At 43.0% G+C, this 72089-nt stretch overlaps 2 protein-coding genes and 1 non-coding gene across 4 annotated transcripts; 2 read left to right on the top strand and 1 right to left on the bottom strand.

Moving 5' to 3' along the window:
• Nucleotides 1–8054: 8054 nt before the first annotated feature.
• Nucleotides 8055–59894, bottom strand: RAP2A (RAP2A, member of RAS oncogene family). Of its 2 annotated transcripts, none has more exons than XM_090258317.1 (2): nt 59320–59894; nt 8055–8406 (listed from the first exon to the last, which is right to left on the bottom strand). In XM_090258317.1, exons 1-2 carry the CDS (start codon nt 59631–59633, stop codon nt 8259–8261), a joined length of 462 nt encoding a protein of 153 aa, XP_090114443.1. In that variant the 5' UTR covers nt 59634–59894; the 3' UTR covers nt 8055–8258. The 2 variants fall into 2 exon arrangements, with proteins under 2 accessions (XP_090114443.1, XP_090114442.1); XM_090258316.1 differs by lacking the exon at nt 8055–8406 and adding an exon at nt 38824–39302.
• LOC149995851 (U6 spliceosomal RNA) lies at nt 44149–44253 on the top strand. Its single transcript, XR_016507593.1, has one exon. It is a non-coding gene; the product is annotated as a U6 spliceosomal RNA (small nuclear RNA).
• An 8114-nt stretch (nt 59895–68008) lies between the features above and the next one.
• Nucleotides 68009–69623, top strand: LOC149995852 (uncharacterized). The gene has a single exon (XM_090258598.1). It carries the CDS (start codon nt 68086–68088, stop codon nt 69604–69606), a length of 1521 nt encoding a protein of 506 aa, XP_090114724.1. The 5' UTR covers nt 68009–68085; the 3' UTR covers nt 69607–69623.
• Nucleotides 69624–72089: the final 2466 nt, after the last annotated feature.

Genomic DNA, 72089 nt, shown 5'->3' on the forward strand with positions numbered 1-72089 from the left:
GACCAGATTCGGCACGTTTTTCTATTACAACCTTGGAGGGTCATCGCAAAGACTAAATGAGATGTTACAGGGAAGAAGCCTTAGTCTAGCACCGAGTCTTGTAGGTCATTGTTACATTATTGTTTTAGGAAGATCTTCCCTCCATTCCACTCTGACCCCAACTTTGAATGGGCTCTGATTGGTTTGGTTTAGGAGCCCTTCCTAAGAGCCAGAGGCTGATTCAAATGATTATTTGTTGGTTGCTGCGGAAAAAGACCCTGGGTACAAGGTCCTTTGTTAAGCAGGATCGCCTTAATGTAATTTTTGACATTTTTGGATATTGCAAGGTTAATCTAAAGCCTACTTGGAGGAGATAGAAAGTAAAACGTAATAAAAGAATAGAAATTGGGTGAAGACTTGTAGCTGGAAAATGGAAGAGAGATGCTGGAAGAAGCAAGGGAGGCAGAGAGACCACAGTAAGACCTAAGGGCTTATGTGCCCAGTGAAGAATATTCTAGTCTGGGCAATAGCTCCTTGATTCTTAGTGCAACGATGTCAGATGTCGCATTTAAAATTTCTGCCAGTCCTGTGTTTTTCTTGGGCCACACTCCCTTCCTGTTACTACAAAACTTAACTAAAAGGCTGCCTCATTTATCCTGAATGATGTGTTTGGTACTGAAGAGGTCACCCCATAGTATGACAAAAACTTTCTAATGGAAAGCAGTAGGGAACAGCCCCGAAGATGTGTCCCATCTGTCTGGGTGTTGTGGGCTCCTGGGACATACCCCCTTTGGGGCTGATCTTGAATGAACCACAGTTCTCTAAGATCCAGTAGGGAAGAAGTAATTTTTTTTTAAATTTTAATGAAAGGATTAAAAAATAAATAAAACCAAATAGTGAAGGAATAACTAAATAATATGGTGAAGGTTTCTAAGCTAACATTAAAATGACAGCAAACTCACAACTATCAACAACTGAACCTAAAAAATAAAACCAAAATCTAACTAAGCAAAGCAGAACGGGAACAGAATCATAGATATGGGGCTCATTTGGAGGGTTATCAGCTGGGAGGGGGAAGGGGGAGAAATGGGGAAATGGTGCAGGGACTAAGAAGCATAATTTGTTGGTAAAAAATAGACAGGGGGAAGTTAAGAACAATATAGGAAAGGGTGAAGCCAAAGAAATTATATGCACGACTCACGGACATGAACTAAGGGGGGTGGGATTGCTGGAGGGAAGAGGGGTACTGGGCAGAGGGGAACAAAGGGGAAAAAATAGGACAACTGTAACAAAATAATCAATAAAATATACTTAAACTAAAAATAAATAAAAATTAAAAAAAAGTTTCTTATGTTCTAATGAACCTCAATTTTATTTCCTAGGGAAAACCAATAAGTGTCCTTTAAATGTTTTGTGTGGCTCTGTGAACATTTCTATCATAGATACATAGCTTATGTATATTTTTATAAACAACTGATAAATTTACATAACTCTCTTGCGTTGCTTTTTCTTTTTTGATGTAATGATACAAATGCAGCATGTAATTGGCATCCAACCTTCAAGTTTATTTTCCTTTGTTTTACTGGTCAACACAAGACCATGCATTTTTGGGCTTACGTTTCTTGAGCGAATCTAAGAGTGAAAACTGAACTTAGATTGGCAGACAACCGAACTCAATACAATGGAAACAAAAGCATGAACCATGTGTTTCTAGGTTCCTAGGGAGTGGGCTAAAGGTCAGGCCTTGAATGGTGAGTAGACATTCATAGGCAGGGAGGCATAGTGGAGGGGAGAGAACTTTCTAGGAAAAAGAAGCAGTGGAAACAAAGGCAGGGAAGCACATTTGTTACAGAAACAGGGGAGTCCAAAAATCCCCGGAGTTTGAGGCTGGGGGATGGGGAGAAGGAACACGCCTGAGGCTGGTGGCTGGTGTCTTTCATTATACAAAATTGCTTGGATGCTTCCAAGGCCTCAGGTGGATGGGAGGAGTCTTGAACCAGGGGACGGTATGGAAAGCACACAGAGCCTACGTGGGGTTCTGTGAATGGCCAGAACTGTTGGCAACACCCACTGCGTCAGAGGACGCAGTCAGGGATATATAGGCAGCTGCGAACACTTTAGGGGGGGCACGCTCTGGGGCTGTCTCCCTCGCTGGTGGGTGTTTGCAGGTGTGCTCTGGAGAAGGAGCGGAGATCCACGTGGTTTACAGAAAGAAGACAGTTTGCAAGGAGGCTGAGAATCCAGGTGGTTCTGCATTGAGAGCTGAAGGGCACCACAGCACAGAAAGGACCTCCCCAACCAGATTGAGTGATTGGCAGCCGCTGGTAAAGCTGAACTGTGTTTGGGAAGTAGGGAAATGGTGTTTTTGACCTTCCTAGAACTGGCTAGGTTTGGTAGGGGGGAGGCAAGGATATGTGTAACTGTTAAATAAACAATTTTCTTTTCACTCAACTGATTAAGAGTTGTAATTCTGGCGGCGAGCAATCGGACCCCTAACTAAAGAGCCCGTGGGTTTGTTTTCAATTGAAGCAGCCCATGGGGTTCTGTAACACATTGACATGGTTCAGAATCTGGAAGTAAAAGTCATGGAGGCTCCACAACTTGCATCATTCTGAATGCAATTCCCCGAGTTCACGCTGGGTTAGTCATTAACATTAACGAGGTGACGGCGAGACACCTTCATGCCATGGGGGGCTGGCTTAAGGTTTTGCTGAAAAGATTTGTTTTCTTGATAACTTTTCTCGATTTGCTCCTAAACTCTGTTTTCAGTGTGTATTATGGTGAAGGAAGGGAGCCTGGATAGAAAATGGGCTCGGAAAATTTTATTGAAGGAATTTTTAATCTTTGCTAGTAACTCTGGAACAAATCTGTTAAGGAATGCCCCGCCCCCCCATCCCCACCCTCTGCAGAGGAAGATGTATAGGAGGTTGTAAATGGCAGTAAACTATAATATCTTTCTTTAATTCAAAAACAAATATTGGGCTTTCACAAACCTAACCACTTTTCTCTGGAATTTCGCCTGGGGCTGAAAGCCACTGGGAGATGCTCTACCCTGCAAGCTCCTTTAAGAACAGTGTCTGACGTCAAAACACGCCCGCCCTTGTCCCACTGCCAAGTAAATGACTTCCTGCTGCTCCTGTCTTTACAGTTAATTTTTGTTTCTTTTAATGTGATCGTGTTCAGGGCTCTACTTTTCTACAAAGGAATATCTCTCAAGTAAATTTGCATTTCATGAGATTACTGGTCGTCAGCCATTTTTTTTAATTGACAAAAGCGGCATTTTCTTATTGTCCATTTTAATATATTTAGCTATATGGGTTTCTTGTCATTAAAATTGGGGCTCACAAGCATCTTGTTTCTTCATCACATTCTCGTTTTTAACTTCACGGTCAGTCAGAGTGAATATTTATGAGCTTCAAACCACCACCTTTCATCACCCAAAGTCACCACCTGTCTCCCGTTGCACCGGCTGCATGACGAGCTCAGGCCCCCTATCTTTTACCTGGATTATTTGGAATGTCTTTCTGCCTGCCTTCCAGCCTCCTGAAAAAGTTGCCACCTTTTCTTGTTCGTGTTATCGTCCTCAAGCACGATCCTCGATGACACATCACTGTAAGACCAGACATAGGAGGCTCTCAGGAAGCTGCCTCTTCTCCCCTCTGCTCCTCCCAGTCCACTCCTCACATCTCGAGTTAACTCTGAGTTCATTTTTGGCCACGTCCTTCCATTTGGCTACAGAGCTTGTCTTGCCTTGGATTTTTGTTGCTTTGGTCACAATCCCTCCCGCCCCGAGACCATGAGCCCTTTGAGGGCAGGGAGAGTCATCTTCAGACCGGGACACGTGCGCAGTGTGAAACATGGTGGTCACCACACCAGGCCATGCGGACGTGGGACGGCATGATCCTGAGGTGGCCGTTTGTAGAGTCTAGGGCGTGAATGGCTCCCCCAGGGGCACAGTGGCGCACACAGTAGTCACAGAATTCAGGTGAATCTCAGTTCAGATCGAGCCGTAAGAAATGCTTCTGAAGTACTAACATCTCCCACCTTTAAACCTGGAGCTCCACTCTGGGCTTAAATGGAAAGAGACATTCATAAAAAACATGCTGACAACATCTCCACCTCATTCAACAAGCTCCTGGATCCTCAAACACACACACACACACACACACACACACACACACACACACACACACCTGTTGACAATCTCTCTAAGATTCAAGGGGTGGCCCCTGGGCCTTAGAAATATGGGGGAGGAATAAACCGTCCTCTTCCCTCAAGGTTCTTCTGACTGCTAATAATCAAACATGAGATGGATTCGCAGGAGAAAATACAAACAGTAGATACATACATATAAAAACCCCCTATCCATGGGAGAGTCAGGGACCCCACACGCAGAAGAGGTGGAGAGACAGAAAAGGCGATGAGGTCTATAAGTCATTTGAGCTAAGGTGAGGTAATGCACCTGGGAGCTTCAAAGGGCCATCGCAGGGCAGTAAAAAGAAGACGTTTAGTAAGTAGAAGTTTGTCCTTCCCCACAGATAGGTCAAAAGAAGTCACCTCTGGTTAACTCTTATTGGGGGCAAGGCCCCAAGTCAAGCTCTTCTAGGTAGTTATAGGGACAAGCAGAAGTTTCTCTTGAACCTACGGCTAATATTGCCTTCAGGTCAAAGTAATCTAGACACCACTGGGGCACATCTTAGGGGGGCTCTTTCTGAACCCTTACAGGCTCCTCAAAACCACGGGCTTCCCCGCCGCCGTGCTCAGCCCGGTCCCCTGTTCTGCAAACACTGCATCATTTTCCAGCTCACAGGGCTGCCCGGGATGACCGTGTGAAGCCGAGAATTTCCGCAGAGAATGTTTCACCGCCTGATTGATCACGAGGGCTGACGGGGCAGATGCAAACTCGTTGGTTCTATTTTCTGACTGGTCCTCTCGTCCCCCTCCCCCAAAATAAAGAATAAACACTATGAAATGATCCTCTGGAGACTTCTAACTGGAACTCTGTTCTGTGGGAGTCAGCCACTCCTTCTAGCTTATCTTCACGGAGCCCCTATTTCTTTTTGCTGTCATGCCTCGTGGGTAACTAGGAAAGGCAATCCAGCAAACGGTTATTGTCTTTAAGAGTTTGGGGTCAGGGGGCCTTGCGCTACCTGGCCAACTCCACAAGGGGCTCTTGGAGCTGGTGTCAAGAGAAAACGATGAGTTTGAACGTAGGAAAGATTTAAAAATTATGGAGTCGTGTGCGTCCTGAACCAGGCGAGAGCTGAAATGTACCGAGCCAACGAGGAAGCGGGCTGCCATGGGTCGAACCGTGTGGTGCAAAGGAAATCGTCTTGCACAGCTATGAGGGATCAACTTAGGGGAAGGTCCGTAACGTGCTGCCCGAGGACATGCTAAAGAGGGCAACGTGGGGGACACAATGATGGACTGAGGAGCGCGCACTCGCTGTAAAGTTTCCTGTGGGAAAAATAAGCAAATATTTCAAACATCAGAAAGAAAATGCCATGGGGAATTCCAACCGTCCTTCCATGCAGTGCAGCTGGCACAGGTACAAGAAGGCTGGGTTATTACTGTTCCCAACCAGAGTGCATGTGGCCCAAATGACCCACCCAGGCAGAGTCCCATGCAGACTGTCTGACTCGGGGACCCGTGCGGTGATGCTGTTGATATACATCTTCAAAATCTGCAGAACAATTTTGGGTAACTTGTATTCAGTTTTGCACTGAGGATGAAGGCAAGAAGCTAGGGATAAAAAGAATTTTTTCCTGCTTTCAGTGTGGGAAAGGGCAACAATCCACGGGAGAACAGCAGGGGCCATGAGGGGCATTCAGAGGCCTCTGAAGGCTCCTCAGTGGGACCAGCTGAGCTGGAGGAACCCTGAGCACAGAGGCTGCAGGAAATTCCAAAGTTACTCTTGTTCACTTCTGGCCTGCGTCCCAGGCCTGGGAGAGCCCAGCTCCTGCCCCCACACTGTGGAGCCTTGTTGGCTCCCATGCAAGTGGGGGAGGTGGCTCACAGGCCTGGCAAGAGGCTGTAGGTACCAGATCTTCAAACGGCCCCCAGGAGGGCTGTGGGAGCCAGTGCTCTCCAGCCCTGCTGCCAGGTGGCCCCAGGAACACCAGGGAGTCTTGTATGGCCCTTCTCCAACGTCGCCCCACCCTCCCCCCTGCCCCGTTCAGCACAGCACCCGGGCTTCTTGGATTGGGGAGTAGGTCCTAGAGCTCCTTCCCGCTTTCGGAGAGATGGAAGTTTAGGTTTGGTTTCATCTGGTGCTAAAGGCTCCTCTCATTTAGAGCAGGAGAGACGGTGGTTTGATGTCTGTGTTCTGCCCTCAGTCTCTGTACGGTGCCCTTAAAAGTGGGTTTCTGGAAGACTCAACCTAACTGGCCAAACCAATGACGTGTTCAAGAAGAGCATTTTCCATGACTTCCGGTGTGTTCAGTGTGCTTCAGAGTCAAGCGCTGTCCCTCCCTTTTGCTGGGCTTTCTTGCCAAACTTAGCCCTGCTAGGTGGCCTTGGCAAGCACGAAGAAATGTTTTCATATGTGACCACCTAAGCACCTGGATCAACATTTCTGAGGCCCTGGGTCCTTCTGTCTGTTTGGAAAATGCCTCATGGGATAGAGGGAGTGAGAAAGGACAGTTCTCTGGCTCACATAGGGTTCTGGTCCTGATAAGGGGGCGTCTGTATCAGTTTGGCCAGCCTGTCTCCAAGGAGCCAGCCTCAGTTGACTTTTGTGTTTTGTTCCATGACTTTCTGGGTGGACCATGGTATTGCTTCCACTTGGCCTAGTGGGTTATATCAAAGGTGCATACGGGAAGTTCGGGGCAGGGGATGAATTGCCACTCTAACGGCATTTTAAAATTTCAAACCCCAGCAAATCTGAGTTTTCAATAGATGACTTTTCCGCTTTCCTCCCTGAAGTGACAATCAAATAGCCAACTATTTTTTTTAAAGATATTATTTATTTATTTTTAGAGAGAGGGGAAGGGAGGGAGAAAGAGAAGGAGAGAAACATTGATGGGTTGCCTCTGGTATGCTCCCTGACCAGGGACTGAACCCACAACCCAGACAAGTGTCCTGACTAGGACTCAAATCAATGACCTTTTGCTTTCCAGGATGACATCCAACCAACTGAGCCACACCACTCAGGGTGAAATAGCCAAGTATTTTTTTTTTTTTTTTTTTTTAGTGCAGTGATTATGTTTCTTCTTATAATGTTAAGAGAGGAAGAAACTCATTTACCCTACCCCACTCCACAAGTCAACAAGTGTACACAATTTCAGATTATCAATAGATACTTCAAATACATCAAGAGATATTCTACTCAAAATTTCCCCCGTTTGCAACCTGGCACCCTCTGTCTCCTTTCCTTTCTTAATTTTTCTTCATGGAACTTCTTATCTGGCATACTGTGTATTTTTGTTATTGTAAACACAAAATTTTGCCTCTCTCCCTCTGTCTTACAGGCACACACACACACACCAGAATATATACAAGGACAAGAATTTATTTTATTTTTGTCCCTTTTGTTCAGTTATATATATTATGAACCTAGAAAAATGCTTGGTGCAGAATAGGCAGTTAGTAAGTATTTGTTGAGCAAATGAATGAATGAACGAGTGCCTCAGAAGCCAGTGTTTTCTCTGAAGTGGGCGTTTTGACCTTTCCCAACCTGTACACCTGGAAGCTAGATCACTTAACTCCAGTGAGAAGTCACGCTTTTTACAGCAAAGTCTGAGAAAGACCTGTCAAGCAGAGATACCTTCTGAGCAACGCTGGGTTCAGTCTTCATGGAACCAAGTCAACATTCCTGACACACGTAGGAAACAGAACCAGACAAGAGCGGCTGGATGAGAAATCCCACTCACTCCACGCCAAACTGCCAATGGCTCCTTCCTTCTTCTCTTCCACGAACAGTTCAAATCAGAATTTTCAAATAAAGGAGGCTGCTAAAGCACAAAATCTCAAACAAAGCCAGTGATGGACAAATGCAATACAATGTTGTGATAGTAGATGTGTTATGTCTCTTTAAAGGAAAACTGCTCTGAGAACGCGTTGGGTGTATATAGCTTTTCCCATAAATGCGTGCATGCTCTGCCACAAGGAACATGTATTTATTCCTCTGCTCAGCAAACATGCACTGGGCACCCATTCTGCCCAAAGCCCTGTTCTCTGAATTGAATGAAGCGATGAACAAGACAGACGTATTTGCTAAAAGAATAAAATAAAATAAAAAATACAGGTTTATAAACTCCTCACTGGTCGCTTGCGGCTCTTCAACAAGCATTTCTGGTGGGACGAAGAATGTAGGTGATACTGCCCCTTTGCCTCCGTGACCATAACTGTCCAATCTGACTCGTATGGACTATGTCAAAGGGGTCTCCAACTCCCTTGTTTCCTTTGGGGTCCAGCCAAGGAGGATTCCTGCAAGACATACGAAAGAAGAGAGAGAGTGAGGATGGAGTACTTATTCCCCTGATTCTCTTCCTGTAAGGTCACCCAAGGATGGCTGTATCCCTTGGTTGAAGGCCAGGGCTCTTGTGTAAGCAACCGATTGCTTTGAGCCTTCTTCTAGATGCTGTAGCCACTCCCTGTGCTCACCCCCCCCCACCCGGGGACTGGCACAACCACAGGCTGCTAGCTCAGGTCCCTATGCTCCCCCACACCCCACCCACACCTTTGTACCTTAGTCACTTTGGGAATAAATTCTCCCTTGATTATCCTAATGTGACAGTCTGATTTGTTCCTGTGGGGGACTTGAATATTGCCACAGATTTGGGCTCTTGGCTTCACCATTACTGTGCCCTCTGGCAGAAAGCAGAAAGGCTGTGGAGAGACTTCTAGAAGCTCCATGCCAAAGTTCCCTCCAATACAGCATCTCTAATTGTTAAGCCATCAAAACGTTGAATTTCTTGGAATGCAGTGTTCTCCCTTCAAGCATAAGTCTCAAACTAGATGACATGTTGATGTCATGTTGATCTGCAGGGTGTGACTCATGGTAGCCAGTGTCAGGGCTGGGAGTGTGACTTTGAACCAAAGAGTCCCAGGAGCTCTTACTCAAGAGGCTCAAGGCATGAGTCTTACCACCTCGACGCCATTGAATGCTTAGAGTCAAGCACATTTCTCAAGCAGTTTTGTAGACCCCAGTCCCGGGAGAAGGCAGGCCCTAGGACAGTTTCTGCAAACAACTTGCAGAGTTTAGATTTGCTGGATCTTAGCAGGAAATGCCCTTGAAAGATGTGGCTTGTGTGGCGATGAAGGACACATTCTGGAGCCAGCTGTGCCCTGTCCCAGTTCTGTATGTTGTGACCTTCTGCAGAATGGCTCAGCCATGACAGGTCTCTGTTTCCTCATCTTTTAAATAGGGACTTCTGTGGGAATCGCATTGACTAGTATTTGTAAAATATTTAGAGCAGTGCCTGGTACACAGTGTGTGTGCTAATCATTAGCTCTGACTGAGGTTGAAGGAGAGACTCTCCTCACCACCTTCTGTGTTGGAATCTGCTTGGTTACTCTCGGAAGAACCAGCCCTCACCCCAAACACTCTCTTTAATAGATAGATAGACTGACCCTTCATTAAGCACAATGACCTGGTTTGCTTTGCAGAAATTTTTGTACGGGGTCATAATTTCCTTGTTTAACTTGGTCCTCAGTGCTCATCCTCACTGTGTGCTTTGCATCATGCTACGTAGAACAAGAGGATCCCAGCCCCCAGCCGCAGGAAAGTGCTACAGAAAGGTTACAGCTGAGGCTGGGAGCTGGATGTCTCCACACCTACATTTAATTTAAACTCAGGCCACTTGAGAAGATTCAGCTGTAAGCTTGGCCTTCTCTCAACTCTGAGCACAGGGCAGCTAGCAGCAAATCAAGCTGTGACTTAATCCGACTTCTTCCCATGAAGGCTCCTGCTCTTTCCCTAGGTTCCTTTGATGGGAGAGTAAATGGAATATCACAGGTCCTTAGCACCTCTACTCTGAAACAAATGGATTTTCAATTTAAGGTGCTTGGAATAAGTAGAAAAAAAGCTTTTGGTTACTTTTTCTACAATGAACAGATACTGTTTTTTGTAGTGGAGAGATTAAAGGTTTTTTTTAAACTTTATAAAGGTTTTCAGTTGCAATGGCTAGAGCCCCCTTATTAAATTCTAGTGAAGCACATCACACCACAGATTAACGCTGACCACATTTGAATATATCCAAGAACAAGTGGGAAAATCCTAAAGTGTTCATCCTTCTTTTTTAACTTTAAGTTGGAACTTGGGAGCCCCAGGATGAAGGGGCAGACTTTTCAAGATTGTACAGGCACGGAATACATAGGACAGTCTCTGAGAAAGTGAAAGGTGCTAGCAAAAATACTTTTGTTCTTATATTAACCATATGACCTGCAGGAAATGCAGGGGAAATTGCACGACAGCGTTTCTTGTCACTTGCCTGGTTTGGGAGTGCCTTGTCGAATGGTGAAGTCAACACTTGCAATCTGAGTAAACTGGATCCATTCTTCTTCCACCCTTGTTTTCGAGCAGAAGAGGAAGTGGTGGATCATGCTTGATTTACACGGATTTCCTAGACCACCCTTTTCTTTCTTTTCCAAGGTCTGGAGAGAAGAGAATTATTCCACTTAACCTCTATGTCCAAAGACTCAAACATAGTGTCTTTATATGTTGGCGATGCCAAATAAATATTTGATGAAGGAATAGGTAGATGGATGAATGGATGGATGTATAGAAGGAGGACTAAATGAAGATGAGAGAATGTGAGGTTAAGAAAAAGAGGTAAGGTAACTAAGACAATGGTTCCACTATTATTTGAAGTCGAGGGTATAGGAAAAGAAGTGAATTTGCTGTATAACAGCGAGCTCAACTTGGGCCATGAAGTGTTTGCGGCTTTGTGGAATATCTATGAGTCTCGTGCAAGTTGTGAACTCACGGGAGTCGGTATCCTCATGGATAGAACTGCGGGTCTGCATGAGGTGATCTTCAGGTTACCTTCAAGTTCTATGATATTTAGTATAATGATGTGGCCCAGTGGATTGAGTGCTGGCGTGTGAACCAAAAGGTCACCGGGGCAGTACCCTGCCAGGACAGAGGCCTGGTATGCGGGCCAGGTCCCCAGTTGGGGGCATGCCAGAGGCAGCCGATTGATGTTTTTCTCCCTCCCTTCCCCTCTCTTTAAAAATAAATAAATAAAATCCTAAAAAGAAAAAAAGAATGAAGAAGAGTAGAATTTACTCAAGTTTAATCATAGGTTTTAAAATGTGAGAATGCTTTGTCATCAGCAAGAAGGCAACAGGATGTCAGATTTTTTTTAAATGCTATACGTTCTTCACAGTGGTACGCTTTATTTACATTTACATTAAAGTGAATTCGAATTGATTTATCTTCAGCAGATAGTTCTCGAGATACTAGCCCAACATGGTGCAAAACCTCCTCGGTTGGACGTTTTCTTTTCATCTTTGCAGCTGGATTCTGAGAGGGGTTGAGAATGGCCTCTAAGAAATCCTCCAACTGGGGCAGGCTACAACAGAGGGTTGATTAATGAGCACCCCCCTCTAATGGATAAACAAGAGATTTGCTCGACTCTTCCAACCCTTAAATTGTTTGGTTTCCTAGTCTCCATCTTCTTCCCCTGCACCAAGGGTTTTATTGTCGAGGGCCCCCCCCCCCCCACCTTTTGCAAACTCTACAGCTCTTTCTGCCAAAACCAAATGCGCTCTCTTTTCTCCCCCTACACAATTAACTTACACAGCCTTGGACCAGAACACACAGCTGCATGCCAGCAGTCAATGTTTTCGCTCCTCTGCTGTCAACAGTGTCCCTCTGCTGGGGCCAGCAACATCAGAAGACCAGGGCCAAAAAGAGCTGTGCTTTTAATATCGATTCTCCTTCTTACAATTAATTTCTTTACAGACTTCTGAATATTTTATTTATCTTAAGTATTTTCTTGTTTATTTATTTTTTCCTCTTGAGTTCTCTCTTGAGCGGCTTTTAACCTTTTCAAATACCTTAAAGACAATGGGTGTGCATACAAAATACGTTCCGCTATGTTCTATTTCTTTGCCTGGGCCCTGGAGACTTCTGACTTTCAAAAGATCAATGTGCACATTTACAACACAAATAACCCAAATAAAAATGTCACAGTATTTGATTTTTATTCACTTTTCAAGGCAACTGTCCAAAGCAGAGTCATTTGAATATCTAAGTCTTCTGTGTGGACCCACACAGCCACTGAGCTCAACAAAATCTGTCCCAGTTTGTTTCTGGTCCAGTAGAGGAGATTCCCAGTGTGTTGTAATTTATTTGTTTTCAGTAGCTGTAAGTATAACATTTGATGTCACAAATTCCTACTCAAAAAGTACACAGGAAGACCTAATGTGAAAATAACCAGGCTTTTATTTCCTGTGTACGCAAACAGTGTTTAAATTGACAAGCCCGGGCACTGTAAAATCTTGAGCTAATGTTTGAATCTACAAACTGTCACATACAGACTATGATTCACAATCTATGATAATGTTCAGAACAGTTTCAGATGAAGTATGTTTTGTTAAAAGATTTTAGTTATTTGGGAATGGGTAAGCTGCCTTTGTATTTATGGCAATATGGGGGAATCAGAATATTCAGTTTACCAGAAAATGTAATTTCTTACTGTCCTGGACAGATGGAAGAGGTGGACCTGGAGGATGAAGAGGAGGGCAGGAAGCCTTGAAGAAGCCTAACTCGCAAATCTAGCTTCAAACATACCCTCTGGTCTCTTATCCCAATTTTAGTCATTTATTTTTGCTCTCTCTGTTTTTAACTTTCTTTTTTTTTTCTGTGCTGCTGCAAGAACATACTCTTATCTTATAAATACAAGGCTTTTAAATTGCATGTTGTTGTCTATTTTTCTGTTTAAAATTCTGACCCTTAAATTTTGTTCTCTGGGGCAAAGCTAGGTTTTTCCAGTCTTAGCTACTGGTGTGTCAGGAATTCTCTCAAAACAACTCTTAAAATTGTCCCCATTGTTTAGTTGAGCTAACTGGGGGTGGAAGAGGTGAAATAATTTGGGTAAAGTCATAGAAGTTAGAAATTGAATAAATTAGAACTTTCACAAAGTTTCGACATGTTCCAAGTCCCATGCTCATTTTCTTCAATGTTCCAAAAAATTATTATCCATAGGTACCTTCTAACTTTTATTAGATAGAAGAATCTCTAGTGACAAGAATCCAAATAACTGTGACTCTCAATTATTTTTGAGTTGAATTTTTTAAGAGAAAAATAAAGTATAAGAATGGTAACTCTGTTAACAGTAATTAAAACATAAATTTATATACATATAATTCCAGGAACTATTCTGCTGTTCCCCTAAAATATATCAGGTGTAACATTCCACTCTTTAATCTTTTAAATATTAGAGAACAATTTGTATTTTCAGAGATAACCCCAGGGCTTTTAAAAAACTCAAATCAATGCCAACATACTAAGCTAGTTAAGCAGCACCAATACTGGGAAGTAGATTTATATGTTTTATTTCATTTAAAAAATGTTTACATCTTAAACTTTTTTCTTTAAGTTCTTGATTTACAATGGCCTAACTTTTCTCAGAGATGTTATTTTAAATAACCTATATTTTCCTTATTAGAACAAGTAATTGCTTATTGCAGAACATTCAGAAAATATGGAAAAACAAAGAAATTCAATGATCTAGAGATGTTATATTTTTTGTCATATGCAGATATAGATATCTAGATGATTTAACTTACAAAACTGAGATTATAGCATCTATACATTATTCTGCTATGAGCATTTCCCCATGTCATTGATAGTTTCTTATTTGCATAACTATACACAACATAAAATATTCTTATGAGGGTATATCATATTTTATTTACTATTTCTCTGTTACATATTTGAGTTATATATAGCACAGCAATTATATTTGCTCTTATCGATTTTTTCCCCCTAGGTTAGATTCCTAGTAGATATTACACCAAAGCATGGGAATGTATTTGAAGCTCTTGGTAAGTGCTGTTAAGTTATTCTCCAGTAATTTTGTACCGTTTTTCACTCTAGGATCTACGCCACCAAATCATTCCCAGCAATGGATATTACTGCAGCCTGAAAAGATCCATAAGGTGGTTTTATTGCAAATCATTTGCTTTAGCAGTTTTGGAAAATGACCCTCTTTTGATTCACAGAACATATTTCCCTGAAGGTGCTGTTGCCTAATATAATAACTATAAAAATGTAACAGATCTTGTGTTAAAAGAAAAAAATAATCTCTTCACTCTAACTATACTCTATAATATACAGTTTTCTAAGTGAAGAGATTGTCTTAGAAAAGTTTAACCACTTGTCCAAGACAGCACAGTTAGGAGTTGGTAGAGCTCCAGCCAGGTTCAAGTCTGAAGCATATAAAACATTTTATTTATTTATTTTTCATCAGCCATTTTAAGGTCAAGCACCCAAGACCCATCTCCCTGATATTTCTCTACATTATTAAAAGGTCTGGTCTCTTCCTTTCCAATTTTCCAGATGAACGCCATAACCATTTTATCAATTCTCTCAAAATGGGCATTTTGACTATTGTTGCATTGAGGGAATACATTCAATTCAAGAAAACTAACATCTTAATAGTATTGGATTCTCTAGCAATATCAAGATGTTTCTTAGGTACCTTATTTAGTTTTGTGGTTTCCACCAACATAGTTTCTTCACCTCTCTTACTAAGGTATTTTAAAAATTTGTTTGCTTTTTTCCATTTTTATAATAATGAGCAAGATTTTCATCCTATTTTAATTGAAGCAGTTGGCACTGATTTGTGTATATTTATTTGTGTTCCTTTTCAGTTATAGAAGTTTACTATTTGATTTCCTAAGGTTTCCAAATATACATGCAATTGTGTATCTGCAATTTTTTTTTTCTTAATTTCTTAGCTCTTTCTTTTTATTATTTTATCGAATTGGGTGAAACTTCTAGCACAGTGTTAAATATTGATGATATGGTAATTATAAGGAACATCTCTTTTTGATGATTTTTAGTATTTTACATTTAAGTTAATGTGCGTGTGTTAAAATTGTGGTAAAATATAGAAATAATACAGTTAGTGGAAAAGCCATCTTGACTTTGGCAATTTGTCAGTTTTTAGTTTTCAGTATTTTCATGAGCAATTTAATGGAAACACATGTGTGGACCCCCAAATTTGCTGCTATTATAACAGAAAAGAACACATATGTTTTAGAAAGATTTTCAGCAAACGGTACAATATTTTATTGCCTAATTAACTTTAAAACTCAATAGATTTCCCTAAGCATCTCAGTCCTCTGAGGTAAGATTATAATTGGCTTTGTCTAATTAGATTTATCTCCCACTCTATTATTTTCCATTCTGCATGCTATTTCTACCTCCCACCGGAATGTCTAGTTTTCCAGACTGGGCCTAGAGAAAGTCAAACTTGAAGTTAGTGAGATAAAAGCTCTTGAGCTGAAAGTCCATCATCCACTCTGCTCCAGGGCCCGAGAACCCACTGAATTCTGCTGTAGAATGGGAGGACTTGGCTCTGACCATTCTCATAGCCTGAACTCTTGATAAGCGCATGGTCAAGTCTAGCCACAGGACTACAAGGAACTGGGATTTCCTAAAGATGAGCTTGTTCATGGAGGGATAAATAGATACAGAAAACGTGATTACACAGGGGAACACTTTTAACATAATTCATGTTGAGTTTGATTTTTCAGCTGTTTTAGACTTAAATAAGCGTGCTGATTTCAAAACTGCTGTTAGTTTTCGTCTATCACATAGAATTTTTTTCCTGTACATTTTATCTTAATGCAACCACTCTACGGTGGATTGAGCCCGAATCGAGGGAAGCACTAGAGCTCTCCTATGGGCTGAGAGCAAACCTCCCTCAAGTTTTTGTCTGTACACAAGGCGTTAGTAGAATTAATTTTTTTATTTACATACGTACTTATTTCCTTTCCTTTATTTCTTGTTGTAAGTGCCTAAACAACCCTGATTCATTTTGTTATATCTGTGGCAGTTTCACCATTCCCAGTCAAAGGACAAACATCAGCACATTTGTCAGGCAAGCCTATTTTGCATATTTTAAAGTAAAACTCGGTGATCAAGATAAGTCTTGGGCCCCTCACAAGGTGTGCAGGAAGTGTGTCGAGAGTTTACGGATGTGGACGAAGGGAACACGTGATAAATTGCCGTTTGGTATACCTATGGTTTGGCGAGAGCCCGGAGATCATTCAAGTGACCGTTACTTTTGTATAGTGAAAACGTCAGGATATAACAAGAAAAATAAATGTAAAATAGAGTATCCTACTCTACCATCAGCTACCCTCCTTCAAAAAACAGGGGTATGGTGAAGAACTAAGTGACAGCAATGATGAAGATTTTGAAATTGAAGGTGACTCAGTTCAGAAGGGATTTGATCAGCATGAGTGGAATGATTTGGCACGAGATTTGGGACTATCCAAAATGGCTTCAGAACTCCTAGTATCAAGACTGCACAAGAAAATCTTGCTTGAAAAAAAAGCAAAAGCATCCTACTTTTGATCAAGAGAAAGTTCATTTCCGCAGTACTTTTGAAGTGATGGTGGCTTTGTGTATTGCCAGGTCATACATGGTTTGATGGAGGAATTGGGAATTCCAATCTATAATGCAACTGAATGGTGACTGTTCATCAATAGCTCAAAGTGGAGCTTGAAGTGTGTCCTCCACAACTGCAATTTATTTGGTGCCGTCCCAACTGGCCATTCACTTTGTTTTCATGAAGAATATGAAGACATGAAGAGAGTCATTGATCTGTTGCAATATCATAAGCACAACTGGATCATCTATGTTGACCTTTAAATGATCTGCTTCTTTCTTGGTCAGCAATGTGGATACACCAAGTATCCCTGTTTTCTGTGCATGTGGGACATCAGAGCTCATGAGAAGCATTGGGTGGGGTCAAACTGGCCTCCAAGATCTGACCTCAAACCTGGTGATCCAAACATTCTACATGAGCCACTTGTTGACAAAAAGAACATTATATTCCCACCTCTGCACATAAAACTGGGTCTCATGAAGCAATGTGTTAAAGCTCTGCCAACTGAAGGAGACTGTTCCAAGTATCTCATTTTGGCATTTCCTAGCCTGTCATCTGAAAAGATAAAATACCTTAATATGTATTTTGGTAGCAGAACTTTACTACTTGTACCCAATTTGACTTACAGTAACAATATATAGCCTTTCTATGAATGAAATAACTCCAAATAAACAGTATATTCAGGTAAATTTTTCTTTATTTTCCTTTGTATGTACATTTTGTATGACTTTTCGGACAAAGGGAGGGTATCCTGTACCTTAAAAAGTTGACGTGATAGAGAAAAACTGGGGTCATTTTTGGATTCAGGTGCCACAAGTTAGTCAAAAACAAGTGTCAGATCTAACTCCATGAAAATTGTGTTCCCCAGTGTTATACAGAAGTATAAAATATATATATTATAAAAAGAACGAAATCTTGCCATTTGTAACAGCAGATATGGCCCTGGAGGGCATCATGCTAAGAGAAATAACTCAGACAGAGAAAGACAGACACTGTATGATCCACTTATACATGGAATGGGAAAACAGAAATGTAAAACAAACTCATAGACACAGAGAACAGATTGGTGGTTGCTAGAGGGAGGGGTGGGGGTGGATGAAATGGGTGAAGGCAGTTAAAACATACAAGCTTCCAGTTCTAAAATAAGTAAGTCACAAGAACGGAGCTGTAGTTCATAGGACTCTACTGCATATTTCAAAGTTGCTAAGACAGTAGATCTTAAAAGTTTTCATCACAAGAAAAGAGTGTGGCAACTGTGTATGGTTACAAATGTTAATTAGACTTTTTGTGGTGATCATTTTGCAATACAAACAAATATAAAATTATTATGTTGTATTCCTAAAACTAATATAATGTTATATGTCAATTATATATCACTTAAAAATAAAAAATCGATGGGATTATAGTGGGGGATCCATGTATTTTTGCATTCGTCAATGTCCACAGAATGTACAATACCAGCAGTAAACAGTAATATGGACTATGGACTTTGGGTTGTAATGACTTGTCCACCTAAGTTCATTGATTATAACCAATGTACTACTCTGGCGTGGGATGCTGGTAGTGGGAATGGTTGTACATGTGCTGGGCAGGAGGTATGTGGGATGGGAACTCTCTGTACTTCTCATTTTTTCCGTGACCCTACAACTGCTCTAAAAATCCTCTAACAAATAATACATAGCATTTATATAATGTTACATGTCATTATATCCAAATAATAAAAAAGAAAATATAAAACACATACACATGAATACAGATAGGTTTAATGGCCCCCAAATCTTACCTTGATGTCCTGCCCAGAGGGCCCATGGACGCCACCTCTGCTGCCGTTGACTGTCCAGCGTCTTCTCACGGGGCATCCTCAGTGTGGCCATGTAGGATTCTACCTTCAACAGGGCTCATTTCTCAGAACTTCTCTGGGCTCCTGAATCTATTTTCCTGCCCCTCTCTCCTTTTTCTTTTCTTTTATGCCTCCACTTTCATCCCTATTATGAGGGATCCGAGAAGGGTCCTTCCGTAAAATAACCTTGACCCTTGAACTCTAAGATAACTCAGGATAGTCCTTTTCTCATTCGTCTCATTTTGAAAGGTTTACTTACTATCAGTTGATGTTATGATTGTGCCTGAAATATGAAAAAACAAAACCCTCATCTTTCTGTAATACTCTTAAGTACAATATTTCAAAGCTTTCCCCTTTGCTGGAAATCCACAAAATTATTCTATAAACATTAAGCATGAGAAAGAATAAATGAATGACAGGGATCACAAGACTACCACAGAACAGTCCCTGCTAGGTAGTGGATGGTATTATTTGCAACCTTGTACTGTGCTTTATTGGGATCCACGGGAACATCTGGAACAAATCTCTGGAATTCACTTTATCTTAACGACATTTGGGATCCTATAGTTTTGTTTCCCTCTCGACTTTGGCTGCCAGGGCACTCAGAATCAAGTATGAAGAGCTAGCTTTCAGAAATACGGGACGTTCAACATGCGTTGTGAACAATAACTTTATCCCTGGTTTTCTTGTTTGTTTGTTTTTTTCTAGCTTTTCTATTTTCTATTCCTCTTGCACTATTTCCTAGTCAATTTATGCAATATGCTTTTTTTGTGAGTACCCAAGATATTGAAAGGAGAAATAAATACTTTTGAAAATGACCTTTCAGCCCTGGCTGGTGTGGCCCACTGGATTGAGTGCTGGCCGAAAGGTCTCTGGTTCGATTCCCAGGCAGAGCACATACCTGGGTTGCAGGCCAGGTCCCCAGTCAGGACTGTGAGACAGGCAATCAATAGATATCTCTCACACATGTTGATGTTTCTCTCCCTCTCTTTTCTCCTCTCTTCCCCTCTCTCTAATAATAAATAAATAAAATCTTTAAAATGACATTTCAGTTCTCAGTGTGTCTCTGGTTTTGCAAATCTTTGTTGGCCAGTTTACTCCCATTTCCTCTGTCATTTGGCGCATGCCTGGGTCATACAAGCTCACAGAATGTAACACCAGTGAAAATGTTAGTTTACCTCAAACATAATTAAGAACTGATATTTTTAGACAAGCACCTCATGCAATGAATTCCCAATGTAGGTGAAAATGACTTTGGAATTTATTGTATTATTACTAACACTATTGCTGTCAGTGGTATTTTTCCCTTTTTCTGGCAAGTACATATGTATATTTTTAAATCTAATCAAAGTTTGGTTGAAAAAAAACTTCCTCCTTCATAACATAGTACGTGAATCAGTCAGAATTGGTGCTACATTCATCTTGTTTTTATTGCTTTTGTTTTAATTTGACCATAAGAAACATGGTGAGTAACGAATAAATTTTTGATGATACTCAGGCTGCATTCGAGTTTTTTCCTCCTGTATCTGTTGTTAATGTTGAGTTAATTGCAGCATGTAATTTACCAGATGGCAACCATACGTGACTCATATAATCTTTTATTCAGACCTGCAACTGTGTCTCATATATAACAGATGTGTCATATTTGTTGAATAAGTGATTGTGTGAATAAAAGAATGAATAGATAAAGAATAAAACTACTCAGGCTAAAGCTTAAACATGAGCCCTGGCAAGACCGTTTAAGGGAAAGGAATTCCACTGTGGGCAACTCAGAACCGGGGCTAGAAAACACCTGTTCCAAAGGGAACTCAGCTCTCCCTTAATTCTTGGGAATAGACATTATTAAAATCCCAAATGAGCATCTCTGACGAGATAATCTACAGGATTCCAGGCCCTTGAATTTCATCCCATGTGCCAACTGCCCTTTCTTTCCCTCTAAAGATGATTTAAAAAGAGGTGGATGAAAAAAAAACCAAAAAACAATTACAAGAGAAGGGAGACAAAGAGCTTAACATCCACATTGTATCTCATGTATAGAGGACTGGTTACATATGAGGAACCATATGTATAAAGGCAGAGTCCTGTGTTCAAAATTATGAAGAAATTTTATAAAGTTCGTGCAAAAATAATGTCCGATTTCGAGGCCTATTTTAAAAATGAAAAAGTCCATGATTAGGAAAATATTTACTCGTTAACATAACCTCCTTTGCTTTCTAGAACCTCATTCCATCTGTCAACTAGCTTATAAATGCCACGCTTGTAAAATTCTTTAGGTTTTGAAGCAAAATATGAATCCAATTCATTTCCAACCTCTTCTCTTGATGCCAACCTAAGACCATCCAAATGGTTCTGTGGTCCCCGAAACAAGTGACAATCAGAAGGAGCAAGGCCAGGAGGATATGGAGGATGAAGCAATATTTCCCAACCAAGCTCGTTCAAGAAATTTTTGGTGAGTTGAGCTGTGAGGATGAGTGTTATTGTGATGGAAGATGACACCCTTTTTGTTGACTAAGGAGGGTCGCTTTTGGTTCAAAGCTGCTTTCAGACGATGAAGTTGTTCACAGTAAAGATCAGCAGTAATTGTTGGATTGTTGTCTAACAGTTCATAATGGACAGTTTCTTCACTATCCCACCAAACACTCAACATGATCTTCTTTGGATGAAGGCCTTCTCTTGGTTATTGAGCTCTCCTTCCTCTTTGATCCACGATCGGCGGCATTAACGTGATGGTAAAGGATCCACTTCTCAGCACCTGTAACACGCCGACCTAAAAACGATGCCTGAAGGTGTCACGAAAGCATTGATTCACAACAAGCAACACACTCTTGCAGATTCTCTGGAGACAGTTCGTGTGCGACCCATTTTCCAACCACTGGAACCTTCCCGATCCTTTTCAGTTGGTGTAGCACAGTTGTGTGGGCTACGTTACATTGTTCTGCACGTTCCCTGGAGGTAATGGTGGGGTTTTCTGTCACAACAGCTTCCAACACTTTGGAATCAAGTGTTTTTGGACGACCCTCTTTGGCTCGTTTTTCAAACTGAAATCCCCACTTCGGAAACGGGAAAACCACTTCCTGCAGCTTCTTTCAGTCCCTGCATCGTCCCCATAAGCGCTCTGAGTAGACTTTGCTGCTGTCCTGCACGGGCACCTTCATGGGACTCATAGAATAAAACATTTCTAATGTGGTCTTTAGATGGGACGAACATAGGTGCAAATATTGCGGATGATTATGAACAGTACTTTGATAATGTGAAAAAATAAGGTATAAATTAGTCAAAAAATTATAAGAAGAGGCACAAATTTAATAAATACTATCTAAAACTTTCTTTTAAAAAAGTCGGACGTTACTTCTACACCAAGCTGACAACATAGCATTAAAACAAACACGGGGTCCTTTTTAGGTGCAAGGCTATTTATGACTATGTGGGTTGCACACCCATAACACTAATCTTGCCTCTGTGTTCTTGATCGCTTCTTGTTTCTGAGCAAAGAAAATGGAATTGGTCTGATACGAGCCATTTTTATTCTAACGTAGTGCCATTCAATGGAACTTTCTGTGATGATGGGAATGAACGGTCTGTACCTACACTGTCAGCAAATATGTAGCCACTACCTACACGCAGCTATTGAGCACTGAAAATGTGGCTAGGGGGACCTGAGGAGGGCTACCAAAGCATTATATTTTAACTTTATTTAATTTAGTTTACATAAATTTAAGTAGCTACATTCAGATATGGCTGCCATATTGAACATAGAAATTAAATAAATCAATCAATCTACAGACAATAGTTCCATATAGAAAGAATTTGTAACAATTTTATAACAAGGAAATTTGTAACATCTTGTAAAAATGAAAAATAAACAATGGCTTTTATATGAATTGTTCTGAGCAACTGAGAAGAGCAAAGTGTGCATGTTTTTCCATTCGAAAGTTGCAGCATAACTTCTATCCTCATAAATAGAACAAGAAATTTCTTTTTTCCTTTAAGATTTTAAAAAAGATCTTATTTACTTATTTATTTTTAGAGAGGGGGGAAGGGAGGGAGAAAGAGAGGGAGAGAAACCTCAATGTGTGGTTACCTCAAGCACGCGCCCATTCAGGGACCTGGCCTGCAACCCAGGCACGTGCCCTGACTGGGAATTGAACCAGTGACCCTTTGGTGTGCAGGCCAGTACTCAGTCCACTGAGCCACATCAGCCAGCCAGGGCAGAACAAGAAATTTCTTTAAGGTACAGAACTGCGAAACTTGGAAGAGATCCCTGCCTCCAAAACTTCCTAAGGATAGAGTTTCCATGGCAACAAAGAAACCATGTAAATGTAACTAACCATGAGTGGCTAAGGCATCTTACATTGTTTAGTTCTAGTACATTTTACCTGTTTCTAAGCCACTGATGTGTTAATATGTCAGGCAATGTTTTTTCAGGGCGGAGGCAGACAAGTCATAGTCGTCGGCAGCCGTCCGTCTCGAGAGACGATGGTGTAGCTTCTTAAGAGTCTATCTGCACCGCCGAGAATGGCTGTGTAGTCCGACTCGGGAGTGACACGGTATCTGTCTCCTCCCGTGTTGAATCGACATCTTGCGATGACGCTGGAGTGTCCTCTCCAGTGAAGCTGAAGCTACAGAGCCTGGGCAGGGTGATATGGAGGGTCTGCTGTTGCCCATGCAGCAGACCCCCCCTCTCTTCGCAGCTGAAGGGTCCAAGGGAAAGACGGAGTCAATACAGTTTGGGTTCAGGTGCGCCGCAGGAGTTGCCGGTGTTGACTACAACGTCAAACCGCCTTAGGGACTCCGGCTCCGGATTTTCTGTCGGGGTTTACTCCCTTAGCCTTTCCCCTGAAGAGGTATGCCGCAAGGCAGCGGAGGTTTTTTGGAGTCAGAGTTTTCCTTCTCTGATGTGCCCTGACTGGAAGATCGAACCATTGACACTTAGCTCGCAGGCCGACGCTCAATCCACTGAGCTAAACCAGCCAGGGCACAAGTCATAGTAAGAAGAAGGAAAAGAGGACACGGTCATCTTGAAGCGACATTGGGAACTTGCAGATGGAATAATACAAGAAGAAAAGTTGTATCCTTTCACTGCATTGTGTAATTCCCTTGAGGCCTGATGAGGAGGCCAGCCACTATTTGGGGGTTGCCACTTTTTAGGATTGCATTTCCCCATCGAGGACTCCTGCCAGGGTTCACCCTTTGAAGCGTTCATCCTTCAGTCCCAAGAAGCACCTGTCTCGCGTCTCAGCCAATCTTGTCCGTGCTCTTGTGCCCTCCCCACTTGGCCCAAGGCCATGGTCTGGGGCCTCTTTGGGAGATTCTAGAAAACAAGTTCTGTCAAATGCTGTGACAAACATTAACAATCACTGTCCTCCTGGTGTAAAAGATCAATGCCCAGAAATCAGTTTTGTCATATGTGATAGTTATGGGAAAAAAAATTTGTCATTTACAAAAAAAAAAACAAAAAACAAAAAACATCGGGTTGGTGAACACACAATACAACACACAGAGATGTATTATAGAATGGTATACCCAAAGCTTATATAATTTTATTAACCAATGTCACCCTAATAAATTCAATTAAAAAGTAAGAAATAATTATACAGTGAATACTCGTAGTGTGAGTGAATGAGAAGAAGTTTTTGTTTGTTTGTTCTGTTTTGTTTTTGTTTTAGTAGGAAATCACACGTCCCTGAACAGTGAAGGTAAATGCAGGGAGTTGCAGAAGTGAGCGGATGTATTGCCAGCAAAAACAATCAGAGCAACCACCTGTTCACGCAAGAAACGTCCGAAGCTGGAGGGAATGTTGACGAGCTTATGTGAGCCAAAACCGGCGATAATTGCTCGGAAGCAAGACCTCCAGTGCTCCGGAGGGACAGTTTGACAGTTTCATGCATTGCCATCAAGGAGGGGAAGTCAGGGAGATTAGAAAGGTGGGAGGAAGCAAGCTGATTACTGGGCAGCTGTCAAGACTCGGTGCTCTGTGGACGGTGGTCACCTTAGTAGGAGGGGTCTGGAAAGGTCTTCCAGAGGTGAGTTAACCTCAGTGCTCAGAACCACTGGGCAGGGCTAGCAAAAGGCAAACTAAGCCTTTAACTAAGCTACTTGCTTAGGGCATCACTACCCACCATGACCTGTCCCGTTAGGAATTTATGGTCCGATCACCACGTGAGCTTACTTTCTGCAGAACCTCCTTTTCATCCACAGACCAAATGAAAATGATTCTGAGGTAGCAATTGTCTGTATTTAGGCTGGAGAGAAAATTCAGCTCCGTGGGACCGTGGAAGACATTGGTGGCAAGTGAAGCAAAGGAAGGAATGGAAGAAGGGAGGGAGGGAGGAGAGTGCATTAAGGGAACAATTGGTGTCTACCCTAAATTTTTCATTCAGGTCCCCTGGGGTCAACTCCAGAGTTACTGACTTGCTCTCTCTGTGGCCACAGGAAGGCAGGGCTCTCGTTCATTTGCCTTGGTCAGCCACAAAGGTGGCCAACAATCGGAGGTCCAGCTCTTCGAGCAGTCAGTCATACAACTATTACATCTGTTCAAGAAGAAACACTAGCGTAGTTTGGTGATTCTCAACAGGGAAGGAGAGGGGTACAATCTTCAGCAGCAGGAGGTTCCAAATCAGCAGAAAGATGAGATTTTTCTACAGAGATCCATGTATAGATTTTGATGTGCTCCCTTAGGGGCGAGATCCATTTTCCTTCTTTGGAGACCTTCTACATGCAATAAAAATTGGCCCATGGAACCACGTGGGGCGTGTGAAGGATGAGAAGGCAGAAAACATGTTGAGGCATTGATTCCATGTTTTTTTTTTTCCTTTAAAAAGTCTCATTAATCTTCTTCAGTGTAGAACGGCACCTCACCCCGCTAGGTCTGTCTTTCGACACAAACATTTTTGTAACACCCAAACCTATTCTTGTGGAATGTTGTGGGTTTGTTTGATGGCTTCTGTGGGGGAGGAACAAACGTTCCCCTGCCCTCAAGGTTCTTCCGGCTGATCTAACAGTCAAGCGGCCTTGAGGCAGATTAGCAAGAGAAAATAACCAAATTTAATACATTTATACGTACGGGAATCCCACATATCTGAGAGTCAGAGACAGAAAATACATAGAAGTGTGCCCTGCCATATAGATAGGTCAAAAGAAGTCATCTCTGATAATCGCTTACTATGGGCAAAGCCCCTAATTCATCTTTTTCTAGGGAATTAAAGGGAGGCAGACATTTTTCTTGAACCTGAAGCTGAAATGGCCTTTAACGCAGAGTAGTCACTACACTTCCCCACGATGAGATTCAGGTTAGATGTCCTGGGCAAGGATACCACATGGTGTCACAGCCGAGGCCCCAATAGATTTTGATCCCACTCCTTGGAGTGCGAAGTTTTATCAGTTGGTGTCAGCTAGATTTTCCATTGAAAACCTACCTCTTTCGCTTATCAGTTAAGATGTAATTTGTGAAATAAGGCATTCAGACCATGTGAACATCCTGTTTCCTCATAACGTGTCTATCCAATAATCTTAGCAACCTTGCCTAAATTTACTTCTATGTGGGGGATTGCAAAATGATGCTTTCCTGATTCTATCAATCTTTCTGTATTTATTGACTAGTATCCTTCTATAAAAAGGTATACCAATGAATATATATAAATGAGTTATCCCCCTTTATTTTTAGTGATATTTTAAAATATAATGATGGAGTCTTGAATTCCATTTTTTAACCTGTTTTTTGTTGGACATCATATCTCTGTCTTACACACATTTCCTAAACTAGTGATCTGTGAAACACTCATCCTGTGAAATGCTCTGAGGGATAAAACATTCTGTGGTCAAATAATTTGGAGTTGGTGCATCTCCCATCTTTCTTTAAGTTACATAATACACATTAGGATATTGGAGATTTGATGTCCTATTGTAAAGAACCTGCTTAATTGTGTTTAGCCAGGTGTTTCTCAAACTTATTTGATCATGGAATCCTTTTTCCTATTCAACATAGACTTCATACTTGGTAGAATACATTTAGGAAAACACTGGTCAGGAGCGAATCTTGTCAATTAAATCTTTCAATATTTCATCAATAATATGAAATAAAGACATTCATGATGGTAGCTGTACCCCTATTTGTTCAAGAAACTTATAGGATCCCAGTCATTTTTCTACAATTATTTTATGTAGAAGGTCAACTCAGCATACCATTGAGGCATTGGAGGTCAAGAACAACCCTGAAGTAAGGAAAGGTTTCTTGAAAAGAATACAAAAATAACTAATCATAAAGAAAAGATTGGTACATTGGCTTCCTTAAAATTAAGGACCCCTGTTTATGAAAAGACTCCAACGAGGGGAAAAAGGCAAACTCCAGACTGGGATAGGATATCTACAAATACTAGAAAATAGAAAGAAATCCTCCCACCGGCCATAAAAAAGAACGAAACCTTACCATGTTTGACGGCACAGATGGACTTAGAGGGTATTATGCTACGTGAAAGAAGTCAGACGGAGACAAACATTATAGACTATCACTTACATAGGAATCTAAAGAACAGAATAAATGAACCAGGAATGTAGTAACAGACATACATACAGAGACCAAACTGATGGGGACCAGAGGGGAGGGGAGTTGGGTTACGGGGTAACAAAATCAGGAGGGACTAGAAGGTACAAATTCATAGTTACAAAGCAGGCATGGGGTTGCAAAGTAAAGCACGGGGAATCTAGTTAATAATATTGTAATTACTATCTATGGTCCCAGGTGGGCGCTTGAATTATCAGAAGGAACTCTTTATAACCAAAGGAATGTCTCTATCTGCTTGGCTGTACACCTGAAATAAATACAAAAAAGTGCTGACTATAAACTGTAATCGAAAAATAAAATTAAAAAAAAAATTCCTACCTATATACAAGGAAAAAGCAAACAATCCATTTAAACGATGGGTCAAAGACAGGTACTTCCCCAAAGGGGGTAACCAATGGCCAATAAGTGTATGAATATTCCTGACCTTAGCGAAATACAAAGTGAAATCCACCGTGACATACCAGCAGGATGACCGAAACCTCAGGGACAGCAGTAGGTATGCGTGTGGGTGTGTGGTGTTGGCAGATACCGTGAGGCACCGCCCGGAGCTCCTTTCTCAATGCGGCGATTGTTCCCAGCTGCTGAGAGTGCAGACGGCTTCCAGCTCCCATCCTTCAGCGGTTAGGCTGCATCTCATTCAAGGTCACAGCGGCAGGTGCGTGGAAGGCACAGAGGTTGCAGCTCCACGTGTCCCTCTGTCCAGTTCACTCCCTGTGACTCCCTTAGGTGGGAGCTGGTCCCAGTGCACTCTGCCCTAAACATCCCGCCCAGGAAACTCTGTGGCAGAGCCTGCTTCTTGGGGAGCCCATGCGGTGACGTGACCCCACTGAGTTCTCACACACTGCTTGTTACCGTGTAAATTGGTTCCACCGCTGGGGCCAGGTGTCTATTATAACTTAGCAATCCCACTCCCAGGTATTTATCTAGGAGAAATGAACATTGTGTCTGTCCACCAAAAGTCATCTACAAGATCGTTCATACCAGCTTTATTCATAAGAGACCCAAACTGGAGACAACCCAAATACCCATCAATTGTAGATTGTATAAATAAACAGGCATGCGTATATACTGGAATCCTATATAGCAAAAAGGAAGAACCAACTGCTGCTATATCTGACAGGATGGGTAACTGTCACAGACGCAATGCTGAAAAAAAGAATGCAGACACAGTATGTACATAAAAGAGCACATACTGTGTAATTTAATTTATACAAAACTCAAGAACTGGCCAAACTAACCCATGGTGGTAGAGGCAAGAACAGTGTGATCATAGGGGTGTGGGTATTAGAAGGAGCATGAAGGGGCCTTTTGGGTGTCAGAAATGTTCTACATCTTGAGGTGGTCGTGGTTCCATATGTAAAATTTCACTGACATGTACACTTAAGTCTTGGGCATCTTCCTACAGGTAGGCCGTGGGGGTCAGTTAAACAAACAAACCTCAGACTAGTAGCTTCATTATTAACCCATCGCAGATTAACTGATTTGTAGACTAAATTTGGTTAAGGTGCTATTGCGACCTATGCTCACGGTCCAGGAATAGTGAGGTAGGTGGGCGTGGGGTTGGTAACTGGTAGTCCTGTGGAGTTCTTTGACTGGCTCCTCTGCAGCAGAGAGAACCAGTCTTTGGAATTGGGTGGTCTGGTGGGGGAGGAGAAGTTTGTGCTTTTCCAAAGAGTCCCTCCCATTTAGATATCTACCACCAGATCTTATCAGCTGCTTCTTTATTGCCCAGACTCCCTGGGAGAAAGTCTCTAGGAAGAAAGATAATCTCATTTCATGGGCCTGTTAAAATAATCCATAAACCAGGTAACCAAGTAAACCCAGGAAATTGACAATAAATCTACCGTCACCTGAGATTTAAGCTGCGTTGTTACTGACGATTACGAACCAGCTTTACAAAGAAAAAAGAAAGGAATCAGATGCTGAATATTTTTCAAATCAATTTTATTCATTTGTCTTAACCTTGATCTAGAGAGGTTATAGATTCTCATGGCTCAGAAAGTCCACTTCCTCCCTTAATCATTAAGCGCTTAGGACGCCAGACTCTGGTCAGTATCAAACTGTCTTAAGAACAAAGTCCCAGGTCTGAGGACCACAGAGACAGAGTGGCTCAGGCTAAAGATAACATTCTTGAGGTCAGTTATGTTTCAGCCCCAGGCCCCTGAGCGCAAAACAATGCCGCTGACCACACCCTCATGAAACTAGACAGTGAGGCCCTGGCGGACGGACGGACGTCAGGGCCCGATGAAACCATCCCTACACCCTGCCCAGCCCCAGTCAGTCAGTACAGCCCACAACCCCAACTCCTTTAGTGCTGCGATTATTTTTTCCCTACGCAGCCCATCTCCTGGCTGCCATTGGAGAGCCAGCTTCTTTTTAGCACTAGCTGACCTGTGACTCTGGGTTTGGTACCATTTCCTCAGCCAATAAGCCTCTCCTTTCTTTGCTGCAAACTCCTATTCGCACTTGACTGGGCTTTGAGGCACGCAGGTGGATGGACCCCCTAAAGAGATAACAAGCTAACGCTCCAACCCTCCCACCACCGCTGCAAATATCGCAGTAACTCTCAGGATCCACCAATAAAAGAATATTCTGTTGCAATGCTGGTCTATTGTTTTATTAAACAATTAATTTCCTTTGAGTTCTGCACTGGTATAGCAGATGCATATTTGGGAAATTGTTTTGCTTTAATGAGGAAAAAATTCAACTTAACTTATGCCTATTTAATATTCAATACTTAAGTATAATTAGTTTCTGCCTTTCTAGTTAGCACTGTACTTGATGAGGATCTCCCACATGTCTGTGGTGCACTGGCCATTTTTTCTAAATATTCTGGTACAATGAGGGGAGAGGAGAAATCAAAATTAAAATAAATGGGAAAAAAAGGGTATGTAGTGAAATCCTTAGACTATAGATCATAATTCTCTACGGAGACAGTATGATATAAAATTTATAATAGTGTATTATAGGTGGCCTTCTAAGAGGGGTCTATGGACCTCTGCCTTCTGGTACCCACTGCTGTGTTAGCCAGGGTTCTCCAGAGAAATCGACCGGTAGGATGCTTTTATCCTTCCTTCCTCCCTCCCTCCCTTCCTTCCTCCCTTCCTTCCTTCTTCCCTTCCTTCCTCCCTCCCTTCCTCCTCTTTTACCTATCATCTGTCCATATATTAAAAGATTTATTGTAAGGAATTGGCTCATGGGCTTCCGGAGGCTGGCAAGTCCCAAGGCCTGCAGCGTGAGTCAGCAAGGGGAGCCCTAGATGAGCCAGCGTCTCAGTGCCAGCCTGAGTCTGAAGGCCTGAGGACCAGGAGAGCTGTCCCAGTCCCAGGCCGGCGGGCTGCAGGTCCGGGAAGAGCCAATGTTCCCGTTTGAGTCTGAACGGAGGAAAAAGCCAGCATCCTAGTTTGACGGTTACGGGGCAGGGAGGAAGGTCAGCTTTTTTGTACCGTTCAGGACTTCAGTGGACTGGAGGAGGCCCACCCACATTAGGAAGGGGAATCTTGTGTTACTCCGTCGATTGATTGCAATGTTCATCTCTTCCAAAAATACAGAAACACCCAGAAAAATATTTGATCAAATAGCTGGGTACCCCATGGCCCAGTCAAGTCGACACATAAAATGAACCATGACAAAACTCTTGTGTATTCTCTTCCTTTTGAGCGGGGGCTGAACTTAGCTACTGGCTCGCTTTTAACTACGAGGCTAGGGCGGAAGTGGTGAAGTCTTTCTGAGACTAAAACACAAGATGGTGACTCTGTCTTGCTCACACACCTCTCTGGCTCTCTCACGTCCTCACGAGGATAAAGCCAGCCGCCCCGCTGTGAGCTGCCCTGTGGTCAGGCCCCTGGGGGTAGCTTGAAGTGCACCCACCTGGAGTCCAGCCATTGGGGCCCACAGCTTGAGGGCCTCCTTGTGAGTGACCTGGATTCCTGACCCACAGAAACGGCAAGATATTAAATGTTGGCTGCTTTAAGATGCTAAGTTCCGGGGTCATTTGTTACATAGCAAGAGATAACAATCACAGAGAGGATAATGAACTGAAAGGCAGAGAGAATGGCAACACGTAGCGTCCACGGAGGAGAAAGGCCCTTGAACTCTACTTACAAGAAAGGCGGTGTTGGGCTCCGGTGGAGGAAACGCTGCCTTCCCACCTGGATTTGTGTTCCCTTTTTCTCTGTCTCTTCCACTCTTAAGAGGAGGCCGACTGCGGGAGGGTGAGGGGATCAAGCCCCCCTTAGCCAGAGTAGTGGGCTCTGCAGACGGCCCCCTCCAGACCAAAGGCCAGGGTTGCTCTGCTCCCCGCTCTTTTCCCATGGGAGGCGAGCTGAGTCTGGAGGCAGTATCCTGGGAGCGTCCTGGGCCTGGGGGCCCTCCGTCCCTCTCCCTCAGGACCCGGCAGATAGATGGCCGAGATACCGGATCAAATGCTCTTCCCCCTAACTTTCGGTTCTTATCACTAGCAGAGGTGCTCTGGCCTTTCTTTGCATCTCAGGGGCGAGATTCAGTATTTGGATTCACGCTCCAAGACGGAAGGAGACCGAGGCCTGCGGGTCTGCTTCTCATGCCAGGCTCCTCGGCAGCCTGAGTCTGGGGGGTCTGGGCAGCATGCTGGCTTCTCCACGGCAGCTTTGAAATGACAGCTCCGGCAAGTCATTGCTGTCCCTCACCCTGGGCTCTTAGGGTGTGTGTGCGTGGGTCATTGTGTGAGAGCGGGTACGCAGAAGCTTGTACCCACCCCTCGGGGATGGCATGGGGATAAGATTCAGGGGTTCCTGAATACGTCAGCCAATGTTTTCTAAGTGGTACCCCAAGTCATCACTCCCTGACGTGGGCTGAGGTCAAGGGCACTGGGGAGTCACAGTGCAATGGGGTGGGTACTATGGGAATGAGGTTCAGGCTGCTATCTGCTAAGAAAAGACCCTCCCGTGTGAATTGGCCTAGGATTAGACATATGGTCTGGCCTATACCTACTGGCTTTAAGAACATTCATTGTTTTAGACTTGATTTTTTTCTTGCTTTTATCTTTCTTTCTTCTTCTTCTTAACCTTTCTCAAAAAAGAAATCTCTGAGGGCCAAGGTTAAGTATAGGTCTGAGCAAAGTGGACAGAGACCACCTTGCTTCCCCCCCTCTCCATTAGAGCTCTGAGGTTCACAAACCCACACCCGGACACAGTCCTCACAGAAGGGTTTCTAGGGCAAATATCGAACAGCAACATTTCCCAAATTTTGCTCCAGAGCTTGCTACTCCGTGCTATATGAAGAAAGGACCCTGGGTTTAGTTTTAGAAACATCAGTGGAATTTTTCAAGGCCTTTTCCTAGATGTGAGATGTATTATGCAGAGTTTTCCAAACTTCCTTGACTCTAGAATCACTTCCTGCAAAACGTCTCATGGTAAAAGACCTCTTCAGAACACACTTGGGGTAAAACTTATCCAAACAAATAAACAATGTCCATGTGTGCTGGACCATCTCAGGGGCAGATCTCCCTCTGGAAGCTGGGGTCACAGGCTGGAGGCCTTGGCTTTCTCACTTTCTTACCATGTAGACATGACTGAGGACTAAATAAAGGAAGACCCCAGTCAATTGGGTTCACGCTCGCTTATTTGTTCTTACTCAGATTTCATGATTCTCTTCACAGAGATTCTATTCTCTTTCCACTAATAGTATACGATTTCTTGGCTTCAGTAGTTCCCCACTAAACAACGATTTATTTCAATTGCTCCAAGTATATGTGAATCACTCCTCATTCCGTAGAAGCATCTTAGAAAATGCTTTCCAATCCTGATATTTTAAACTAAAATTCTCACTAAAACCTAAAAATATCTACTCTTGAACTGTAGGCATGGATCCAGGATTTAGGCTTCAGGGTGGGAGCTGATATATAGATCCCTCTGATGCCCTCAGCTTTGCTTCTGTCCCCACACTAGCTCAGTGTCCCCAGTGTCCACCCTCCAGGAGCCAGCCCCCTGCACATCCTGTTAGCCCACTTCCTAGGGCGCAGAGTCCTGGAGCTGCACGTGTGATCCACCCCCACTCATTGGACAGGCGCCTCCAATTCCCAGGATGGAAGCGCTCAGGCCGGTCATTCGGGCTTTGGAAAGAGCCGAGCCAGCGGCAGTGGCCCTGCGCTGCTCCCGGCACTTCGTCTTGGCCTGCGTTACCGCGGCTCTGGTGTGCCAAAGCAGAGAAGATTACTTCTTGCCAGTGGGTTCATGGGTTTCTGCTTGAGGGAAAGGGAAAGGAAAGGGTTCAAACATGCAGTCTATAGCACTAGTCCTGGCTCCTGGCCTTTCCCGTAGCCTCAAGCAGATACACATGACGTGTGGCTTTTGAGAGGTGAATAGGTCATGAGGGTGGGGCCCCATGGTGGAATTAGTGCCATCATGAAACAGGTCTCAGAGAGCGGCCTTCTCTCTTACACTGAGGGAGGTTGCAGGGAGAAGTCAGCAGCCTCCAACCTGCGGACGGGCCCTAACCAGGCACATTTGCTGAGTTCACATCACGGGCTTCCCAGCCTCCAGAAGGGCAAGAGGTGAACGCTTGCTGTATGAGCCACCCAGACCATGGTATTTTGTTACAGAGGCCAAAACGGACTAGGATGCTTTTGATATCAGGTGTCACGTATACGTGCCTATTTGTATGTAGTTGTACCAAGTCTGACAACATAGGAGTGACTCTCAATGAGTAACAGCTGAATGAGCCTGGAAGGCATGGGTGTCATTTCACTCAAAGAATGAACAGTAGGGAAAAGGTGACTTAAAGTTAACTCTGCCCCCGTGGTTAGCTGAGTGACCTTGGGGGATTCTTTGTTAGTATTTACAGCCAGTTTCCCACGAGTGACATGGAGTTTTTCACCCTTCACCTATCTGTATGTATATGCACACAAAGATGTTGAGAAGAATTTACAAATGTTAACGTGGTAGATTGGGGGTGTGGGAATTGGGTGGCTTTTTCCTTTATTCTTTGTAGTTTTCACTGATATCTAATTTTTAAAGGTGACCATGTAAGTTTTATCCCAAATATTGTCATTGTAAAACTGTAATCATGTGATAAAACAACGAAATATTTAATACTTTTGCACCTTTGAAATAGGAGCTTAAAAAAAAAAAATTCCCCTAAATCAAGTATCATTTCTTCAGTTCCTTTTTTCCTAATTGGTGTGCACTTAAAAAGGTCTTTGTATTTAATCTTTCAAGTAGATAGTCTTCTACCTTCTCCACTAATAAGTCCTGGAGGAATCCTGAGGCAGTAACATGAGGAGGACCGTTCTAAGAAAATAGCAAAAGAAATAACGCACCACCTTACCTGAAAGAGCAGCAGATCTTTTAAAAACATTATAGTTCAAAAAAAAAAAAAAAAAACAAAAAAACCCAAACCAGAAAACAAACCATTTAGTTAATATTGAAAAATGTAACACCAGTTCAAATGAGCCATTGTTCAAATGAAATGCCATTAAGTTTCATTAGTGTTTATATGGAAACATGGATGTTTGAAATTAAGGAACAAATCAGAGGCCAGCAGCTTGTTCAGGGAGTTGGTAATAACAGTCTGCCTCACAGGCCACAAAAGTCAGATGGGTTGCAAATTAGGTAGCACTCCGCTCCTTCAGCTGTTTGTAAGTCCATCTGTGGACCACCACCAACCATCAGCCGTGTCATTTGGGAGAATGCCCAAATATTTTTCAATCACAAAGAAATTCTCCCAATTGAAATTAGAATTTGATCAATTTAAATCCTTTACAAATGCCTCCGATGAGAATAAAAAGCTAACTGGCAGATATTTATCTGTTATACTAAAATACAGGCACATTTTCCTAATTTAAATGTTTGAGTTTTTGTCTACAGGGCCTCTGTTCTAGTCATTCAGATTATTCTTATATCCCAGAACAATGGAGCTTCTGAACCGGTGGAATGTGGCCAGGGGGATTTCAACACAGTTTGAAGGCAACACAACCAAAAGGCATAGTTTAAATTGGCTGAGGGCATGAATGGGCTCCTTATCAGAGCAGCTGAAGCTGTTTGTAATGAGCAGCATCTGTCAACAGTCAAAGGGCCCCATATAGAACAGGCAGGTCCTACAGCCCCACAGAGCAGCAAGCTCTGGCTCCTGGCACCTCAGACCACACAAGACCTAAACAGAAGGATGGTTCGGAGAGATCACCGGAACACTGATACACTTAGGTGATGCGAGCAGGACCATAAAGCAACTGCTAATGAATGTGATCCAGAACAATTCTGTTAACATTCACGGTGAGACTTCAAATTAGCCAGCTTGTGTTAGAAATACAAAATACAGTATAGGAGATAAGTTTATATCTGTGATTACTGATTTTTAAATCTTTCTTGTTATTTTCCTTTATAAAGGGTATGAAAATGATTACTAATCTCCCTTTTTAGGGGATAAAGTCTCAATTTTATTCAGCTCGACTGTCTCTGTGTGAAGAGTTTTCAGTTCATATGGTGGCCAATTCTAGTTGATCTTGTATATATTAAAAACATTTCAATCATGAACATGTACAAACCAAATAAAATCCAGAGGAAATTTCATTAAATAAATTTATTTGTTAAAATAATTTAACTCCAAATACAACTGTTGAATTTGCATTGAGTTATAACCACAATTCACGTTTTAATTGAAATGTCAAGGTTTAACAACTGTCATTGTTACAAAACAATCAACTGTTGTTCAATTTTAAACGGTCAGTTGTATTAGAGCTCAACAATTAACTGTGAACTATATTTTTCTCTGGGAAACCCCGAATCAATAATGATAAGTCTGTTTCCAAAACCCACTGCAGTCATTCTTGAAACCCTGATCAAGTTTTAATAGATGCACAAGGACATGTTAATTAAAAAAAGGACAGACCCCCAGACGCTTTAGGATCTGATTGGCTGAGGAGACCATTAAAGCTTACCCAGTGCTAACACAAGACTACTGAGGACAAAAAAACGAAACAAACAAACGAAAACCCGACAGCAACAAACAAAAGAAGCGCCTTAATGTTCGCACGTACACAGACAAAACTCTCTCTCACCCGGCGGCTCGTGAAAGCAAATAGCAGACATCCTTAGGCAACATTTTCTTACAGAGGAAAGCAAATATCAGTAGTTTTACCACAGAAGAGTGATGGCAACTGTCGTGATTAAGAGTCAAGTTCAGTTCTCATTCCACAAACCAAAGGAGAAAATCATCAAAGCACCTTTCGGAGTGTAAGAAAGATTTCATGTAATACTTTTGATCAGATGCTGGCTTGTGTTGTGTAAGCTGAACAAAATGAAAAGTATCAGTTACCATTGCTATCACAGCTTAGGAGAACCCCAAAAGTTGCAACATAAAAGAAAAAAGAAAACTTTAACAAATGCCACCTTTGTATAAAAGTAAAACAAGGCAAAACAAAATAAAATAAAAAAACCTTCTCATAATAGCTTTAAAAAAAAAGTGGGTCTTTGGATCAAACCATAATAGTTTTAAGGCATGTTAGAAAAACTTCCCCGTATCTAGATGCTAGTCTGATCAGGGCATAAAATAAAGAGCGACACAAGGTCACCGGCTCTTCTCTGTAGCCTCTATTATTTCCTGTGCCAACAAATTTCATCGTTCGGCTTTTAAGCTTTTCCTTAACGTCCCGACAGACGTACCCGCTCCCGCAGAGTTACGTTCACCCCGGGAGAAATGCCCACAGTAAGAGCACGCGAGGGCTCCCCCGGTTCAGCCTGGGTATCTCTGATGCTCCGTCACTAAATAGGGAGGAAGCACGGTGATTGGCGGCCCGGTCAGTGACCATGAACATCTTTACAGTAAACGCCTACCTCCTGTCTGGCAGAGACGCCTCCAACCAAAGCCCCAATTTTTAGATCATCTTTTCCCCCTTACATTTTGCCATACCTTCCAGATTGTTAAACTGATTTTTCTTGTCTTCGGAGCAATCCGTTAGGTAAGACTGAAGGATTTTTAATGTTTCTAATAGGCAACCGTAGTTCCTATTAAATACGGAATTCTAAAAAAAACAGAATCATTTTGGTGGTTAAAGGCTTCAAAATTCAACCAAGTCACTAACAAATATTTCTGTTTCAGGAGGTAAATCATACTTCCAGAACTCCTGATTTCTCTACACACTGAGTCAGATAAACTTTTACACAAGGAAATTTGCTTCAATAAAATTGGTTAGAAGCCTTTATCCGATAAACAAGGTGCTTCATAATTGGGGTTTATTAAAAAAAACCTCTACAGAAGAATGCAAATATTCACAATGGAAAGACTTTTGACCACCATGGCTTGGTTTTACCCACACACCTGTCTGCTCACCTAGGAGAAGTTACTGTCCACTCTTTTCCTGTCCTTTAAGCGTAATGCCAGTTTACTAAACACCTGGGTGGGGGTGGGGTGCGGGGAGGGGGCTACCAGTGATTTCAGTGATGTATAACAAACAAATAATTTAAAACAAAATGGTGTTTCTGATACACTACGTTCTGCAACACAGATTCTCAGTACAGGCGATTATCTCTGACTTGTGCCAATTCTTAGGAACAGTAAACACACATGCACACACAGACATACACTATTCTCTCAGTTACACGCGTAAGACCAGAGGTTACTTGCACAGGAGTGTGACGCCAACAGAATGTGGGCAGCTCACAGGCGCAGTGATATTGCAGTTCTGAAGGCCAAGTTTATCGCCAGAGAACCCGCTCAGGGTGCTCTTTAGCATGTGGAGCTCTGAAGTTAGTTACAAACTCTCTACATTTAATTGTAAAACTTAGGCCCAGTTTCTTCCTGTGCCGTTAGTCATGCAAATGACAAATACTCTGTTGCCAAGAAAAGCAGAAATGTCAGAGCTGGAGCACCTTTTCAAAACAAAATATTCTCTAGCTTTATTTGCCACTTCACTAATCAGGGCAAAACTGTTACAAGAAAATCTTTATATACTTCTCCTGGAAAATTAAAGATAAAAGATTTTTTTTTTTTTGTCCCTTACCTTCCACTCTGTAATTTATGTTCTACTTTCAAGCCCAAATGATTTCAGGTGGTTATTCAATCTTTTTTAAATGCCTGCAATAAAGCTCTGCTACAGCAAATTTGATTCTGAAAGCAGGTTGACCAAGAATCACACCACAACCATAGCCCTTAAAGGCAAGAAGGAATTTGCCGCTTTAACAAACGTAAAAATGCAAGACATCTGCACTGTCCTGTGAGGTTTCTGCGCACGGGAACATGTGGACACGCCATGGCTTCATTTTCCTTACGTGATGGTACGAGCTCGCCTGCTTGCCAGGACGCTGCTGGGTAGCAAGGCTGGGCAGTAGCTTGGCACCCCAGTTGCTTCCTTCTTGTTCAGCAATGTAACAAAGAACACCCCTGCTTGGTGAACAGAGGGCGGGTCTGGGGTTGTAAAGCGCATGGAACCCTTGTGAGAGCCCCCGTTTCCTGTGGCAAAGCAGGTACTTTTACACATTCTACAGCCGGATTGTGTTTTTACACAACCTGTTTCGACTTTCGCTCTATCAAGGATGGATGCATGAGTTAGTGCTGTCTCACAAATTAGGATAACATCTACAACTAAGCGGCGGCTTGGAGAAACAGAAACGTGCCAGCTGAGCAAGACTCTCCCTGTGACGCTGCCGGCAGGCCAGCGATCGGCTTACTGGACGCAATACAGTGGTTAGAAGCACTTTCTCAGTTCCTGAAGTTCGGTACTCTCGTAGGAAAATATTTCTCCTTTACTTATTTATTTTTTTAAAGAAGATAAAATATTTTAATCGTAGTGGTCATAGGAGTTCTTCTGGTTTCTCTCTCGATGACTTTCTAATTTATACAAGAGTTGCTTCGGTCAGCTCAGCGGCACCGCCGTCAGGACATTCAAAGGCGAGCGACCACCCCGGAGACCGGCTACGCTTCGAAGCTGCAGGTGCGTCGAGGAGCCTGAGGACAACGGCGAAAACTGTAGTTCCTGAACCCAAATGTGACTCGGGGACATCGACGGACAATCACTGCTGAATTCTGGGTGAGGGCTGCTGTTACACTGCAGATTCTCGCCACCCATCCTGCACACGCCGCAGGCGTTTGTGTCGCCCGTGACGCTGGGCAAATCCTGTCCCGGAGAGCCTTTTCCGAACGCTATTGGATGTTACACGCGGAACAGCACGGGTCGTCTTTGTCGGGCTGCGCGGCGTAGTTCATCTGCCTCACGATCTCTGCAAAGAGCTCGTCCACCATCGTCTTGCTCTTAGCAGAGGTCTCCATGAAGGGGCAGCCCCACTCCTCCGCGAGGGCTCTGCCCTCGCTGGCTGACACTTCCCTCTCACTCTCCAGGTCCACTTTGTTCCCCACCAAGATGACCGGCACTTTCTCATACCTATGGCAGAAGAAACCAAACACACATCCATTCAAAAGTTAGCACAAGGTTCAGCAGGTAAAATGCATTTTTTCCTTTTTCACTATATTCTACTATAGATGCTCTCTTTAGCTGTGTGAAAAATCATCTGTCCCACTGGCTTGACATCTACCTGAGGGCATTTAGAAGCTGCTCCCATAGTGGGTCATAAATGGGTTTTCCAAAAGGATGTTTTTAATCCACCAGTTACACATCCTCCAAGGCGCGCACTCTCTCCCTCCTGGGAGCACGCCCACGCCTTTCTTCCCTCTCAGGGGAGGATCTCCTAAACTCTTAGTCGCCACGAGACATGCAACCAGGGGAGCAGCGGGCAGCAGCAGCTCATCCTGGGCTTACCCCCTGACCCTGTGTCCAAGGCCCCTTTTCTCTGACTTCCCAGGGTGTCAAAGCAACCCCACCCCGACTAGGCTTGCTTCTTTCCTATAGTGTTTCTAGGGAGCCCAAGCAGCCCCACCCAGGCTCTCTCCTGTTGTGTCTTCTGCCCTGGGTCCTTCCTTATTTCACTGTCCCAGCTTTAATAAATGTACTCTCAAAAATTAAAAAAAAAAAAAATCAATTTACCTTTCCAGATGTACTTGGGAAATTATTCTCAGAATAAATCCTCTTAGATTAATTTAAACATTTTTCACGGTAAGAGATGCTTACTCAAAATTTCACTTGCTGAGGTAGTAGCCCTACCAAGTGAACAGTCTATCACTGACAAGTGTGTTACTATGCTCTCTAATATACAAAACTAATCATGTTCTAATGGTTCCCAAATAAGAAAAAAGCTCGTAGAAATCATTAGGATGGAAACCATCAAACGAAGCTACACTCCATCCCTTTACAAACTTACACATTATCCAGCTGAAAGATAATTATGGTTCTTTCAGCCTGGCAAGGGTTAAGCATTTCAGTCAGTAGCTATATCTGATGTTCTCCCTTCCTTTCACTACCAACTAGGATAGGTGTGCTATAGGCTGAATGTTTGTGTGTCTCCCTGCAACCCCCAATTTATATGTTGAAACCTAAATCCCAATGTAATTGTACTTAGGAGGCTGGCCTTTGGGAGGTGATTAGGTCATGGCAGGGGGGCCCCTCATGAATGGGATCAGTGCCCGTGTAAGAGACACCCTTGCCCCTACAGCCATTGGGGACGCAGCAGAAGATGACCAGCTGTGAACTAGGGATGTGGCCCTCACCAGACACTGAACTTACAGTGGCTTTGACCACAGACTTTCTGGCTCCAGAAGTGTGAGCGAGAACTTTCCGTGGTCAAGCCACCTACGTGGGATGGCATTTTTGTTAGAGCAGCCAGACTGGACTGAGATCAGGTGTCTCTGAAGGCACACGTCTGGTGAAAGCTAAACCAATAAAGATAACAAATGTGAAAAGAACAAGCAAAAAGACCTTAACTCACTGGGGAACCTAAAGATCATTCTTTCTACAATGATTACTCACTGTATAAAAATACATGGTGTTCCTCTGCATATTTACTATTCTTATTTACGGTTGTTCTAGGCAATGTCGGTGATATATTTTCTTCATAAGGCTATCGATTTTACTTTAAACATCATTGTAAAAGATTTTTGTGATTTTAATATAAATCAATGTGTGTCTATGCGTGTGTACTTCCCCTTTGCGATTTTAATATAAATCAATGTTTGTTTATGCACGTGGACTTCCCCTTTGTGATTTTAATATAAATTAATGTGTGTCTATGCGTGTGTACTTCCCCCTATGCAGAATGCATCTCTGATTCACAAAGGAAGAAAACTGCGAAACTGCAGACAAGTGGTACACATGTGACTGCAAACAGCTACTGGCCAGGAGAGAAAACGACACAGTCAAGGTGGACTGAGACAGGCGTCGTATAGAATTTTTATCATTCGGGAAAAACAGGCAGGTAGTTAATGCTGGCGCCATTACTTCCACAGTTTCATCATCGTTTCAAGATGGCTCTCTCCACTCACCCTAACTTGTGAAGCAAACTATATTCCCAACAGAATCTCACTTCTTTTTGGCACTAGATCAAACCAAGAGCGGTCTCAACGTGAGGGCCTATTACAGGCAGTGTGCCATGCAGCGATCTGAAATACAAACGCATCTTTAAAACCCAGCGGGGAGAGCACCATTCAAGGTGAACTCTAGAATTTGGATATTACCACCTTGCAGGAAACACATCTGGTCAAGTCCAACTTATAGCAAAGGATTTATATGAATTTACTGGGTATCAACTGCCCTGTGCTTTGTGACCTCAGGTCACAATGAGAGCCCGAACAGATCACAGGCTTTTACACAGCTTCTAGGGCTATCGCATGCAATCAGTCACGTGTTGTCCCCCCGAACCCCGGCGCACAAACGGTGGCGAGAGTGAAGCTGCCTTACAAACCCCGTACAGCGGCGGCTTCGCGCGCAAGCCCTCTTGACCTGCCATACAGAGAAGCGGCACACGGAGCCCACACGGCCAGTCCTGCCAGGACGGTGTCCGGTCCTGATCTGTTTTACTTGCAAAGACGTAACCGCATTTCACTTTTCTTACGAGTATATATACATATATATATGAGCATGATTACAAAATGTATTAATAGATAAACTAGTTCCTTGAAGCAGTTCTGCTTAAGGCACTGAACGAAACATCAGAAATGCTGCTCTGAGTGTCACTTAGCTGCAAAACGCTGATGGGACTCTCAGTGAGGCGGCTTCGGAAATACGAACAGCTAGCAGACTCTGATGTGTTTATCAGGGGACCTTATGTTTTCTCCATTTTTGTAACTGTCCTGATATCTGTATATGTGTTTGTATGTGTACATGAGTATTTTATTTTGGTTGTGTCTAAACCTGGCTGATCATCAAAATAACTTGATAATAAAAATATATATATATATGGATGTCCAGGTCTTATTATAGCTATTGAAGCTGGATTTGTGGGATCAGGAAGAGCCTGTTTAAAAAAAAAATACACACACACACACACACCTATAAGCACTGAAGACTAACTGTGAAGTTCAGCAGGGTTTAGGGGTCACTGGCCTTTATCTACTACTTTGTGACCCCAAACGACAGTGCATGCATATAGTTCACAGTTTTATATTATGGCAGGTCCAGGATCAATTCCTTCTTCCTTTCATTGATTCACCAGTGATGACTCGCAGACAGATCCCAGCATTGTCACCATCTTTCATTCCTTTTGAGGGTGTTACAGTGTAACACTAAAAGGCCACCCTTCGTGTGAATTTAATCACGCTGTTTGTCTTAGTTACTCTCTCATAAGCAGCTCGAAATACAGTTCTCTTTGAATTGAGAAATGAGAATCAAAGATTTTTACAGGTTCCTGTTTGATCCTCCACCTGTTGTTAAAAATCTCACCCACCGAGAGTCTCAAGGCAAGATGTGCGGACACTTGATGTTCCAACCCCTTCCACGACAACCTTCCCAATGGCTGTGTCTGAACATCTGTAGTGACACCACCCTCGCATCCCTGGCTACACATCTGTCCTTCCTGCCAGTTCTGTTAAATGCTAGTGTTAAAAGTTTCCCCATCTAATGAAGGAGCTGTAATCTGACATCTTGTCCTTCCTTCTCCTAGGGTCTGGTGCTTTTACCCTTTAGAATATAGAAATCTTTTCTCCAAAATGAAGGTAGGTTTTCTTCCTTTTCTCCCTTCTCCAACTAAATAAATAATACTTAATAATACTTAATAATAATACTTACAAGTAATACTTAAGATGAAAATAAAGAAACATTCTTACTCTCACCTCCCTTAGAATAATCACTATAACTACTTCAGTGTAGAACCCTTCAGACTATTTTTTATACCTATCCATATAAACACAGATGTAAATTTTTATAAAAAATACCGTACCTATTTACTAGCTTCAATTTTCATTCACTATCACAGAGCTTTCCATTTCAATATATGCTATACATTGTGTTAGCAGTTAAGCAGGATTCCATTTTATAGAATCTATGCTATAACTGCACCATAATTTAATCATTCCTTGCCCATTAATGCACACAAAGGGTTGCCACCCCTCATTTTTTTCACTAATGTAAACAACGACCCAATGAATTGTGCCTAGAAGTGTGACTTCTGTCCCAAAGGTACCCATCCTATGTGAGTGCAAGTGTGTTTCTGAAACACCCTTTGAACCAGAAACATCTCATTTCTAGGTCAGTTCATCAGATCGCTGCTCACCCCCCCCCCCCAAACACACACAGAGTCTCAGTGGACACCCAGAGATCTATACCGACACCAGTAGTGCTTAGAGTAACAGCGCCTGCTTCCCCACCCTCGGGGCCGGTGTTTTTAATTTCTCGATGAAGTATTATGGCACTTCTGTGAAAAGACTGTTTGGGGCTGGTGGTAGAGGCTCCTACTGCAGCGTGCTGGCATAATTCACCAATATTTCTTGCAAGAAAAACATGAGCTAAGTAACACTGCCCTCTTCCTCTAAACTGACTTGTTTTGAAGTGACTAAACATTTTATCTTAAAGGGCATTTCTGGTAATTTAGCTTGAATAATAAAAGGAAGTCACGATCTTTTGCTCTGACTTTCTCTTGGTTTCAGAAAACATATTGAAGACAGAGAGACATTGTAAACATAATGTAAAAATTAAGTAAAGAGAGTAATGATACTAAAAAAATGTTCAAAGCTATCAGGGGTATCCCATATCCATGTAAGTAAAAATAATCTCCCTTCCCAGTAATCAAGAACTGGCATTTCACCAGAAGAACGAATTCCTAACACGTGACTGTGAGCGGCTGACTGATCACGACCACGCAACTCAGGCATTTCAAAGGCTGTTTTAAAAAGTCACCGTGGGAGCTCGTTTTGGCCGCACACATACTAAGACTGGGATGACACAGAGAAGCTTAGTGTGGCCCCTGCGCAAAGCTGATATGCAAGCTCGTAAAGTGTTTCGTATTTTTAAGACTATCCCTAACTTCTCAACAGAAATCTCCAGGCCTGAAGGACTGGCACAGAATATTCAAAGTGATGAAAAGCAGGGACCTACAATCAAGGTTACTCTACCCAGCAAAGCTATCAGTTAGACTCGAAGGACAGATAAAGAGCTTCCCAGACAAGGAAAAGCTAGAGTTCATCACCACCACAGCAGTATTAGAAGAAATGTTAAAGGGAAAAAAGGTAAATATTATGAATAATAAAATGGCAATAACCACAGATCTATCAATATTCAGTTTAAATGAAAATGCATTAAATGCTCCAATAAAAAAAAGGTGTGGTGGCTGAACAGAGAACAAAACAAGACCCTTCCATCTGCTGTCCATAAGAGAATCATTTCAGATCAAACGACACTCAGAATAAAAGGGAGATGCAAAAAGGTATTTCATGAAAATGAAAATAAGCAAATAAACAAACAAAAAAAGCTGGGGTAGCAATACTTATACCAGACTAAATAGACTTCAAAACCAAGGCTATAACAAGAGACAAAGAAGGACCCGGCCATTTCATTTCTGGGTATTTATCTGAAGAAACCAAACACGAAATTGAAAAGACTTATACATCCGTGTGCTCACTGCAGCATTCTTTACAAATGCCAAGATATGAAAGCAACCTCAATGTTCATCGGTAGAAAAATCCACCGGCTTTCTAGAGAGCTCAGGTTATTGGGCCCATAGATGAGCATTTCTTCTTCTCTTCAACAATAAACAGCTCGGGGGAAGAGAATATCAATTATACGTGACATGTACCAGTTGGTTCAACTGGCGTAAGATTGATTGGTGACGTCTATTAAAAATGTGTGTTTTTTTTTTTTTTCATTCGAACGAGCAGAAGTCACAGGTGACAGACGGAAAAAGCAAAACAAAACAAACACACAATAAAGGAGCTGGAAACGTGCTATCGGCCGCGGGACGGGGCCCGGCAGCCGCCAATGGAGAACGATGAACCAGGGATATCTGCACAGGACTCAAGCCAACGCTGAGGCAGAAGAGGCCAGAAACAGTCGTAGGAAATCACGGTGGGAGCACGGGGGCGGGGGTGGGGGTGGGAAGCAGAATGTCTTCCACAGTCCCCAGCGGTGATCGGGCTGGCACGAGACGCTGTAACGACAGGTCCAGTATGGCAGTGGCTACCGGGGCAGGGGGACAGCAAGAACTCACTGGGTGTGAGAAACTCGTCCTGACATCTTCATTCCCAGGGCAAAAGCCCTCTCTCCCCAAAGAACTCATACCTGAGCTGTGCAACAGTCTCCTAACTGGTCCCACCTCCAATTTCTCACCCCTCTGCTCTACCCTCTAGGCCCCTTCGCAATAATGATCTCCAAACATCGCTTTCACACTGTCCTCTCCCCGCCTCCCCTAGCCCCTAGCTCAGAAAAACACACGGTGGCTTCACAATGGCGAGGTCAAGCCTATCCCTCTGTTAACAGACAAGGCCGACTACCATTGAGTCCCTGGTAACATCAGGACGGAATGCACTGCCAAGGGGGAAGGAGCTGCATTTGGATTTAGAAGACCTGGGAATTAGCATCAGCTTTGATCCCTTGAATACATCATACAACATGACCTTTCTGGGCCTTAGATTCCTTGTGTGGGAAACAGAAATACTGGCGAATAGGGAGTATCAGTGAGGGTTTAGTTGGTGCCAGACACTACACTGAGCAGTTGCGAGTACTACGGACCCTGTAAAGTACTACAGAAATGCTGATGACTCTTTTCTAAGTTCTCCCCAACCATCCAGTAGTAAGTAGTTCTAGAATCTTAATTGTGGTGATCTATTCGTGAGAGTCCATAAAGTTTCACTTCGTATCTTAGCTCCTTTCTCTGGCCCCAGTCCCCTGGCAAGGAGAGCCAGGTCTAACTCTTTAGCTGGAAGACCATTAACCCTTGCGGAAAAGATCTGAGAAAAACAAGATAGGTAAGCAGTCTCTCTAACTGGAGGCTGACAATTTACCGTCTTATTTAAACAGAAGTATCTTTTTTTTATCCTTTTCTCACTCCCAACACTGAGAAGCCATCACTAGATGTCAACCATAGTGCTCAAGCCCTGGTAAGACAATGTGGGGTAATTAAAAAAAAATATATATATATATAAGGAGGAAAACAAAACTCAGTAAAACTCGGAGTCCTCAAGTAGTCTTGTGTCTGCCTTGAGCCAGCTGTGCTGCCTTTGAAGTTACATCTGGAAGCCCAGGAAGGAAAGGGCCACGCATGTTTTCTCTGTGGCTGGATCTCCAGGGCTGGAATCAATTCTGGACACTTATAGGCACACAAATGGAATGGGTTACTGAAGTGAGGATCTTCAGATATGACAGTCTTTGCATGTAGCCCATAGTGAAAATGTCACAGAAACAATGCAAACATATCCATGGTCACCAGGCTGAAAAAGCACTTTTGGATGTACACTCTGCACTGTTTTATTTGTTTTTTATTCTTTATCATGCCTTGCATTAGATGCTGAAATGCTTACACTGACGGGCAGCATAAGGGGTCTCCAGAGATTTGAAAGGAAATGGTCAAAGTACAGAAGGTAATGGATGACCTGAAGGGACCTTTTTCCATAAATTCAACAAACATTTACTGGGTGCTTTTTATGTACCAGGTGCTGGGTGTCAAAACTGAAGCAGATTACCACCAGATACACAGAAGCTTTTTTTTATTGTGTTAACATAAATTAGGCACTGTATGCCAACTGCCTTCATAAACAATATACACTGTGGTAGAGGGAAGGGGGAGGACGCAGTGAGGACTGTTATTGCAAGAAGTCACAAAAGGTGTCCACATGGACTTAGATTTTCTCCTGAAACTGAACGTTAATATGCTATAGTCTTAATAAAATTACATGTGATCTTCAAAGTGCAGTTAGTCACGTGTTGGAGGGGACAGTAAAATGACACAGGACAGATAAATTGCGAGGGCATATGGTAGGTGCTTGCGTCAATTTGTCACCTTTTAAGAGTTAAGATACAGTCTTTCATTCACTTATCACTTACTTTCAATAAATATTTCTTAAAACATTTCGTTTTTCCAGATAACTATTGCTGTGTCAAAAAACTAACCCAACTACCTTCTCTGGGCACTAGCTAATCTATTGTTTCCTCTCAATTTTCCATAAGTCAGTATACTTTTCTACTGCTTTCTAAAATAATTATTCTGCTCAAACCATTCTATAACTAAATACAAATAGAAAATAAGATTTCGTTTCCAAGGAGGATCAAAATTACTAAATATAACAGACGCTCCTCAACTTTCTCCTGATAAACCCACTGTAAATTGAAAATACTGTGAATCAAGAATGCATTTAACACACCTAACCGACTGAACATCATAGCTTATAGCCTGGTTGACCTTCAGTGTGCGTAGAACGCTCACATTAGCCTACAGCGGGAGAGAACCATCAGACCCAGTGCTTACGCTGTAGAGTAGCGGCTGTTGCTGTTCGCGCACGTGAGCGCAGGGCTGATGGGTTGCTGCAGCTCCCTGCCCTGCGTCACGAGACAGTATCGTATCATGTGTTTCTAGCCTGGAAAAAGATCAAAATTCAAAATTCAAAGTATAGTTTCTATGGAATGCATATTGCTTTTGCACCATCATCAAGTCAAAAGAATCTTAGGTCGAACCATTATAAGTCAGGGACTGTCTGTACATATGATTGGCATTAGTCTTCTAGACAGATTTTTGAACTTCTATGATGATATAGAATGCAAAAAAAAAAAGTCCTCAGAAAAGGTGGCCTGGTAAAAGCAATATTCTTGGGTGGAAAAAAAACTGTGAAATTTAAGGAGTCGGATTGTTTAAAAAAATATATCTTGCCCTGACTAGTTTGGCTCAGTGGTTTGGACACTGTCCTGCAAACCAAAAAGTCACTGGTTCAGTTCCTGGTCAGGGCATATGCCGGGGTTGTGGGACAGATCCCCAGTTAAGGGTGTGAGAGATGTAACCCATCAATGTTTCTCTCTCTCTCTTTTCCTGCCTTGCCCTCTGTCTAAAAAATAAATAAAATCTTCAAAAAAAACCCAACTTCTATATATATAACTAACACTGTCAAATGTACACTTATTTATAGTGCATTGTGGCAGATAGTTATCTTGCGGTTATTTTGCATAAAGCCCAGGGCAATGTGATGTAAATAAAGTGGTTTAAACTACAGCATTTGATGTTGACAGTGATGACTTTTACACAAAGGCAGATAAAATTTCTGGAATCAGTTTATGAAAACTGTCAACACATTACTATATATATCCATACAGACTATTAAAATTACCTTCACCCTATGCAGTTTTTGATATTTCTAAAAAGGTCTATTATCAACTTCTTAAAAAAGAAAACTCATTCAGCAAGTATTTAATATTGTATGCCTGTTTACTTTTTATAAAGTATTTTTTTATATTTAAAGTATACGCATTAAAAAATCATCACAATCTTCTGTGAGTCACAAAAACATACTGTCCCATTGAAAGTCAATGTAGTCTCCTGAGAAAGAGAAAGCCTCAAAGCATGTAGGTCTATGCTCCAAGTTCTAGAACCTACTGTACCAGCACTTCAGATTCAGAGGCAAGAGCTAAGGTAAAAATGGAACTGAAATACTAGATAGGCTGTATCATTTATCTACAGATGGTAAGGAGTCTAATTCCTAAGAAGTCACAAAGGAGTACACTGTTTCATAAAGTCAGATAAATGCCTGGGTTTCACTCCTATTTCTGTAAATTTTGGTGAAACATTATTGATATTTTAGAGTTACTATATAAAGAAACACTTTACAGTCATTACTTTATCATTTATTATATTATACCCATATTAGGGATGAGGAAACTGAGATGCAGACAATGTTAATGTGGCTGTAATTACATAACTAGTATGTACTGGAGCTCAGCTTTAGTGGCAGTAACACTTAACTGTCTTCAGAGTTGAGGTTAGATCAGTATGCACAATTTAATACTGAATTACAGCAATTATAATATTTATAGTACTTGTTATGTTCATTGGAAACCTAAGGATGGATTAATTTAGAACAAAATTCTCCATCCAAAATGGAGAAAAACACTCTTGAGGTTTCATTTATGGGGAGCTGTAAAGATACCTAGTAAAGAAGAAAATACTAATATATACTGAATTATTAATATGATGTAGGATTTCCACATTTGAGTTATTAATTTTTAAGGGGTTACTCCTAGGAAAGCAAGACAAATAAAGCTCCTAAATGCTTTAAGTAGAGGTTTACAGTGTTTCTCTTGGGCAATTTTACTAATTGATTTTAAGATATCTGTAAGTAGTTATCTTCATCTAGTTTTACTGTCTTGTAGGGAAAGCTGAATCAATATTCTCCTGGACAGATGCAGCAAATCTCTTAAAAAGATCAGCTTCCAAAACTCCTGATGTAGTAACAGAGAATACTTGCAAATCACATGCTAGTCCGAGTCCTTCTACAGTAGCCTTTTCTCTGTCCCAAATTTTTACAAGGCAGGAGCTATCCTTCCTTATCAGAATGCACAAACTCACAAAAGCAGGTCCTTATATTTCTAATATGCACAACAGTAATAAATGCTTCCTCAGAAGATACACTTTATGTACGTTTTCTCAGTGACTAAATAGTATCTGTCCCTGTACCAGAGGAAGCATACACTAGTTCATGTTGGGAAGTACTTCGTTGTCACAGCATAGCTGAAAACTGAAAACGCGGGAAGAGAGGATAAGAGTTGTTTCAAAATACTAAAGAGAAAGTTTCATTTATTTTTCTTAGAGTTAAATGTTTTAGGATAACAGTTTTCAAATTGCATGTGACAAGATCAGTTTAATGGCTGAAGGGGAGCATTTAAAAACAATGAAATAAAACAGAAGAAAACAATAAAATGGAAAGTATACTGGTAACAGAAAAAAACACAATCAAGATTAAATTTAAAAAAAACAGAAAGTACAATACAAGCAACATAGGAAGTGTAACTGTTCTTTCGTGAAACTTTGGTTTCAGCTGCATGTAGCTCTGCCTGTGTGTGCATCGTTCACAGTGTGAAAGACATTTCTTACTGAGGGCCAGGATTAAGGAAGTGTGAATGTCACTGCTGTGTGAATGCGTAGAAATAGACAGAGATGTGCTATCTTATCAATAAATCTTTTACAAACAATTAAAACATTATAAAACACTAAAAGAAACTGAATAAGACTCAAATAAATGGAAGGATATTCTGTGCTCATGGATGAGAAGAATTAATATTGTAAAAATGTCCATACTACACAAAACAATCTACAGATTCAGTGCAATCCCTATCAACATTCCAATGGCATTTTTCACAGAAATAGAACAAACAATCAACCCTGAAATCTGTATGGAACTACAAAAGACAATGCTAGTCAAAGCTACCTGAGGGAAAAAGAACAAAGCTGGAGACATCCTGTTCCCTGATTTCAAATTCTATTACAAAGCTATAATAATCAAAACAGTATGGCACTGATATAAAAACAGAGACACAGATCAATGGAACACAATAGAGAACATGGAAATAACCCTGTGAATATATAATCAACTTATTTATAATAAAGAAACCAAAAGGATGCAACAGGGAAAGAACACTCTCTTCAGTAAATGGTGCTGGGACAACCAGACAGCTACCTGCATAAAATGAAACTGGGTCACTTTCTACACCACACACGGAAATCAACTCAAAGTGGGTTAAAGACACCAGTGTAACACCGGAAACCACAAAACTCCTAGAAGGAGATACAGTGGGTAAGCTCCTTGACACGAGACTTGATTTTTTGGATTTGACACCAAAGGCAAAGGCAACAAAAGCAAAATTAAACAAGTGGAACTACATCCAACGAAAAAGCTTCTGAAAAGCAAAAGAAACCATCAACAAAATGAAAGGGCAACGTACGACATGGGAGATGATATTTACAAATCACGTATCTGATAAGGGATTAATATCCGAAGTATATAAACACGCAAAACTCAGTAAGAACACAACGCGATTAAAAAATGGGTAGAGAATCGGAATACACGCTTTTCCAGAGAAGACATACAATGGTCAACAGGTACACAAAACGGTGCTCAACACCACTAACCATCAGGGAAATACATGGAAATAAAAATAACGATGAGATTTCACCTCACACCTGTTAAAATGACTTTTAGCAAAAAGACAAGAAGTATCAAGCATTGGCAAGAATGTAAAGAAAAGGGAATCCGTGGGCACTATCCGTGGGAATGTAATTGTTGCAGCCACCATGGGAAACAGTATGGAAGTTCCTCAGAAACTTAAAAACAGAACTACCATATGATCTAGCAATTCCCCTTTGGGTATTTATCCTAAGTAGACAAAAGCACTGCCTCAAAAAGATTATTTGCACTCCCAGGTTCAATGCAGCTTTATATATCATAGCCCAGACATGGAAACAACCTAAGCATCCACTTACTGATGGATGGATAAAGAACAACACACACACACACACACACACACACACACACACACACACACACACTGGAATATTATTCAGCCATAACAAACCAAGAAAACCCTGTCATATGTGACAACATGGATGGACCTTAAGGGCAACGTGCTACAGGAAATAAGTCAGACAGAGAAAGACAAATGTGGTATGATCTCACTTATGTGTGGAATCTGAAACAAAACAAAACAATACTGAACTTACAGATAAAGAGAAAAGATCGGTGGCCAACAGAGGCGGGCCTGGGGGCTGGGAGTGGGGAAGGGAGGGCGAGGGAGAAGAGATGGCTGAACGTGGTCCAGAAGTACAAACTTCCGGTTGTAAGATAAGTACTGGGACACACACCACGGTGACTATAGTGAACCGTATTGAATTGTACACGTGAACATTGCTAAGACAGTAGACCATTAACATTCTCATCACACAAAAAATCAAAACCATGTGTGATGATAGATGTTAACTAAACTTATTCTGGGAGTCATTTCTCAGTATACACATATATAAAATCATTATGTTTTATGAGCCATAACATTCGTAAGTGTTTTAAGTAAAGGTTTACAATGTTATTCTTGAGTACTTTTACTAAGTCAAAAAACCTAAAATTAATATAATGGTATGTACCAATTATATTCAATACCAATAAATAAGTTTTAAAAACCTACAGAAATGATAAATCACTCTATTTCTCCCCCCGCAAAAAAAATCAATTTTGGTATGTTTTCAAATCTTAAACATAGCAAAACAAAAACATTTAAAAACACCACAGAAAACAAGAACAAAACAAAAAAACACCACCTTTCCCATTCTGCCATTGATTCTATCAACATTTTGACTAAAAAATAATATGTAATCACAAGGGTACTTAATTTACATGCTGCAATCTACTTTAAGTGGCTTATTGAGATAGAGTTGTCAGCCCTGGGTGATGAGTACGTTTCCAGCATTAAGTAACCAAATGCATCAAATTTCCAAAGACTTCCAATTGTTGCTTTGCTTCTGGACTTCCCAAACCATAACTTAAAAATAAGACACTGACATTTGAATCAGAAACCTAGTAACCTTATTTTAGCTCACATGCTTAAAAACAAAAAACAAAACAAAACAAAAAAACCCAACTCACTTCACAGCAGTGACCCTTAATTTAAACTGAAATGTATTAAAAATCAGGGTAGTATGGGTGTATTAGTTTTCCCACAAGAATAAAAGGCAAAACAGTTGGACTGTATATTATGGCTGATATTTTCGAAAAGGTTTCAATCTTTTAGAAGTCTAAAGTTAAATCTATTCAAATATTATGTTTAGTATATACCATGTGAAAATCTTAGCAACTAGAAATAAGCTATTTTAAAATATTTTATAACTTGAAAATTTGCCAATATATTTCTATTTTACTTATACATTTTACTAAAATGCAGATGCCTAAAATCATAGCATTACCATCATTAATACTGTTCCACTATAAGATCTGGTTTGATTTGGTAAAGCACAAAGGTATGTTTAAGAAACTTCTCCCTGTCAGGCTGAGAAAAAACTTTAATCTAATGAAACTGTCAAAGTGACAAATGAAAAGGCAAATATACATGGCGTATTTCTGCACACCATTAAAAGTACATGATACATTTCCTGCAGAAATACTCTCTCTAATTTTTACTTCTGTAACTACTACTCTGTGTCCATCAGTTTGAACTCTTTTGACAGTCTATTCCTACACACAAAATTTTCCCAAAATTTAAAGAACTTGTCACTCTTTTTATACAATAGACCGGAAAAACATACGTACATAAGAAAACAGTGGGTTAAGAACAGATGGAGGGAAACAGATAACAAAGCTGAAACAGAAGCAAAGGAAGCCCTAGAGTCAGGCCACACATCCTTCCCCAGGCTCAGGTTCTGAAGACACTGGCTTAGAAATTGTGTAAAATGAAAATTATCCTTGAAGAAACAAAGTCCTGAAATTAAGTATGGTATCTATGGTCTTTATGTAAAGGTCGCTGCTCAGAAATGTGTATAAGTGCATAATCTACGCATTTTAATGAGCCACGTAGAGCTGCACAGAAGACAGCATACAGAAATTAATTTACTCAAGTGCATTGCTACTGAAAACCTTTCCAGCTCTGTTGGCACTAACATTGGTTGTAGCCTCTAAAAACATTTTATCAGTTCCTCCATCTCCTCCTTAATGTTTATCAGTTAATTAATTATCCAACTTTTTCCTAAAGGAGAGCTAGAAAGTCAACGTTATCCACTTGCCTAGTGGCCTGAATATTTCTCATTCACTGGACAGTCACACCACCTTTCAAATCGCTCATTTGTTCTTGTCAGAAGATTTATCAATATGCAGAGACTGTTTATATCTTTTGTCTGTGTGCAGTGGAATGGTTGGCTGACTATTTAAATTACTTTTGATCCCTCTCCCTTAAAAAAAATCATTATCATGATTCCTCGGATTATAGCTTTTATTGATATAATTATTACCAAATCTCAAACTAGACCAGATTTGCAGATCACAGGCTGCTGGTTCTTTAAGATTCACATTAAACCAACTAGAGAGAAGAACTCACAGGATGTTAAGAGCTGAAGGAAGAATATCTATTCCATCTGCAAAGGGAGCTTAAAAAAAGAAAACTCCCATGCTGGGATGGCAAAAAGAAAACTATGTTGTAACGTTCTCGTTTTACAATGAAACAAAACAAGTTTCCCTTTCAGGAAAAAACTTGGAGCTATAAAAAGTGAGGCATGGGTTTTAGGCTCTGTACCTCGGAGGACCAGATTTTTCTTTTTTTTTTTTAAAATCCTCACCCTAGGATAGGCTTACTGATTTGAGAAAGGGAAGTGGGTGGGGGGAGAAACCCTGATGGATTGGTTGCCTCCTGTGTGCACCCCAACTGGGGACTGAACCCATAACCCAGGTAGGGGTCCTGACTGGAAATCTAACCACCACCTTTTGGTGTACGGGACAACACTCCAACCAACGGAGCCACCTGGCCTGGCTTGGAGGCCCAGATTTTGATTATAAGTCGGGTTACTGGAGGTATCAAACTGGGGAAGGAGGTGTTTGTGGAGAAAGGAATGTAGGCAGCCTCCAGAAAATTCACTTGCTCAGGATGAACATCATTTGATGTGCTCACTGGTTTTGGCTCATAGTACCAATCTGTTATGGGTCAAGATTTATGTGTAGCAATTGGCAATCTGCCTCTCTTCTAGAGTAGGTTTTTATAGGGCTCCTTATTGTGACGAGAAAAAGCGCAAACAATCATTGTGGCACTCGAAAGTGATCACTGAAATGATACAGAAATAGGAATAATAAAAAATAGTTACTTATTTACTTTGGGTAGTGCACATCAACCACCGATTCTCAACTCTTTCCCCAATCTTATAATGCCTTCTACTATTACAAAGTAGGAAGTCTCTCTATATCCTACAACTCTCAAGTCCTATCCTTGGCTATATTCATTTCTAATTTCTGTTTCCAGCCCTGTCTATCCATTTCTATCTCTCTATGCTCTACCCAACGGATTTCATCTACTCTGCAAATGTGAACGACACAGCTCATCCTGAGTCTTTAGATTCATACATACACTGACGTGCCAGGCTTTACTCAGATATTCCAATTACTTATTAGGTGCATCTATCCGGATGAGTCCCAACTCCAAAGCTTGAAATAATCTCCCTCAGCCATTCCTCCATAATTCTATTCACTCATTTTCAAAATGTCAAGGTTACTTCTGACCTTTCCCTGTTCCTCTCCCATTCAATTTAATTCATTCTTAACGACATTATTTATATCCATTCTTTCCTGTTTCTACAGACACCATGTTAATTCAGAATCTTTATACTCCATAGAGAAAGTAGATTCTCACAGTATTTCACAACTATTCTTCTCACCCGTGGTCTACTGCCACTAAGCCATACATCGTATCACCCCCACGTTACTATTTCTGTAACAATTCTGACCATGGCCTTTGACTGCTAAGATCAAGTCCAAAGTCTTCAACTTCCTTTAACTTTACACCTTTAAACCTTATCTCCTCTCACACTTCTATATAAATTCCTAGTTTAGCTAATCTGGTCTATTGAACAGCTAACGAACACATTCTATGCATTTCCCAACTGCTGACACTGTGCTCCTCATTTTTTAAGGTTCATATTAAACTTCACCTCTTCCCTCGTTGCCCTGGCTAGGTAGAACTCTCATAGAATGTTCTGGCTGAAGGAGGATCATTTACTCCGTCTGCAAAACGAGCTTTAAAGAATCATTTCCTTCACATATAAAATGAAAATGTTTGGGAAAACTGAGGCTAAAGGACAATAAAAATATTTTTCCTTCAGAACACTAGTTTTTTTCAACATATTTTAAAAAAATTGTTTCCTTTTTACCAGTAACTGTGCTAGCCATATGGGATTAGAGTTTAATGACCAACTGTAGGTAAATCGTCACACAATAATTAAGCTTTCATGAGTGCTGCAAGAAGGAAGTACAGCTTGCCACTGAAGTCTGAAGCCCCTCTGCTTGAGAGAAGGGCAAAGCAAGAAGTTAATCCTGAGTGGGAAAATGTGAAGGAGTTAACTCAACTGAGGAGGAGGAAAGCTTCCCCTGAGGAGGAAGTCTTCTAAGCTGGGGGAGTGAACTCTGTGCAGGATTTCCACAGGCAGAAGAGAAGCCCAGAGACAGGTACTCAGAAAAGACTGAAGGAAGGTTTGGGGTTGGAATCTAAGGGATGAGGAGTGTTGCCACTGGAGCTTGTGAAGGCAGGGGCCCAAGAGCACACTCCGCCTGCCTGGGAAGGTCATGTTCAAGATTCCTGGGCTTTATTCTAAGAATAACATGCCTTGTTCCAATATACTTCAAGTCAGGACCATGGCTTACCCTGGGAGAAATGAGAAAAGCAATTATGAAATAGGAAAGAATTCTAGTTTATTCTACTTGAAACATTTTCTGTATTCCTACCACTCTTCCCTGTGTAATTTCATCCAAAGTCAAGTTAAACAAAAAAAGAAAGCATATCGATTTATAAATAGTCATTTTCAGTTGGTCCATTGACAAAAGCTCGTGTATATACACATACGTCTATGCACCTGTAAATACTTAAGGGAGGACTGGCTTGCTTTATATTTTTGAAAGGAAAAATCGGCCATACAACAATTCAATGAAAAGCTGCATTTCACTGTTTGGTCATGCATCAGTGCGAGACTTCAAGTTAAATGTCCATTCTCCTGCTCATAAGACCTTTAAAAAAAATTTTTTTTAATTGATTTTAGCGAGAGAGGAAGCGGGGCTGGGGGAGAAATGACCTGCAGCCTTAGTGTATTGGGACAACACTCTAACCAAGTGAGCTACCTAGCCAGGGCCATTAGATCTCAATAAGGAGAAGTATTTCAAGGGATCATCAACAAATCTTTTTAAGGATTACTTTACCCCTAATTGCTTTTGAGCCCCATCTTGTTTATACTACGTAATGAATCTCAAAATGCAATCACAAATTTATTTCCTATAATATTACAGTTATATTAAGAATAAAATTTAAAGAAGGTAGGGTGACAAAGTTATTATTAGTAATGGAATAACTGGAATTTTGGAGCAATTTCTTTGTTCAATGTATTGTGTTGGGCACCTTAACCCTTTGAGTGCCAAGCGTAATTTGAAATTTGGATCAACATGAGAAAGAGGTATATCAATATATAACCTGAGGTACAAGAAAAGAGAATAAAACATAAAATACAAATCATCCCATTGTTATTTACATTGATAGCCGTTGAGGAAAGAGTCGCTGGGAGAGACGCTGGCAATTCTGGGAAAATTTGTCAGCGTCGCTCACAGTGACGTTGGCGCTCAAAGGGTTAAAATATATCTCATTTAATTCTAAGACAGACTCTGAGGGTGTATGCTATACTCTATGTCACAGATCAGGAAACTGAAGCTCAGAGACACAAGCATTTTCCCGAAACGCACACACCTTCGACCTGCATTGTCCCGTACGGTGGCCGGGAGCCACGTGTGGCTCGTAATCGAGCACTTCAGATACGGCCAGTCTGAATTGGGACCCTCTGTAAGTGTAAGCCATACACCGGATTTTGAAAATGTAGTGTGAAAAAGGACGTAAAGTACATCAACGTAAAATACACCACTAGTTTCTGAATACTGATTATATGCAGAATGATAATATTTTGGACACAGTGGGTTAAACAATTTGCAATATTGATTGAGAATGGAGAAGTAAAAAGCTACCAGGTTCATATCTGAGAACAGCAGCATAGGCCAGGAAAATACCCAATTCATTCCAGTTTGAAATTTATCGGAAGAAATAATAAACAAAATTTTAGTTTAGTTCTTACGTTGTGTAGTCAATGAGTTAACAGGGGAGGTGGTCTTGGGGAGAGGATCTCCCCTGTGACCTCATACGTTGCATTAAAAATCCGTGGCTGGTAACGAGTTTTGGGAACCCCCTGAGTACCCACGACTTGGTCCTTGCTCTTTCTCAATGAATGCGATCGTGTCTCCAGTACACCTACACGTATCTTTCTGTAAATGTCTTCCGATTTTGGGCTATAGGTCAAATTATGTGGGAAATAATAAAATGACTGTATCAAAATTATGAGCAACTATTAACTATAAGAATTAATGTAATTAAACAGTAATTAGAAAGATTTGCTAAAACTTTGAACTAAGATATTATTACACTTCTAATGCTTGAAATAAGGAAAAATACACGAAGCCCATTTAGAGAAAACATTTTAAGTTATTTATACTACCAGCCATAGTTTCAAAGTACATACTTTAGAAAAAGAGTTTGTATTACGAAAGAGCTTAGCTACATTAACTTTACATTAGATAACATACTTAAAAAGAAAAGAAATAGATAACATATGTAAGTTACAGCTTGCAAGAAACTTCTGTTTTGTTTCCAGTAATGCCTTTTTCTGTCTCTTTTTTTTGAGGGGGGAGGGTAAGGAAGCTAGATTTTTTAAAGTTAACATCCTCTCAGCCCCACTGAGTTGTTAAGATGTCCTCAAATAATTTGATAATCTGTCTTTAAAGTTTTGTCCTAATCGAAGAGTTCGATTTCAAAAGCGCCTTGGCACCAATCTTTTAGGAGATGAGCTAGGTCTCTTTCCTCCCGATTTGACATTTTTACTAGGACACTGTTATGTGCGAGCAGTCTTTTGCTGTCAAATATTGCAAAGGTAGATTTTTCGGCTGTTCAGTCTGAATAAGCTCCACTCTACGTGAACAGCGGCCCTCTTCCCATCCCAAACCAACGCCCCTCCTCGACCCCCTGCAAGTTTTAAACTTTGTTTCCTTTGGGATTCTGCACAAGCGCTCCTAACAGTATCCAAGAGACAAAGAGCTGAGCTGTGGGTTCACGGGATACCAAATTTGAGTTGTGAAACAAAGCCCTCCAATTTGAGATCCGAGATGAAGATGATGGTGATGCTGGCAAAATGAAAAAATACCAGAAAGCACACGACCCTCGAGGCGTCTCCTAGTCAGAAGCCCCTGCCCGCGGGCCACCCCCGAGCACGCAGAGGGAGACGCAGAGCTGGCCCCGGCGGCCCGGAGCAGCCCCCTGCCCGCGCCCCCAGCCCTCTCACCGCTTCACGCGGATGATCTGGTCCCGCATGGGCTTGATGTCCTGGAAGCTCTGCTGGTTGACGAGGCTGTAGACGAGGATGAAGCCCTGGCCGTTCTTGATGTACAGGTCCCGCATGGACGCGAACTGCTCCGTGCCCGCGGTGTCCAGGATCTCCAGCACCGACGGCGACGAGTCCACCTCGATCTCCTTGCGGTAGAAGTCCTCGATGGTGGGGTCGTATTTCTCGATAAAGGTGCCGGTCACGAACTGCACGGTCAGGGCGGATTTGCCAACCCCGCCCGAGCCCAGCACCACCACTTTGTACTCGCGCATCGTCCCTCCGCGGCCGTCGCCGCCGCCACCGCCCGCGACATAGACCTACGCCCGCTGCGCTGCGTCCCCGGACCCTGCCCCGGCGGCCGACCCCGCCGCCTTATGCGGCCTCCCCCGCCTCGCAGCCGCTGCAGCCCTCCGGGCGCCGGCGGAGGGAGCAGCGGGCATGGGCCAAGCCGAGCAGCAATGCGGCCCCGCGGGCGCGGGCAGGCACTGAGAGCGAACAGCGAGTGGGAGCCGCCGGAGCCGCCGGAGCCGCCCGAGCCGCGGGCCCGCAGTGATGCCCGCCCCGCCCCGCCCCTCGCGCCTCCACGCCCAGCTCCCCGCCTGTCGCCACCGCCCACCGCCGCCGCTTTCCCCGGCGCCAGAGCGCGCGCGCCCGAGCCCAGGCTCCAGCCGCAGGGCGGCCGGGGGCGGGGCCGGAGGCCGGGGCGGGGCCGGCGGCCTAGCCCCGCCCCTGCCCCAGCCCCCTGTCGCCTAGGCGACCGGCAGCGCGCGCTCCCGGGAGGCTCTGCGCAGCGCGGTAGCCTTGGCCCGCGTTTAGATAAACAGCCACCTTGGCCACCCAACGACACCCTCGCCCGCACTCCTGGGCGAACTCCAGGGCCTGTGGACTGAGCATGCGCAGTTCGTCCGCCGGAGACGGGAACCCCGTCAACCTGAGAATCCCACGCTCAGAATTTGGCGGAGAGGAGATGTTAGAGGGACCAGAACGATCTCCAGCAATCGCTGAGGAGGGAAGTGAGAAGACACGGACAAGGTTCCAAAAGGTGGCCTTGGCATGAGGTTCGTGCGCGACCCCACCCGTTGTGTCACCATTCCTGAGTTTTGATTTTATCTTTTATAAACAGAACGAGAAGCTTTAAGGGGCCGAAGGTAAACACAACAAAATAAAGCTGTGTTTTAAGTGTCAGGACACTGAGTGAGAGGTGACAGGTCATTGCAACCCGCTGCCCGAGGCGAAGACCGAAGACTGTGGAAGCCAGGCCCGCTCCAGGGGACGTCGCCTGGAGTCTGGCCACCTTCCCCCAACCCTGCCCTTCTTCAGTGCGCGGCTGAAATGGAGCTCTTCCCACGCCCTGCCAGCTACAGCCCTTGGAAAACCGGGACAGCGGTGCCCAGGGACACCTCATAGCAACAAACAGCTGGGGTACCTAGCAGGAAGCTGGGATTCATTCCAGCCAACCAGACCACGTCTCTGGACCCCATGATACCATTCTTGGCCAATAGAGAGTCGCTTCGGAACACGTGACGCCCCACCCACCAGCCAATGGGGAAAAGGTCTAGTGGCAGGATCAGCCAAAGCACCTCCCACTGCCTGGCCAAGCTGGGCGTGCTCCGCCAGCCAATCGTAGGCGAGCTGGCGAATGACGAGGGCTTGAGCTCAGCCAACCAGAGTGCACGAGTCCCTTGCCACCAAGGGCAGGTAGTGTGGAGACACCGCCCCGGGCTGGTGGCGCTTGGGAGGGGTCCGCGATTGCGGGGCTGTCGCTACGCTCTTTTCCAGCAAAGGGACAAGATGTGTTTCGGGAGAGAGTGATGACTTCCGCTGTTAGCTTCGTCTCCGTGATATTCTGCCTGAAACGATGGGCATGATCATAGTGCTGAGGGATGTGGACTGAATCGTGGGATGAATCGAGGAAACAGGGACTTTCTGTCTTGGGCTTGAGGCGTGTCCCGGTGCTTAGGGAGACTCGCCGCAGCAGTGGCTCGGGTCCTCCGCGCGACCCTCCTGCAGCATTTTTAACAACCCCGTTTCAAAACTTACCATTCTGTTTCTCTGTGGCATTAAATCTTAGTTACGATACACTCTCTCCCACCCGTAACGTCAGATTCAGAAGTTATATCCTCAGATATTTCTGGGTGACGTTTTGTAATAACTGGTTATTGGATTTACCTTCCTTAAACCATGTGCTCCTCGAATTAGTCTACAGTGATCCATTGCTATCTCATATTTCTTAGGAATCGTTTCTATAGTTCTGATGTCTGATCATGGCATACCTATTCACCTCTTCTTCAGAAGGTCATCAAATAGAGGGGATTTTGGTCTGAGTTCCTTGAAAAACCAGGTGTTCTTTTATCACCTTCCCTGTCAGTTAACGAGCTACTTCAAAGATACACTCAGATTTGGTCGTGCGCTACAGCCTTGTTGCTCCATTACGATAGAACGGATCATTTACATTTGCATTATCTTGCTCTAGTATAATACACACCAAACTTTTGTTTAAAATAATGGAGGGCAAGTATCCCATTAAAGTATGTAGTAAAATATAACTCAATCACTATTTCTTGATTACATATCAAAATACGAGAGGTTATGCCTGTCTGAGCTGCCAGGATTAGCAGTAAAGGCACTTTGCCAAAGAATTAAGAATCAGAGGTATTTTAAGAGAATTGAAACCAAAAAGGATCTGATGTCTCATTTTAAGCTAGTAATGTGAATAAATGAATTAAAATTAAGAAAGCTCACATAGATATGAAATGAAACTTCATGTTTGAGCTTCTTTGGTAAAACTTGTATACTCTGTGATTAGTTTAGCTTAGTAACAGCTACTCTTCTTTCAGAGAAAAAAGACAGACTGTCTCTTTTAGGATTCAAATTCTGTATTGTGGTGGTAAGAATCCCTAGGCTGGTCGTGGGGTTCAATAGAGCTCAGAAGCATCAGACTTTTTTCCTTTCTGTTTAGTACCTGTGGAGCTGAAAAACCATTCACTTTGCAAGGAATAAAGATCCAGTGACTTTTTAAAAAGTTACTTTAGAAATTAGCATTGGGATTCTGGGTTCAAAATGTAACCTTAAGCAACTGCTTTCATTTCCTAGGCCCCTAGAAGTTGAGAAGCTCTGGATTGTAGTGCATCTGATAGAAGTTTCTCTCTCTCTCTCTCTCTCTCTCTCTCTCTCTCTCTCTTTTTCTCCCTCTCCTCTCTCTCTTACACACACACACACACACACACACACAGTGAGTTGGCTCCCTAGTCACCCCACTTAGTATAATAGAGAGTGAGAGAGCTTTCAGACATTTCCCAGGCTGTTTTCCCTAATTTTCATCAATGCTGACTTTCTTGATAAGGAGAAGGGCACAGACTGCAGGTCTTAGAATAGTTGCACCTCAGGTGTCTCATATCGACAGGCCTCGGTTTTCATTAGCAACACTGCCATAAAAGCTGATTTTTAATCACTAAGAGGCAAAAGAAACATAAGTAGGAATATATTTTCTTGCCCGTCTTGGATGGTGGTACTTGATTTGAGGCTGCATGTGAAATGCTAGTTGAAGGATTTGCTGCTATAAGGAAGGATGTCAGGAGTGTAGGGAATTTTGAAGATTTGGGTGGGAGTTGTGTGTCTGTCTCCTGATCCCTTCATCATTCCCAGCGTGACGTTAGAAATAAAAACTTAGGTCTCCATTTGTTTATGAGAAAGACAAAGTAAAAATGAGATAATTAAATCAAGTTTCCCCCAAGAGTTGTAAATCTGTGTGAACCTGACACTGCACAGTGACACTTTAGGGTCTCTTGAGCTTCTGAAGTGCATTGCTGCAGGAAAAGAAAAGAAAAGAAAAGTAAAACTTTATTTCTCCCCTCCCCACTGAAGCTGAGCGTTATCTCACTTATGCCCAGATAGATACCCCCGACTACCACACTTCTGTTACCATGGAAACCCAGCTCCCCTTTTAGCTTCTGTGAAAGATGTTGGAAAGGTGGAATGAAATACACTGTGTTCTGTGATGTTCTGATGACAGCAAGAAGCAAGTATGCAAAGAATTTAATATAAGTAAGTTAACAGAGTAGAGAGTGTTTATAATATGGCCAGTGTTTCTTGTCTCTAAAGTTCTGATTCCTATTGCTTCCAATTAATGCCTACGTATCTCTGATTAACCATAAAAAAGAAAGGACAAGCCCAGTACCTTTAGCACCTGTGAAATGCTGCTGGCAATTATAAAGAGAGCAGAAGACATTTTCTTGGTCTCCGAGGTTCCTAATACAGTTAAGAAACAGGCATATATATGAAGAGTGGAAAGGAAAAGACAAAATAATGTGTTTCCCTTTAGAAAATGTGATATGTTGCCCTGACTGGGATGGCTCAGTGGGTTGGGCATTGTCCCACAAATCGAAAGACTGCTGGTTCAATTCTTGGTCACGCACATGCCTGGGCTCCGGACCAGGTCTCCACTTGGGGGTGTGTCTGAGGCAACTGATGGATGTTTCTCTCTTACATGGATGTTTCTCTCTCTCTCTCCCTTCCCTTCTTTCTAAAAATCAATAAATAAAATCTTTAAAAAATGTAATGTTTCAGCATGTCTGCAAAGAAAAAGAATTAAAATGCAGAAATTAAGTGAATATGTGATAAGTCAATGAAAGAAACTTTTTGGTTGACAAAGTTAAGTGTTTCAATAGGCAATTTTAAGCAGAAAAATGTTTATGAAGGAAAAGGCTTAATGATGAAAATATGGGGAGAAAAAAAAGAAAGGTGCTGAAGAGCTTGAAGGTTCTGAAGAAAAGAGAACTTCAGTATGGTTCATGAAACATAGCAGAAGAGTACACACAATGCTGCTTGTATAACCAGCAGTTTCCTGTTCTTTTTGCAAGAAAAAAAAAGTGGGATCAATCAGGGTTGATGGTTAGTGGCAGTACTTTCCTCTCTGCCCACGGTTAGTACAAAAGTAGGCACATGACTCTCAGTTCTTGCCATTGGAACCAGAAGAAGGCTGCTGGGGCTGGGATTTTCCCAAGAGTGAGTAGATTTTATGTGTGTGTGTGTGTGTGTGTGTGTGTGTGTGTGTGTGTGTGTGTGTCTTTATTTATTTATTTATTACAGAGAGGTGAAGGAAGGGAGGAACAGAGGGAGAGAAATATCAATGCAAGCGAGAAATATTGATCGATTGCCTCTCACACACGCCCCGACCGCAGACAGAACCCACAACCCAGGCATGTGCCCTGACCCGGAATCGCTCAGGGGGGACCTTTTGCTTTGCAGGATGATGCCCAACCAACTGAGCCACACCAGTCAGGGCAAGAGTGAGGAGATCTCTTTTTGACATCACCTCCCTTGCTATCTGCTTTGTATTTTGAAGTACGAGAACGTGGCTACCATTTTTGGGCTGTGATGCTTCATGGCCGCAACTGAAAACTGACAAGCTTTGGAGCTAAGGAGAAGGGCGGGAAGAACATAGGTCCTAGGTGACAACATTGGTCTGTCAAACCAAGACTAGAAAGGCCCACCTTTGTACTATGGCTAAGTAAATAGCTAGTCTATTTTAGTCTTCTGGTTTAAGTCCGTTAGTTTCAGTCCATTAGGTTTTCTGCGTCTTGCAGTTAGTCACCTTCCAACTGTTACAGAAAGTGTAAGAGATTTGAAACAAAATGGTGTTTAAAAAAATCAGCAAGCATTTGTGAGCACTTTCACTCTACTAATATCCCAAATGGTATTTCAAAGATATAATATTTATTTGACACTTATTATGCATGCAAGTGTCTGTCCAGAAAAATCCCAGCCATTGTTAACATAATGAGAACGATTTGCGCGACATCAGTGTAACCTGGCAGCCAAGGAGAGGGGACTGGAATGTGCATGTGTGAACAATGACGACTTCACGGTACTAGTCAGTAGGGGTGGTAGATGCTGTTGAGTGAGCATGTGTACTGTGTGGCTGTCGCATTCAAATGACTGAGTAGAACAACGAACCTGCATCAAATTTTCTGCTAAACTTGAACATTCCTCTGTGGAAACTGTTCAGATAATTCAGAAGGCTTTTGGGGACAATGCAGTGAGCACAGTGCAAATAAAGTTGTGACACAAACACTTCAAAGATGGTTGAGAATCTGTTGAAAGTGATCCACCTTCTGGAAGGCCTGCAACAAGCAGAACACATGAGAGTGTTGAAACATCTATGGGCTGAAATCAACCAAGATTCGCGACTGACTGCGCGAGAACTAGTAGCTGATCTGGGAATTCCAAAAACCACTGTGTTGGAGATTTTGACTCAGGATTTTGGCATGAAACATCGTGGAAAAGTTCATTCCGTGGCTTCTGATACCACAGAAGGACCATTGTGCTAAAGTTGGGAGGACTGTGTGAGGTCCCAAGGTGCCTACTTTGAAAGGGTGTCATTGTCCTATGGACAATGTTTCTTGTATCTTTTTCAATAAATGTTTCTATTTGGCACAATACATGGCTGGATATTTTCAGGACATGGCCCCTATTATTCTGGGTTCTGAAGATGACAACCAAATGTAATGAGCCAACAGAGCTTGCATTCTAAGAGGAGACAGAGACATTTATAATCAGAAGAGACAGACATTAAGCAATGGATTCCACACTTACATTATATAACAGCCCCAATTCTAAGAAGAAGGAAAAATCAGAGATTACAAGGGTGTATAATAAAATATAGTATAAATAAAATATTATAAAATATGTAACTAAATAACTGAATAAAAATGACAAGAACGAACACTAAGTACATGATAATCGTCGGCAGCCGTCCGTCTCGAGAGACGATGGTGTAGCTTCTTAAGAGTCCATCTGCACCGCCGAGAATGGCTGTGCAGTCCGACTCGGGAGTGACACGGTATCTGTCTCCTCCCGTGTTGAATCGACATCTTGCGATGACACTGAAGCTACAGAGCCTGGGCAGGGTAATATGGAGGGTCTGCTGTTGCCCATGCAGCAGACCCCCCCTCTCTTCGCAGCTGAAGGGTCCAAGGGAAAGACGGAGTCGATACAGCTTGGCTTCAGGTGCGCCACAGGAGTTGCTGGTGTTGACTACAACGTCAAACCGCCTTAGGGACTCCGGCTCCGGATTTTCTGTCGGGGTTTACTCCCTTAGCCTTTCCCCTGAAGAGGTATGCCGCAAGGCAGCGGAGGTTTTTTGGAGTCAGAGTTTTCCTTCTCTGACATGATAATATAATGTATCATTTATACATGAATTACTAGACGTCACGTGAACGCAGGGAGTAAACAGGAGTGGGTTTAGTTGAAGGAAATTAATGTGGAGCCATGTCTGGAAGAAAGTGACCAAAGAGTAGACTGGATGGGGCTGAAGGGGGCACTGCACAGGAAGGGAACTCAAAGAGCAAAGGAAGCAGACAGGACTGAAGTAAGCGTGAAGTAAGGGAAACGCAGAATCACTTGAGTCATTAATTCCCTGTAGCACTGTCATTCTAGGGACAACGGTCAGGGAAAAGAAAACCAGAAGTCTTTCTGCAAGGTGAAGAAGGGTATAACAACATTGGGGAAATAGCACAGAAGAAAAAGTAGGAAGTGTGCCAGGGTATATTTGATATGAAGGTATTATTCAAAACAATGAATAATTCGCAATGTGGGTGTCATGGAACAATTATGATTACGGACTTGACGGCTTCAAGGAGGAGGGATTCGAACTTGCCCGAACAGAAGTAGGAAGCAATATAAGGAGTAGCAAAAGTGAGGACAGGGAGGACTGACATGCACTCTATGACAATGAATGGCATTTGATTGAAAAGAACAATTTCAATAGACCAGTAATATATAAAGATAGTCTTTTTGGTGAATAATGTAATTTAACCCCCCCCCCCCAATACCTTTGTAAACCTTGCCGTAGAAAAACCTTTTCAGCGGAGCCTGCACCCGCTCGCCCACAGGAAGACACTGCTGGGGTTCGCGGAAGGAGCCTCGGAGGAGAGCCACCCGGGAGGGCGCGAGGCCCCTGGGGGCGCAGTTCGCTAGGCCAGCATCCCCTCTGGGAGGCGGCTGGGGCGCAGGCCGCTGCGCGCTGGCGCCTTGCTCCTCGGGCTCCTTGGGGCCGAGGGCCCCAGGCCCAGGGCGGTGCCTTCCTTCGGCGCCTGGCCTTGGGCTTTCCCCCTGCCCGGCCGCAGAGCCAGGTCACCGGGCTCGCGGCGTGGCACGCGGAGTGGCTAGGCGAGCGCGGGGAGCAGGCGAGGGCCTCGGGAGCAAAGCAGCAACATCCCTGGCGGGGCAGCGAAGCCGTGACCAATGAAGGCCGGGACGAGACCCAGCAACGTGCCACGCCCCGCTCATACTCTTGTCACCAGAAAAGCTCTGGCAACCGGAACGAGGCTCCCCAAAGCCCAGGGATCATGGACAGACTTTTTACAAATACAGGAGGCGGACTTCAGACAAGATGAACCTTTGACGCTCGCTCACAGCGTGGACAGAAAAGCTATCAAGACACAGGAAACGCGGGAAGCAGCGGAGTGCTGCCAACCCCCATGTAGAAACTTCAGATTTTTCTTCCCAAGAGAAATATTCCTAAATTCCAGACACACTGGGGCCGGGCCCCGCCCTCCCCCCAGCCACACCCCCTGCACTCAGCTGGCTCTGCCCCGCCACCTGGTCACCATGGAAACGGGGCTAGGGACCCACCAGCATTCCCGTTCCACATTCTAGGTTCGGAAAGGGAGTAGAAAAGGCTCCCATCTGCTTTAACCCCCTGGAGAGGGGAGAGCAAAAGGGATGTCTGAGCATCTCCCTGTGCCGACCTCGCCTGGGAGCCGAGCCAGGACAATGGAGGGGACCTGGTGGCAATGGACGCAGGGCTGCTGGTGGCCAGGGGAGGGCGAGCTTTGCGTGGTGGGAAAGGCCCTGCGGATGCAGGAGCCCAGGTCCTTTGCACTGCCAGGCTACAGAAGCACCCTAGGGTGGTGGTCCCGCCTGAAAAAGCAAGGCCTGCGGTTCACTGCGGGCACCCAGGGAGCGGGGAGTCGGGCCTCTGGCCGCCCGAGTGCCAGGGCCGCCCCATCCATGACCGCGGGGCCACCAAAGACGGTACCATCACCCAGGACCAAGGTGCTGGGGAGGCCAGGAACTCCTCCCACCATGGCTGTGCCACTCAAGGGCCCTGCAGGCAGTAGGGTGGCGCGCAAGTCCGCCCAGGTCAGGACCAGGCTGCGCTGTGACCCGCGGACGTGCTGGCCCGGGCCCTGGGTGACCGCGGTGGAGCCCAGACCCCAGAAATCGCAAACACTTTCTGCAGGGAGCGGCACTCTGCGGGGGTGGCAGGCTTCTGAAACCACCTCCCGGGCGTCTGTCCCCCTCAGTGACCTGTGGGACGAAGAAAGCTTGGACGCCGTTCCCAAATTTGCAGAGGACACCAGTATTCCCCTTACGCCGTATCTTAGTTTCATCAGTCATTTTCTGAAGCCAGAGAAGCCAACCAAGGCGGCCATGCGGCTCCTGGAGAAGAGAGCGGAGGTGATGAAGATGGCCAAGCAAATCCAAGAAGCTCAGGTCCGGCAAAAAGCGGTGTTGGAACAAACCAGGGCGCTGCTCCGTGAGAAGTTCCTCGTCCAGGCTGACGCTCGGTTCTTGCTGGGCCGCCGGACGCACAAAGCGGTGGAGTACCGACGGGACATGACCCAGCCGTGGGACAAGCACGCACAGGAGAGCGGAGAACTCCAGCGCCGCGCCCGAGAAGTGGCCTCCGAGTACGCGAGACGAACTTCCGAGCTCCAGAAGCAGCTCTTGGAGAAGGAGAAGGAGGAATTTGATTTGCAGCGACGGTTAAGAGCCCTGAGGGACATTTCGCTCACGAAGCAGAAACAGGACAGAGACCTGCAGACCCTGGAGGAGGAGCTGAAGAGCGCCGGAGCCAAAACCTCCACCAAGGCCCATGCCCAGTACCTCCAGGAAAAAGCGCTGCTGGAGAAGCAGCTGAGCGAGCCAGACACGAGCCTGTTGGGAAAGAGAGAAAGGAAGGAGCTGAAGAGGAAGGCCCAGGCCTTGGAGGCGGCCGCACAGAGGCTTGCTTTGGAGTATGGCCACGACCTCTGCGCAGAGAACCAGAGGCGACACGAGGTTTTAGTGCGGCAGGTCCGGCAGTGCCGGCGGGTGCACGCCACCCTCGGCCGTTTACAGAATCAGAAGCAGCAGCTGCAGCAGGAACAGTGGCATATTGAGTGCGTAATGCGAGGGAGGCACCGCCTGCAACAGGGAGCCCCCCACCCCCCACGAACCCCATCTCTAGAAGCCAAATAAAAGATTCATCCACACAATTCCTAAGCTGTCGCTGATTCCATAAGGACTGGAGCGAGTATTCTTAGATGCTGCATAAACGTGGTCAGGAAGGCTTTTGGAGCTCATGGCTCCTGTCAAATACTCATCACGACGTGTTCGTATGAAGGATTAGGTGCTCTTTTTTTTTTTCTTCCCCAGTTGTACTGCTAGGTATTTGTGTGGCCAGCTTCCCTTAATTAGGTGTTCCTTTAATTAGCTCTTATTAGTAAACAGGATGCTCCTCAAACCTCCAGATAACCTAACGCCATTTGCCAAACACTCATAGGTGAAACGAGGTCGAGAAAACCACAGCGAGGAAGTGAAAGGGAAACAGTTGTGTGACTGACTTTATCGAGCCGAGTCAGGTTTCTTTCCAGGAAAAGCACCGGGAAGGACGGCATCTCAGACTGGCTTTCTATATAGTGCTTTCTGCTCTGTCAACAACCCACATCAGTTTATTCTCCTTCCTTTGGCCAACTCAGAACACAAAGGCAAAGCGTTTGTAAGCTTTTTTAAAAAGTTTGTGCTAGCGACCAGGTAGCTCCTTCTATAGTTTTCTCATGGGTAAGAGGGGGCTCTAATAGCAGCCAGAGCAGTAAACACTAGGCAGGACGGCCTTTTGTCTCATGTGGCCCTTACGAGTTCAGCTTTCGGTAAATTGAGAAGGGAAGATAGGACGTGTATCACATCGCCTTATGAAAATGTTTTCAGTGAAGAAATATCTCTAGAATTAGTGAGGCAGCTGAACGCCTCTGCTTATGCTATTGCCCTGGTGGCACCCTAAGTTCTAAGAGGACAAGCCTACTTGATGTTGTCTATAGGACTTCAGTTCTGGGCTAAGTCATGGCATGTGTGTGCACCCAGGGAGAGCATGAGTAGGCCATGGGAATACAGTGGGTTTTGTGTCATACACTGATTTTTTTCATGATAAGGTTCATCCCTGTACACAGAGTTAACATGAACAATACCAGCCTTCACAATGATTCGATTCTGAAATTTGCTTCAAATACTTTATCACTTTCAAACGATTAGAATAATTTTCCAAATTTTGGTGCTGTGTTCCTTATCTGAGCTCATCAATTTCTCCCTTTCTCTCTGCTTCTCACTCTGCTCTGTTCACACTGTCGGGGCACAATGGGGAAGACAGCAGCGTCACCGTGGGAGGCCCATCTAGTTGTTGTCAGCAGACAGCCTGTTATTTTGTTAAGGAAAGTCATTCCTCCCACTCTCCAGGACTCAGCTTCCTGGGTGTATAGAACAGTGTATCCTCTTTTATTATTATCATAATTAATGCTTCTTAGGCAGCTTCACAAAATATTAGCCCTTAATATCATAATTACCCACGCTCATACATTTACACAATGGAATACTACTCGGCCTGAATAAAGAAAATCTGACCCTTTGTGACAGGATGTTTGGACCTGGAGGGCATTATGCTAAGTGACATAGAGAAGAATGAATACCATATGATTTCACTTATACAATATGTGGAAGCTGATGAATAAAATAAACTAACAACCAAAATAGAGACAGACTCAGAGAATAAAAGAACAGACTGACAGCCGTTGGAGGGGTGTTATGAGACTGGATAAAAAAGGTGAAGGGATTAATTAAAAACAAACAAACACAGAACTCACAGACACACACAACAGTATGGTGATGACCAGAGGGAAAGGGGCTGGGGGAAGTAGCAGAGGGTAGAGGGGGGATAAATGGTGATGGAAAGAGACTTGACTTGGGGTGGTGCACACACCGTACAGTGTATAGGTGATGTGTTATAGAATTGTACCCCTCAAACCTCTATACTTTTATTAACCAATGTCACCCCAATAAATGTAATTAAAAAATTAACGACATTTAAATGGTATACTAGTTGAAAAAAAGAGAAATCTGTGCAATGGCACTGCTGGCTAAAGTGAGTCCATCCACATGTGAATAAGAGGAGCCGAGGGGCACATTTCAGGGACACTAAGCCTTTTTGTTTTCTTTGGCGGACCGGGTAGTTGAACAAAGTCAAACTATCCCATAATATAATACAAGCTGCTTTGATTCCATTCTGTTGGGGACTGCTCTCTAGTATTGACAGGTTTTTTAAATAAAGATTTTGACTGTTTTCCATGCAGACTTTCATTATTTCCAATGAAAAGAACCTACACTATATGTAAATTAAGAAATATTAACCTGTTGATGTAATTAGATTATATGAACAACAATCAGCTCCCAGACTGAACCCGAATAAGTCAGTTCTACCCTATCATTGACAAAGTGATAGGAGATAAAATGGACAATTTATGGGATTTTGAGGATACGATTATGGGACTCAAAATAAGCAATCCAAGTAAAATAATTGAGAAGGGAGACCGATCAGCAGCATATATTACTAAGGTTTCTATACTGAAATAACAGTTTCAAAGGGCTCGATCCTGTGGGCACATGGAGATGTAGGTGGTCTTAAGCCTGGGAGT

This window comes from Furipterus horrens, unplaced genomic scaffold (genome assembly GCF_987537825.1).
Source record: "Furipterus horrens unplaced genomic scaffold, mFurHor1.1.pri manual_scaffold_12, whole genome shotgun sequence".
NCBI classification, from domain to species: domain Eukaryota; kingdom Metazoa; phylum Chordata; class Mammalia; order Chiroptera; family Furipteridae; genus Furipterus; species Furipterus horrens.

Coding starts and splice junctions, on each gene's coding strand:
- RAP2A (XM_090258316.1), bottom strand. CDS start 59,633: ATGCGCGAGTACAAAGTGGTGGTGCTGGGCTCGGGCGGGGTTGGCAAA. Junction 39,303..59,319: donor CAGATCATCCGCGTGAAGCG/GTGAGAGGGCTG, acceptor CTTCTGCCATAG/GTATGAGAAAGTGCCGGTCA.
- LOC149995852 (XM_090258598.1), top strand. CDS start 68,086: ATGTCTGAGCATCTCCCTGTGCCGACCTCGCCTGGGAGCCGAGCCAGG.